The following is a 72,089-nucleotide window of genomic DNA, read 5'->3' as shown; positions in this document are numbered from 1 at the left end:
AGCACAATCCTGTCTGTCATGTAATTACCACACACTGGTATACTAAATTCATACTATCTCCCTGCGAAATCTTCCCGAAAAGAGTAGCTGAGGGTTACTTTGATGATTACACCACATGCTTCACGTGGTCAACTTGGTTTACGCAAAGAGTGTAACTCCACAATAATTTAGATAATTAAAATAAATTAGATCGAAAAGCAATTTACAAAAGAAAAACCTCGAACTGGTTACTAACATCTTACTATTAATCTGATGGGTCAAACAATTGTATAAGCACGTGGTACTGGTCTCACAAAGTACACCCCACGTGGGTTGAACATAAAGAAAAGTTACTATATTGAAAAATATTGTCAAGACGAGACGTTATAATCTCACGCACATTCGCATTTAAGAGTGATGATCTTAGTTGGAGTTACTGATCAACACGTGGTTCCACTTTACTCACAAAGTAGTGACAAAGCAACTACTGGAAGATATTCTGAACCGTACACTCGAATCACACTGCGTTGCAATTTAAGATAACATTAGACATTTTAGAGCTAAACCTGAAATAAAGGTGATTAAATTTTCAGTTAGGCTGAACTTAAGAAATCCATTGTCCTACGGACTTAGCAGGGACGCGCTTAGCCGGAGATCTTACCACTTCAGACGCTCGCTACGGACAGACTGACCTGGCCTCCTACCAAGGGTGCTTCCGTATACAAAACGGAAGTGACCAGAGGGGCAGCTTCCTATACCAACATGACAGGGGATGGACAGGACCATACTAAGAATAGAAACCTCTCTGCTTTTAGAAAGCGTAGCTACCTGTTCCGACGTTGGTCCTACTGTTCTCTAGCAGACAGGCTGGTCTGCTACCCTCAAGCATGCAACTAGAAATACATTTGCTCATTCATCCTCTCACACAGAAGGGAAGGGGGATGACAGTATCTTATCATATACAGTGTATAAAAGAAAGCGGATGTAGGTTCCATATGAGACTGTGTGACATGAATTACATATAAACTGTGTTTTAAAGTGTAGTAGTGTGACAGATCGTTCTTGTTTATGTGTAAAAGTAACATGTTCCACTACTCAGTCTCCTCCCAGTTAGTCAGAAATGCCGCAGTTAATTTAGAAGAGGAATTTATGCCGTAAATGACAAAAGATTTAAAAAATTAACATGAAAGGAATCCAACAGAGACATTTCATCGTATGCTGTTGACAAGAAAGTTAAATTTTACAGTGTTTGCACCCATACTCTACCTACCGTAGGTTTCTTATCATCTGAAACTGTATTCACAATATGCTGTAGTCATTGCCATTTTCTTATGTATCCTCAAGCCTACTTCGATGTTGACATAAACAACGTACTATCTAGAAACCTTCAAAATATCCGAATGAGAAGCCGTATCGGCTGTTTCACCTGGCACTTGAAACCAGCATTTCGTTAAGTCGCTCCGCTGTTTCGATATCTCTGCTTTATTTCGTCCCAAAACAGCTGTACATTTTCAAGTTAAGCTACAGAGCTTTAATTGAAGGTATTTCCTGACGGGTGTTTAAGGTCAGATAAAACAGCTTGTTTTCCATTTAACCTATTATTCGATTAAACAGTTTGAAGCACTCTACCACAAACAATCTCGCTCCAGTCATCAGTAGGCAGAAACCGGCAAAAGTCGGATGCTTTCGGTCACATAGCACAATTGCTTCATCAGTTGCTCTCCGACCTTCGATATCCTGCAATACAGTAGTGCAGTAGTTATAGTATAGTAGTTCTAATGTAGAACGCAAGCGAATTGCGTAGATGGTAGCTGTGTGAACCAACGCACTGTTGCCATGTAAGTTACATTAGTGATAGACGTCAGCTCGGTAGCAGTCGTTTCTCTGTGATGCTTCTTGGACGACAGGACTGACAGTAGCATGCGTTCACAGTCGTGGCCCAAGGAAAAGGATCCTTCTCAAAAGTAGAAGGTAGGGACATGAAGGGTAGGAAAAATCGCGGGCTTCTCCGGGTTAATTCTTAAACCGTTTTACGTTCTTGTTTTTTCCGCTGAGTTCTAGGACCTCCACCCCCTCCCAACCCCTTCCCTACAGCCTTGTGGCCGTGTCATTGGCGGGGATGGGGGTGGAGAGGGTTCCTATCTCGTCACAGCCTTGGTACGGTCCTGGAGTAGCATAAAAACAGTATTCTGACTTAAAACTAAAACAGCAACAGCATCGAAACCTTAAAAAAACATACAGGAGCTCAGATGTAGGCACAAATTGAGCCTCCTTTATAGTCCGTGAGCAGCACAAAGGAAGGCTTTTGGCACTGTCCCTCACAAGCGACTTCTAATCAAACTGCGTGCCTATGGAGCGTCGCCTCAGTTGTGCGACTGGATTCGTGAGTTCCTCTCAGAAAAATCACAATTCGTAATAACTGACGGAAAGCCATCGAATAAGACAGAAGTAATACCAGGGGTCTCCCAGGGAAGTGTTTTAGGTCTTCTGCTGTGTCTGATCTACACAAACGACTAGGAGACATTCTCAACAGACCTCTTAAACCGTTTGCAGATGACGCTGTCATTTACCGTCTTGCAAAGTCCTCGGATTATCAAAAGAAGTTGCTAAATGATTTACACAAGATAACTGTTTGGTGCGAAAAGTAGTGATTGACTTTAACTAATGAAAAATGTTACGTTATTCACATGAGTGCTAAAAGAGATCCGTTTCGTTTACACGATAAATTACACAAATCTAAAGGCTGTAAATTCAAGTGTATACTCAAGCATTACAATTATGAGTAACTTAAGCTGGAGCGATCACATAGATAATGTTGTGGGAAAAGTGAACCAAAGACTGCGATTTATTGACACAACACTTAGAAAATGGAACAGGGCTACTAAAAAGACTGTTTATGCTACGTTCGTCCGCTCTCTTATGGATTATTGCTGTGGAGAGCCTGGGGGGGGGTATCTGCTTCAGATGGCACTGACGAAGGACATCGAAAAAGTTCAAAGAAGGGCAGCTCGTTCTGTGTGTTGATGCGAAATAAGGGAGAGACTGCTAGGGAAAGCGTTAACAAAAAGGCGTTTTTCGTTGCGGCAGGATCTTCGCATGAAATTTCTGTCACCAACTGTCTCCTCCAACGCGAAAATACTCTGTTGGCAGCCATCTATATAGGGAGGAATGACCACCTTGAGAAAATAAGAGGAATCAGAGCTCGCACAGAAAGATTTAAGTGCTCATTTTTCCGGCGCGTCTTTCGAGAGTGGAACAGTGGAGAAGTAGTTTGAAGGTAGTTCGATGAACCCTCTGCCAGGCTCTTAATCGTGAATTGCAGAGTGGTTATGTATATGTAGATCCAGAAAATGCCGAGCCACAGAAACTGTCCCGTGGACTTAGACCGCGCAGGAGGAACCAGCTGCCATCGAGCGTCAGTTGTAACAGGGTAGTGACAGTGCTAAACGGACAGCCACTTAGCGGCAGTTAGCGTGTAGCGGCCAGTGTCGTACAGCTTCCTTCCTGCCGAATTTATGCGGCAGGCCGCCAGATCCAGATAAGCGCCGTCCAGCCTAATACGGAATGCAGTTACGAGTCGGGCCGAGGAGCTACAAGTAGGGCGCTATTGTTGTCAGACGTCGATTGTGATGCAAATGCGGTGCGCGCCGCGGGGAGTCCCCAGCCTGAACACTCGCCGTTCGCCATCGGTAGGCGACAGGTTGGCCGCCAGCTGCCGACGGTCGCTGCACTCCCGGTATGCCCGCTCCCAGGAGAAAGGGGACAGCGTCGGTGTTTTAACGTCTTGCCGGCGTCGACACTATTGAGAGGCAGAACACTAGATAAGCTGGACAAGGATGAAGGCAGGGAGCGGTGGCGCATAGTACGGGCCAGCGTCTCTTAATCTTTTCGATAAGCGGAACCAACACTCTATTAGTCGCTGCTCCTGCCCGACAACATTGGCTCGCGGAGACTGAAATACAGGGCCTAATTTTAGTTCCCGCTTGAATAAAACCGGTTCACAAGTTTCATGGCTGTTGTAAAGTCATAAGCCATAGGTTTTTCATTTACAAACCAGCTGAGTACCTGGCACTGCCCAGCTAAGATTGGAATATCTTCTATTAGTCCATCTACTCCTTCCCTCGCTCTGTGTGTATCTCCTCTTCTTCCCTGTCGTTGTCATCTCCTATTCTTCCTTTCTCTGTTAATCTCCTCCGCCTTCTACTCCTCCTCTCTTCCCACCCACTCTCTATCCCTCCAACTCTTCCCTTTTTCTATCCATCTCATCCTCTCCCCTCTGTCCATCTCCTTCTCTCCCCTCTCTATCTCCTCCTCTCTCTTCCCTCTGTCCTGTTCCTCTTCTTCCCTCCCTCTACCCATCTCTTCCTCTCCCCTGTCTCTGACCATCTTCTCCTTTCTTTGGTCTGTCCATATTTTCCTTTCCCCACTCTCTGTCCATTCCCCCTCACCCTCTATCCTCCTCCTCCTCCTCCCCCTCTCTCAGCCCATCTCTGCGGTCCTCTCCTTCCTCCTCACTGTATATCCATCGCCACACCTCTCCCTGCCCTTCTCTCTATGTTATCCCAAGAGACAGTTGGTAGTCCTTTTTTTTTTTTTTTTGGTCATCAGTCTACTGACTGGTTTGATGCGGCCCGCCACGAATTCCTTTCCTGTGATAACCTCTTCATTTCAGAGTAGCACTTGCAACCTACGTCCTAAATTATTTGCTTGACGTATTCCAATCTCTGTCTTCCTCTACAGTTTTGGCCCTCTACAGCTCCCTCTAGTACCATGGAAGTCATTCCCTCATGTCTTAGCAGATGTCCTATCATCCTGTCCCTTCTCCTTATCAGTGTTTTCCACATATTCCGTTCCTCTCCGATTCTGCGTAGAACCTCCTCATTCCTTACCTTATCAGTCCACCTAATTTTCAACATTCGTCTATAGCACCACATCTCAAATGCTTCGATTCTCTTCTGTTCCGGTTTTCCCAAGTCCATGTTTCACTACCATACAATGCTGTACTCCAGACGTACATCCTCAGAAATTTCTTCCTCAAATTAAGGTCGGTATTTGATATTAGTAGACTTCTCTTGGCCAGAAATGCCTATTTTGCCATAGCGAGTCTGCTTTTGATGTCCTCCTTGCTCCGTCCGTCGTTGGTTATTTTGCTGCCTAGGTAGCAGAATTCCTTAACGTCATTGACTTCGTGACCATCAATCCTGATGTTAAGTTTCTCGCTGTTCTCATTTCTACTACTTCTCATTACCTTCGTCTTTCTCCGATTTACTCTCAAACCATACTGTGTACTCATTAGACTGTTCATTCCGTTCAGCAGATCATTTAATTCTTCTTCACTTTCACTCAGGATAGCAATGTCATCAGCGAATCGTATCATTGATATCCTTTCACCTTGTATTTTAACTCCACCCCTGAACCTTTCTTTTATTTCCATCATTGCGTCCTCGATGTACAGATTGAAGAGTAGGGGCGAAAGGCTACAGCCTTGTCTTACACCCTTCTTAATACGAGCACTTCGTTCTTGATCGTCCACTCTTATATTCCCTCTTGGTTGTTGTACATATTGTATATGGCCCATCTCTCCCTATAGCTTACCCCTACTTTTTTCAGAATCTCGAACAGCTTGCACCATTTTATATTGTCGAACGCTTTTTCCAGGTCGACAAATCCTATGAAAGTGTCTTGATTTTTCTTTAGCCTTGCTTCCATTATTAGCCGTAACGTCAGAATTGCCTCTCTCGTCCCTTTACTTTTCCTAAAGCCAAACTGATCGTCACCTAGCGCATTCTCAATTTTCTTTTCCATTCTTCTGTATATTATTCTTGTAAGCAGCTTCGATGCATGAGCTGTTAAGCTGATTGTGCGATAATTCTCGCACTTGTCAGCTCTTGCCGTCTTCGGAATTGTGTGGATGATGCTTTTCCGAAAGTCAGATGGTATATCGCCAGACTCATATATTCTACACACCAACGTGAATAGTCGTTTTGTTGCCACTTCCCCCAATGATTTTAGAAATTCTGATGGAATGTTATCTATCCCTTCTGCCTTATTTGACCGTAACTCCTCCAAAGCTCTTTTAAATTCCGATTCTAATACTGGATCCCCTATCTCTTCTAAATCGACTCCTGTTTCTTCTTCTATCACATCAGACAAATCTTCACCCTCATAGAGGCTTTCAAAGTATTCTTTCCACCTATCTGCTCTCTCCTCTGCATTTAACAGTGGAATTCCCGTTGCACTCTTAATGTTACCACAGTTACTTTTAATGTCACCAAAGGTTGTTTTGACTTTCCTGTATGCTGAGTCTGTCCTTCCGACAATCATATCTTTTTCGATGTCTTCACATTTTTCCTGCAGCCATTTCGTCTTAGCTTCCCTGCACTTCCTATTTATTTCATTCCTCAGCGAATTGTATTTCTGTATTCCTGATTTTCCCGGAACATGTTTGTACTTCCTCCTTTCATCAATCAACTGAAGTATTTCTTCTGTTACCCATGGTTTCTTCGCAGCTACCTTCTTTGTACCTATGTTTTCCTTCCCAACTTTTGTGATGGCCCTTTTTAGAGATATCCATTCCTCTTCAACTGTACTACCTACTGCGCTATTCCTTATTGCTGTATCTATAACGTTAGAGAACTTCAAACGTATCTCGTCATTCCTTAGTAATTCCGTATCCTACTTCTTTGCGTATTGATTCTTCCTGACTAATGTCTTGAACTTCAGCCTACTCTTCACCACTACTATATTGTGATCTGAGTCTATATCTGCTCCTGGGTACGCCTTACAATCCAGTATCTCATTTGGGAATCTCTGTCTGACCATGATGTAATCTAATTGAAATCTTCCCGTATCTCCCGGTCTATTCCAAGTGCACCTCCTCCTCTTGTGATTCTTGAACAGGGTATTCGCTATTACTAGCTGAAACTTGTTACAGAACTCAATTAGTCTTTCTCCTCTTTCATTCCTTGTCCCTAGCCCATATTCTCCTGTAACCTTTTCTTCTACTCCTTCCCCTACAACTGCACTCCAGTCGCCCATGACTATTAGATTTTCGTCCCCCTTTACATAATGCATTACCCTTTCAATATCCTCATACACTTTCTCTATCTGGTCATCTTCAGCTTGCGACGTTGGCATGTATACCTGAACTATCGTTGTCGGTGTTGGTCTGCTGTCGATTCTGATTAGAACAAACCGGTCACTGAACTGTTCACAGTAACACACCCTCTGCCCTATCTTCCTATTCATAACGAATCCTACACCTGTTATACCATTTTCTGCTGCTGTTGATATTACCCGATACTCATCTGACCAGAAATCTTTGTCTTCCTTCCACTTCACTTCACTGACCCCTACTATATCTAGGTTGAACCTTTGCATTTCCCTTTTCAGATTTTCTAGTTTCCCTACCACGTTCAAGCTTCTGACATTCCACGCCCCGACTCGTAGAACGTTATCCTTTCGTTGATTATTCAATCTTTTTCTCATGGTAACCTCCCCCTTGGCAGTCCCCTCCCGGATATCCGAATAGGGGACTATTCCGGAATCTTTTGCCGATGGAGAGATCATCATGACACTTCTTCAATTACAGGCCCCATGTCCTGTGGATACACGTTACGTGTCTTTAATGCAGTGGTTTCCATTGCCATCTGCATCCTCATGTCGTTGATCATTGCTGATTCTTCCCTTTTAGGGGCAATTTCCCACCCCTAGGACAAGAGAGTGCCCTGAACCTCTATCCGCTCCTCCGCCCTCTTTGACAAGGCCGTTGGCAGAACGAGGCTGGCTTCTTATGCCGGAAGTCTTCGGCCGCCAATGCTGATTATTTATCAAAATTTAGGCAGTGGCGGGGATCGAACACGGGACCGAAGACGTTTTGAGTGTGAATCAAAGACGCTACCCCTTTTTTTTTAATAATCTCATTTTGTTCGCTATTGTTCGTTTCATCTGCTCGTGGCGGACGTCGTAAGACATCCGTTTAAGTTCGTTGCTGATCGATTAACTCAGTTTTTTTTATTACAGAGGGCAGCTAACCCTCTGACCGAACACGCTGAGCTACCGTGCCGGCTAAGATCAGCACACTAATAGTGGCTTTGAGTACTTGCGCACATCAAATATATTTCACATTCTAACAATGCCACCACTTGCAAAGTAGGTTAGAAATCAGATTAATAATGTTGCTCACGCAGCATATGTTCGTTGTATCGGGCAACCTCAAAGTTATTGACTGTGGATGGTATCGTCAGAATGGAAATAATGAAGTCACTGTGAAAAAGTCATTAATTTTGGCACTTATCTTGGATGGATTCCCACGTAGACTTCGTCGAAGTTGTTATGGCTCATCTTGTTGATTCTAGGGTGATTCCACTTTGACTGCTAGAAGTTTCAGATCTGTATTTTAGCACTATTTGAAGACCTAACAAATGCATTTTTCAGGAAATTCTTAATGATCAAACAATCCCAGATCAGAACAATGGTATGGTAGAAATAATTTTTGACTTGGTGTTCACGAGCCACATTTTTATTAAACTTCTTGTAAATTCACATGTACTTCATTATCAAGAAAACAGTTTTGTATCAATCTTCATATATTTAAATTCCACTTAACCAAACACAAGACTTGACTGTTCTTTTACAAAGCGAAATAACAACTTCTGCAAGGTGAAACAAAGACTGCTCTGTACGCATTCGCGCCAAAACGGTTACAAGTAAGTCAAAGATTATGACAGTCTCACAGAAATGAATACACACAAGAACCATATCACTGTAATATATCGATACATCGGAGTACCTATACATTAATAAACCCAAATGTGAATATTGTCACAAAAATATATCTGTTACTTCGCAGAAAAGTAGTACGATATTACTGGTATCGAGAACTGGGGTTGGAGTGCTGTAATGGTCACGTAAGTAAAGAACCGTTACAACATCTATTTACAGTATGCAAGCTTCCGACTGTTTCAGTCGCAATCAAGACTTAAATGAAATGGCAAAGGCAATGTAAATCAGAACACTGGGAGGAGTAGTGGTCTAAATAACAATTGATTTACTCATTCTTAACATCACATGACAAAAGATGGTTGAAGAAACACGACACAAACATTTTTGTGTGACAAACACTTTCAGTAGTATGCAGTCTATGGTTAACAAAGTGATCAGCTGGGGATCAACACTCCACACTAACCAGACCTAACAGCTTTATCTGACTTCATAAATGTGAATCTGTGATATGGCCCAAAAACTACACTGCTATCAAGCATCTACACTCTACTATTCCACAAAGATAAATATGGTTCCAAAGAACAGGGTGCTGAGAAGCACATATTGGAGCCCTATGCTGTAGCACTGAATACTTTAACCTTCTGTAGATGAGAGCAGCACAGCACAACACGGTTGTCGACTTCAGTCACAGACAGCGACAATCTGTTATTAATGGCGCGCGCCCAGAAATAAGCAAGTATGCCGTCTCGCGTTCGGCTGATTCGGTACGCAGATACGTCCCTATGAGCGTCTGCAACCCCAGTGGATTCCAGTGGCAGGTGGAACCATTTACTGGTCTGCCAAACCAATTTGACTCCGAGACACGACTATGCGTGATGGAATATGTCAAACATTTAGACGGCCGACTCAAAACAAATAAGTACACCCACGCATCACTAGCTGTGTGCATGATGCAAGAAGCAGTACCTCTGACGGTTCAGACGGTGACTGGCACAGGCTCTAAGTGGCACACTAGCAAAGGACACATGTATCACTGTCCAGGTAAAGACGTGCCGTTCTTTACTAGCGAATGGCCAGTACAAGAGTGCGTTGTTTTGTTCTCTCTCTCTACAGCTTTTCTCCATAGCTCGATAGCATAGCAAATTTACATGCTTAGACTACACCAACTCTAGCACAAGCCAATCACGATCTGGAGCTTGACATTCGAAGCTGGGAGACCGACCCCTGCTCTGCATACACAGATTTGACCGACCAGCTTCTTTAAAAATTAATTGGGAGCAAAAGTAGAAAGATTCAGAATGAAATTTTCCCTCTGCAGCAGAGTGTGTGCTTATATGAAACTTCCCGGCAGATTAAAACTGTGAGCCAGACCTAGTCTCGAACTCAGGATCTTTGCCTTTTGTGGGCGACTGAGCTACCCAAGTACGACTCACGACCCTTCCTCACAGCCTGTTCTGCCAGTACCTCGTCTCCTACTTCCAAACTTCACAGAAGCTCTTCTGTGAACCAAGAGCTTCTGTGAAGTTTGGAAGTAGGATACGAGGTACTGGCAGAACAAGCTGTGAGGAAGGGTCGTGAGTCGTGCTTGGGTAGCTCGGTTGCCCACAAAAGGCAAAGATCCTGAGTTCGAGTCTCGATCCGGCACACAGTTTTAATCTGAAAGGAAGTTTCAATAAAGATTCAGCTTCGCGCCGTCTTTCCCACGCATTTATGCCATTGAACCGTGGATTTACTTTCAAAATCTTTTCTTAAAATTCTTAAAGAATTTACTTTAATTACTAGCAATTGATCAAGAACATTAACACATTTAATCACACTATGTGAGCGTGGAAGTAGTTGCCAGTGGGTAACTGACGAAAACAAATTTCTTTCAACAAATGGAAATTTTATTCCTAAAAACCATTTCTTTTTTTTTTTTTGAAAAACAGATTTAAAAATTATAATCAGAAAGCACCCTCTTAATATCAAGCTACAATTTGTTCAGAGGTAGAAATAACAATTTCTTTTTTTGACAGTTTGAGCTTTCGGGCTGAGAACCTTGCCGCTCCCTTTTAACACGACCGTAGTCACGACCGCTCACACCAACCTCCGAAAGACTACACTGGTGCAAATCTGCAACATACCAGATTACTCTAAACTAAAAATTTTAACAACTCACACAAACACATGAACTATGCACGCCGTAGGAGGGATGGAAATGGTACAAAACATTCACATTAAAACTAAAAATTACTTGCCACCTAAAGTGCAACTTGTTTTTAAAGAAAACTCTTACGGTGGGAGGATGGCAACTTTATGTACTGAAATGACCATTTAAATAAAAACCCATGAAATGCAGTCTTACATAAGATTTACATGCTCTACATTACACATATACGGCCTCTCAAGATGATAGGCAAGATAAAAACATATTTCAGGAATTTGGCCTTTACACCTTAAGCAATAAATTCGTTAACACCGAATTCGACACACATGACAAAGGCAGCTATTAACGTATGGCAGATCGACAGGGGCATTATTGAACAACCCGAATCGCAGATTGCTCTAACCCGCCCCTACTCCACAAGGGAAAAACGGACTACCCAATTCATAAATAACCACCTCCCCGCGGGTGGGCAAACGGAGAAGAATGGTGGGACGATCCCAACACAAAGCGGGTGGTGGCCTCACCAAGAAAACAAGTAGAATTTAACAAGTAAATGAAACAACATATCTGCAATCACTTGACTTCAAATCAACGGCGATTTCTGGCGAAAACCTGGCGCAGCACCCCCAACGCTCTCCCGAACCGTCCGCTGCCAGCCGCTTCAATGGACACTGGAAGGCGCGCCCATCTCCCGTCTCAGGGCGTCGCAGCTCGCACCGGCCAGCCCGATGTCGTGGGTTGACTCCTGTTGCTCTCGTGTCGACCTCGAAGCCACTACCCCTTTCTATACGGCGCGGACCACTGGTCTCACGTGGGGACCTCACATGCGCCGACGCTCAAGGCGGACAAGTCATCAAGTGTCTCAGTGCGCGACCGACCAACCGATCGATCCAACCGCCGATGACCGTTGCCCGAGCAACTCGAGCAGGCTGGCGGCCTAACGCGCAAACTCAGATTCAGGAACTCAGCCCCGACCGGACGACCACTAGCTGAATTTTGTTACTGGCGGAGTGGCAAAATTCTCATTTTCTGGTTTTAAAGTTTGATCCAAACGACAGACATACTAGCACTCCCACGACAGACAGACACTAACTGCCGCACAAATGCGAACGAGAGACAGACCAGCAACTGGTAACGCGAGACTGAGCCAGCCTCACTCCGACTGGCCAACTGCCCCTGGCGAGCTTATAGCGCCCCTTAAATGCACGTGAACAGGCAACCTTTCCCCTTTTCCATCAGAGGGAGATACCAAAGCTGCGATTGTTACAGCGGCGCCACCGCCAGAAACGGAGGGCTACTGCTTCACACTACGCGCTGCGGTGCGCTCTTCAAAACAGCAAATTTTACCACGGCTCAGCCATGTCTTTGCTAAAAGCGTGACTTGGATGGAACCACAGCCGTCCATAAAAAATAGTTATCTCCCCTGTTGTATCCATTTCGAAATTTCCAAAGAACGGCCATAAACTCGCTAAAAGCCTTGTGCCTTCACAAATATGTTTTGTAGCAGAGTATGGACGCCTGGTCGCCACTGCCCTCTCCCACGGAATTCGCAGAAACTCTCAGCCATCTTATCCACTTTCTACCTAACAAGGGTCCATCCTCCACTTTTATTGCCAGTCATCAGATCTTACAATGGCCCACTCACAGCTGCAGTGACTCCTCAGCGCTAGTCAGCTTACCTGGACGTGGCCACAGACGGGCTAGCGCCACCACATGTGTCTGCACAAAGAAACTGGGAGACTTGGTTTCGGCAAACGTTTTCACCCAGATTCTGCAGGAAAAAAGCTCCCCTCTGCTCTCAGCCGCCGTACACTTTTACTGCAGTAAATTAACTCAGCACCCTCTTCCTTCGAACGCAGGTAAAGCCTACCACTATGCCTTCACTAGAGCACAAAAGCAAGTGCGTTAACTATTGCCAACCATTTCATGATATGAATGTTGTCAGATCGTATCAAATATAGCAACCAAGCAGTAAAGATCACCTTCCCTCTGAAAACTACCTTGAGCTGTTAAACAGATAACCGACTCGTGGTGATAACATATTAGACCTTCTGGTGACAAACAGACCCGAACTATTTGAAACAGTTAACGCAGAACAGGGAATCAGCGATCATAAAGTGGTTACTGCATCGATGATTTCAGCCGTATATCGAAGTATTAAAAAAGATAGGAAGATTTTTCTGTTTAGCAAAAGTGACAAAAAGCAAATTACAGAGTGCCTGACGGCTCAACACATAAGTTTTGTCTCAAGTACAGATAGTGTTGAGGATCAGTGGACAAAGTTCAAAGCCATCGTACAATATGCGTTAGATGAGTATGTGCCAAGCAACATCGTAAGAGATGGAAAAGAGCCACCGTGGTACAACAACCGAGTTAGGAAACTGCTGCGGAAGCAAAGGGAACTTCACAGGAAACATAAACATAGGCAAAGCCTTTCAAACAAACAAAAATTACGCGAAGCGAAATGTAGTGTGAGGAGGGCTATGCGAGAGGCGTTCAATGAATTCGAAAGTAAAGTTCTATGTACTGACTTGGCAGAAAATCCTAAGAAATTTTGGTCCTATGTCAAAGCGGTAGGTGGATCAAAACAAAATGTCCAGACACTCTGTGACCAAAATGGTACTGAAACAGAGGATGACACACTATGGGCCGAAATACTAAATGTCTTTTTCCAAAGCTGTTTCACAGAGGAAGACTCCACTGTAATTCCTTCTCTAGATTGTCGCACAGATGACAAAATGGTAGATATCGAAATAGACGACAGAGGGATAGAGAAACAATTAAAATCGCGGAAAAGAGGAAACGCCGCTGGACATGATGGGATACCAGTTTTATTTTACACAGAGTACGCGAAGGAACTTGCCCCCCTTCTTGCAGCGGTGTACCGTAGGTCTCTAGAAGAGCGTAGCGTTCCAAAGGATTGGAAAAGGGCACAGGTCATCCCCGTTTTCAAGAAGGGACGTCGAACAGATGTGCAGAACTATAGACCTATATCTCTAACGTCGATCAGTTGTAGAATTTTGGAACACGTATTATGTTCGAGTACAATGACTTTTCTGGAGACAAGAAATCTACTCTGTAGGAATCAGCATGGGTTTCGAAAAAGACGGTCGTGTGAAACCCAGCTCGCGCTATTCGTCCACGAGACTCAGAGAGCCATAGACACGGGGTTCAAGGTAGATGCCGTGTTTCTTGACTATCAGACCAATTGTGTAGTTGGATTGAAGAGTTCCTAGGTAACTGAACGCAGCATGTCATTCTCGATGGAGAGAAGTCTTTCGAAGTAAGAGTGATTTCAGGTGTGCCGCAGGGGAGTGTCATAGGACCGTTGCTATTCACAATATACATAAATGACCTGGTGGATGACATCGGAAGTTCACTGAGGCTTTTTGCAGATGATGCTGTGGTGTATCGAGAGGTTGTAACAATGGAAAATTGTACTGAAATGCGGGAAGATCTGCAGCGAATTGACGCATGGTGCAGGGAATGGCAATTGAATCTCAATGTAGACAAGTGTAATGTACTGCAAATACATAGAAAGATAGTTCCCTTATCATTTAGCTACAAAATAGCAGGTCATAAACTGGAAGCAGTTAATTTCAATCCGGGAGTACGCATTAGGAGTGATTTAAAATGGAATGATCATATAAAGTTGATCGTCGGTAAAGCAGATGCCAGACTGAGGTTCATGGGAAGAATTCTAAGGAAATGCAATCCGAAAACAAAGGAAGTAGGTTACAGTACGCTTGTTCGCCCACTGTTTGAATACTGCTCAACAGTGTGGGATCCGTACCAGATAGGGTTGATAGAAGAGATAGAGAAGATCCAACGGAGAGCAGCGCGCTTCGTTACAGGATCATTTAGTAATCGCGAAAGCGTTACAGAGATGTTAGATAAACTCCAGTGGAAGACTCTGCAGGAGAGACGCTCAGTAGCTCGGTACGGGCTTTTGTTAAAGTTTCGAGAACATACCTTCACCGAAGAGCCAAGCAGTATATTGCTCCCCCCTACGTATATCTCGCGAAGAGACCATGAGGATAAAATCAGAGAGATTAGAGCCCACACAGAGGCATACCGACAACCCTTCTTTCCACGAACAATACGAGACTGGATAAGCAGCATGACACCCATCCAAAGTGAGAGTGCCCTACAAACTCTCAAGTATTTTACACGTATTTGTACACATATTTCACCTGTATGTCTAGCGAATTTTGCTCTACAGCTTCATTTTCACGCATCTCAGTGTTTATGAAGTCATACGTCCTGAACTATGTGTTGTACAATGATATATTTCTCTAAGCACATTCAGCGATACGTGCAGATACTGCCTGCGAAAAGTGTTGCAATAGAGTCAGTAGTGAAGAAGTAATAAGCTGATGAGTGAAGTGGCTGCGTAAAGTGAGATACATGTACGGTGAAACAAAGGCTGGGACAGCCGATCCATGAATAGCTGTGCAACTGCTTTCCAATTCTTTGTGTGCACCACATGGGCGAGTGCTAGCAGGCAGCAGGGTCACAAACCCATGCACCCCCCCCCCCATATATATATATATATATATATATATATATATATATATATATATATATATATAAACAGGGTTATTACAAATGATTGAAGCGATTTCACAGCTCTACAATAACTTTATTATTTGAGATATTTTCACAATGCTTTGCACACACATACAAAAACTCAAAAAGTTTTTTTAGGCATTCACAAACGTTCGATATGTGCCCCTTTAGTGATTCGGCAGACATCAAGCCGATAATCAAGTTCCTCCCACACTCGGCGCAGCATGTACCCATCAATGAGTTCGAAAGCATCGTTGATGCGAGCTCGCAGTTCTGGCACGTTTCTTCGTAGAGGAGGTTTAAACACTGAATCTTTCACATAACCTCACAGAAATAAATCGCATGGGGTTAAGTCGGGAGAGCGTGGAGGCCATGACATGAATTGCTGATCATGATCTCTACCACGACCGATCCATCGGTTTTCCAATCTCCTGTTTAAGAAATGCCGAACATCATGATGGGAGTGCGGTGGAGCACCATCCTGTTGAAAGATGAAGTCGGCGCTGTCGGTCTCCAGTTCTGGCATGAGCCAATTTTCCGCGGGCTACGCGTGAAACTTGCCCGCACACGTTCAACCGTTTCTTCGCTCACTGCCGGCCGACCCGTTGATTTCCCCTTACAGAGGCATCCAGAAGCTTTAATCTGCGCATACCATCGCCGAATGGAGTTAGCAGTTGGTGGATCTTTGTTGAACTTCGTCCTGAAGTGTCGTTGCACTGTTGTAACTGACTGATGTGAGTGCATTTCAAGCACGACATACGCTTTCTCGGCTCCTGTCGCCATTTTGTCTCAATGCGCTCTCGAGCGCTCTGACAGCAGAAACCTGAAGTGCGGCTTCAGCCGAACAAAACTTTATGAGTTTTCCTACGTATCTGTAGTGTGTCGTGACCATATGTCAATGAATGGAGCTACAGTGAATTTATGAAATCGCTTCAATCATTTGTAATAGCCCTATATATATATATATATATATATATATATATATATATATATATATATATATAGTTCAAAGCTGTCAATCAACAGCTGTGAAGCACGTTTCAAGAATAGAAATAATCAATCAGCTGTACAAATTTTTATTAAATCATTTTTTGGACTAATTTAAGCAAGTTAATTTGCTATCCTCAGAAGATCACGTAATTAAGCTGATTCGGTAAGCAATCATCAAGCAAACTCTGGATGATACAGTCCTTCGTTAAAATTCTCATATAATACTGTCAACCAGTTAAAAAGTAACGTAAAAAATGCAAAGATATGGTGACCAAACAAACTTCGCATCGTAAGTAAAATATTTAAAACAGTCACGAGACATATAATTATAAGCACCAACAGCGTTATCTAATCGTCATACGTCTCGTGGTTTCTTATTAATATTCTACTTACGGTGCGAAGTTTGTTTGGTCACCATATCTACGCATATTTTTCGTTACTTTTTAACTGCTTGACAGTACTATGTAAACTAGTCAAGATGTTAAATTAATAATGTAATACAAATTTGTACATCTGACGATGACCGTCTATTCTTGTTTACGATAAGAGATATTCATGAATACACCATTTTCACAAACAAATGAGATGCTGTATAAAGAAGAATGAAAACAGCTAAAGAAAGAGCGTATATGACATATTGTCATGCAAAACGAAGAACTGATTATAAACAGAAAATATAACACTGCAATGGTTGTGTGCCAAAACAGAAATTCAGCCAAAATTACACAACAAATTAGCCTGTGCACAAGCTGTTTATATTATTGTTGTATATTTATGATTGGTATGAAATTCTAGTACTGTTATGAGTGTGTTATATGAGTATAGCAGTAATGCAGAGTATTTAAATTGACTGATTTCTAGCTTTTGCGATTCATAGTGTAAAATACGTATCCAAATGACATAACTTCAAGTATATAAAAACTTAACCTATATAGTATTGGAATTGAAACGTGATCTAAAATTATGTTATTTGTTTAACATGAGGTGTGTTCAAAACAGCCGGCCGCGGTGGTCTGGCGGTTCTAGGCGCTCAGTCCGGAACCGCGAGACTGCTACGGTCGCAGGTTCGAATCCTGCCTCGGGCATGAATGTGTGTGATGTCCTTAGGTTAGTTAGGTTTAAGTAGTTCTAAGTTCTAGGGGACTGATGACCACAGATGTTAAGTCCCATAGTGCTCAGAGCCATTTGTTCGAAACAGAAGCTAAGAGCTACCATGACTGGAGTAGTGTGCCACATGACCAACTTGAGGAGGAAGAGAGCAGAGCAAGTCTAAAGGGTATTTTGTCGATATCCTTGGTTGGGGTAATAACTGAGCGGCTAAGGGCACCTGGTATACCTGTGATACCGTGGTAGGCCGTTTGAACTAATTCGTTTTCGGTGAAGACAGTTTGAAATTGTGGAGACACGTGTCATTCGTTGTGAGTTAGCATGAACAACTGTAAACTAGATAAATGCCGGGAATTAACCGACGTTAGAGAAATTTAGAATATTGGACCATGCCACTACTCACGTATAACATTGCCTGTGTAGGTATTTACTGTGTGTTTGTACACTTATGATAAAATGCTGTTCAATTAATTGAATATTAGTTTCCGTAGGACCACCAACTGAGGAAATGTGTTTATTGACTACTAAAACCAGAGTTGAATCAAAAGATGTATCATTGTCCACAAGAGCCATATTTGTTTCATATTTGTGCGTTAAATTGTTCATGACAACTCGATAGGCTAGATTATTATTATAGAATTTGCATAGGGGACAATCCAACAGCGCAGAACAAAACCCTAATCCAAAAGTTGAGTCACTGAATGTAGTAAAATGTTGTGTGCCCGCCCACTGGTAGTTACAATGAAGCGCCAAAGAAACTGGTATAGCCATGAGTATTCAAATACAGAGATATGTAAACAGACAGAACACGGCGTTGCGGTCCGCACCGCCTATATAAGACAGCAAGAGTCTGGCGCAGTTGTTAGGTCGATTACTGCTTTCAAAATGGCAGGTTATCGAGGTTTCAGTGAGTTTGAACGTGGTGTTATATCCGGTGCACGAGCAATGGGACACAGCAACTGTTAGTGCAGACAAGATAAACACAATTGCAACGTTCCTGGAAAGACAAAAGTTCAAATTTTTATGCATTCAATGTGAGCATCATGTGCTACACAACAAATATCAAAACGGTGGCTCATTTCCTGCCACACACGAAGCTGCTGGACTCTCGTTATCAAATCACAGCTTCAACAATGCGATGTCGCAGAGTTTCAAGAGTGTCAGACATAGGGGGATATAAATGCGATCTTTCACGTAATCCCACAGATAAAAGTCACAGGGTGTAGGACTTGGAGACCTGGAAGACCACTGGCTCCTCCTCTTGGATAAGGTCTCCAGACCTCAAACGTTGTCAGTCTATGGGGTTACGTAGAGGACGGCGTTTTTATTCCCCGGCCAGGGTGGGCGAGCGGCTCTAGGCGCTACAGTCAGAACCGCGCGACCGCTACGGTCGCAGGTTCGAATCTTGCCTCGGGCATGAATGTGTGTGATGTCCTTAGGTTAGCTAGGTTTAAGTAGTTCTAAGTTCTAGGGGACTGATGACCTCAGCAGTTAAGTCCCATAGTGCTCAGAGCCATTTGCACCATTTTATTCCCCATGTGCCTGACAGACACACAGACATTCACAAACTCGCTCCAGCAGACGAGCCAATAATGAAAAATGGGAACATAGAAATATAATATGGAAAGGGGATAAAAAATGGGAAAAGAAACACGGGACTATATGGCTCTGAGCACTATGGGACTTAACATCTATGGTCATCAGTCCCCTAGAACTTAGAACTACTTAATCCTAACTAACCTAAGGACATCAGACAACCCCTCGTCATCACGAGGTAGAGAAAATCCCTGACCCCGCCGGGAATCGAACCCAGGAACCCGGACGCGAGAACGCTACCGTACGACCACGAGCTGCGGACACTGACTATACATGCACTTCGTATACAAATAGGCGAATGAAATGTAAAACTTAAATTGATAAATGGCAGAATTTGCCTATTAAAGTGGCACTATGGGTGTCTTAACGAAACGCTCTGCGGCTCATACTTCTCCCCTGAATCGAAACTACAGACGTTACGACCAGCAGAGGTGCAAGTTGACTAAGTCCAGAATACATTGTCACTCAAAGAAAGCCTGATACCACATTACTTCTACTGACGTCGAGTCACACACATGCCACGTCATACCATGTACCTGGCAAATCAACGTTACATCACTTGTCTCACTTCTTTGGTGGGCACTCTGACTTGTAGGAACATTATTCTCTGGACCATAAGCATTTGCACTCACATATGCATATAAATCATAAGGAACTGAAAAGAAAGTGACGCTTCTTAACTTTTAAAATTAAGCAGATAAAGTAACTGCTGACACTAGGGTAAAAATGGTGACCAATGATGCAAGAATATGTTGGGGAAGAAGACACCACCAGCCGATATACACCAAAGTGGAAGAAATTATTTTGTTTTACTTGAGTAGCCTGATTTTAGCAGAAAACAGGAATATCTGAGAAAAATAACCAGCATAGCGAGAGCTGAAAGATGTATGAGGTACACAGTTGCTAAGTATCAGACGGAAGTTTCTAACTCCATAAACACTGCCACAAAAATTTTATCATTTTTCCGCTGGGGGAAGTATACGAATACTGGAATATTGGCTACCCATCCTCTGTATTGCTGTCTAGAATGATATGGAGAAGAAAAGCAAGACAATTTGAAGTGATGGTGATATTAAAAATGGCGAATTGAGGAAGATAAAAAAAATTAAAATTGACGCAAAGCATGGTTTTAGAGCTTCTGTCATTTGCTACTTGGCTATAGAAGATACAAGGACTGTAGAGAAAGAATATCCGGATAGACAGGGCAGATAGATAAAAACGCTAATATTCGTTAATGTAATTGCAGTTCTGTTTGGAGTAATTAAAATTTAGAGTGGGTGTTAAAACCTGAAAAGAGGCCTCGACAGCTCTCTGGTGGTCTGGATTGCGATTTCCTAAACTTATCCATTGCATTGGAAGGCTCAAGGGAGCATTTCACTCCAAGGTTCAAATGGCTCTGAGCACTATGGGACCTAACTTCTGAGGTCATCAGTGCCCTAGAACTTAGAACTACTTAAACCTAACTAACCTAAGGACGTCACACACATCCATGCCCGAGGCAGGATTCGAACCTGCGACCGTAGCGGTCTCGCGATTCCAGACTGTAGCGCCTAGAACCGCTCGGCCACCCCGGCCGGCTCACTCCAAGGGCGGATATCATTTTTCATATTACATAACCGCCCGTTCTTCGCTTTGAAATACATATGTTGGTGGCCAAGAAATGTTGCTGTCATATGAGGCTATCTAAGCTACAGAAGTATTCATAAAACAGATGAAGATTTTGGGAAAACTTCCAAAAAGCAGTATTCTGTCCCAAGCGAAGCGACACCTACAGCCAAATGCAGCAAAACCTTTATTAGATTTGGATCACCTGCTAAAATACAATCCGGATATGCACTTATTTGAGGAAAATCCCCTCTTACCTATAGAGTTTCGACACATGAACCATATTTGATAACGCAATCTGACTGTAAAGGATATATGGAAATTTACCTAGGCAGTAATCAGAACTGTTTACAGTGAACATAGCAAAATAAAATTGGATGCGGTAGCGTTCTCGCTTCCCACGCCCGGGTTCCCGGGTTCGGTTCCCGGCGGGGTCAGGGATTTTCTCTGCCTCGTGATGACTGGGTGTCGTATGATGTCCTTAGGTTAGTTAGGTTTAAGTAGTTCTAAGTTCTAGGGGACTGATGACCATAGATGTTAAGTCCCATAGTGCTCAGAGCCATTTGAACCATAAAATTGCGTTTGTATGAACAAAAGCAAACGTGTCAATTACCTCACCGAGCATAGAAGTATCTAAGCAACATGGCTTGTAATCAGCTACCGTGAAAATGGGGAGGAGACGCCCCAACTGTTATAACAACACTGAAATATAATACAGTTCACATATACCCGTAGAATTCCAGTAGAACTAGCTACTGTGACTCTACCGGTACCTCTCATGGCAACGCCAAAATCTACCTGTTTGTATGAAAAGCAAGCAAAGAACAGGGCAGATACTATTCATAGTAACAGCTTGTAGATTTTATGTGAAATACAGTAAGAAACTTGTAAAATGTTAACAATTGCTGAAGGCAAATAGTATGTTTCGAATCATGCAATCGAATACTGACTGCAGAGTCCAATTCACCCTAAATCGTAAGAATTAGAAAAATAAGTGACCAGGGGAACTGAACGGAGCGAATATTTGTGTATAAACTCAAATTACTGATTCAGGAAAACAAGTAAATCGTAGTAACTCATGCATTACTGGTGCATAAGAAACAGGTGCTATAAAAAGGTCCAATACGTAAGAAAATCAAATAAATGAAGTTCAGTTTAAGCCGCAAATCATTTAAAAAGATTCATTGATTTGGTCTGGATGAATTTATAATTAGCATATTCTGTTCTGAGTCCCGAAATGAAATCATCTCACAAGGACTTCGCGATGTGACTTATTGAGTATGACCCACACGTTCGACAGGAATGATGAACAAGTTCATAGAGCAAGTGTGCATTTCCAGCACGCAGCCTAGCTACATCTCACCTCGTCACTGACCAGCGTCCAAAAACCTGCGGCATTCGACAGCAAACACGTTCTTTCTCAACACAGTGGAGCACAAAGGTATTTATTGAATTCAAATCCAGTATTCCTAGAATGGAGGATTGTGATCTGATTGCTCTTTCACCTGCAACTCAAAGCATACTTCCAATAAACCTCACAGATTACCACACAGATAACCAAGCTATTTTCTATCGATACTAGGGACAGAATAGCGTTTTTGCAGTGGGTATGCAACGTCTAGTAGGTGGAATAATTTTTTTCACTTATTCAAAGGTGTAAAAACCACTTCATAAAAAGTATAGGAAATGAAAAAAGCCAAGTACACAGTTTAAAATGAAAAATAGATACGATTATATAAGGACGTACTAGTCAAATACAGAAATACATAATAAAAATATAAAATATATCATCTTTTCCACATCCAAAATTCGGTGTAACCTGCAGTTCTCTCGCTGTAAGCCAGGATGTCATCTTGAGTACGCTCTCCGGGTGCATCCACTAACGGGCATCTCAGAAGGTGTTCCATTGTTTGTGTCTCCCACATTCACACTTGTTAGTGTCTGCGTAGCCCCACCTTTTTATAAGTTGTTTTGATCACCCCATGTCTGTACGAAGTCAGTTCAACGTTTTCCAGTGTCGCCAGTGTGGGTGGGAACCCTGGGGCAGAACTACCGCTTTGAAAAGTGCTTCTGGATATTCTTGTTGCCACAACGATTTTATGGAAGTCTTAGTTGACTGTACTGAGTGTCTACAACTTCGTCTAGATTTCAGCCTAAGTTCAACAACTAAGACCTTATAACTTGGCGGTAGTGCATCGACTATGCAATTCAGGTACTGTCGCTCGACACCAGTACTGCAACTGTCTATTGTGGTATGAATTTCACCTTGAAATGTTCTTTTCTCTCATGAAACGAGGTTAAATTTATCAGTGTACGTGAACTCGTACAACAATTGTCGACCGGAGTTCTGAAAATCATTATCAGTTACGTCAGGACCTTCCACACGGTGCAAAAATAGGAATTCGCTTTGCCATTACTGCAATATAAATTACTGAATAGATCTTTTCCATCAAACCGTAACTTCTGACAAGTATGTGAACAATATGAGAGATATAACATCTAAAAACACCTAATGTCTTTAATGCGGCACAGTGAACAAGCAGACATCGCCAATACGCCTTTGACAGCGTTACGAGGCGTTGTCGATTATAGGAACTATGGCGCAATGATTTTCTGGGACTTATTTTCAAAGCCACAGCTAAGTGATCCCTTTGGTTCTGTGTAAAAAGCGATATGACACGACCCACAATGTCCAAGCATCGAGCTAGTATGCCACACAATGGTCAGGACCCCACTGTATAGGTACTGGCCACAACTCAGCGCCACAGACAGCACTTCTGTCGCACGTATAGTCAGTCGTAAGACTACTGTAGGCTACCGTAGACGGTCATAAGTAAGCATAGACTAATGTAGGTTTTCCTGTAGATCTGGTCAGTTGAGATCCTACCTGCATTACCTGTACATTAGGAGTGTTGCATACCTATTGGACATTAACTCAATCTGTTTGCTTTGTTTACATACGCGATGAATGTCTTACTAGTTTCTGCTCAAAACCAGAAGCACTGAACTGTCTATAAACTGGATGAGGATATGTAAAGGGCCACGTAACCTATGGACCATTGGGAAGCGACCAACGTTCTTTACCATGCATCATGGGAATTGTACAACACAAGGACCCCCGAAGGCAGAAGGCAGAAGCACGTGTGAGCACTGTAGAACTATATGTATATGAAAATGTAGTGTTTACATGTCTACGAGGTAACATCCAAAGTGCAGACTCTGTCCATAATCTATATAAAGCGTACCTCAGCAACCTTTACAGAGATCAAGAAAAATTTTGAGGATATTTCTGAAACAACTGATGAAACGATGTCAACTGACGAGCAATCTTGCCTCTCGCACGCCACATCGTTCATCAGACGCTCCTATTCCTGCTTCGGGAGCCACGTTGTCGGTGTTTGAAATCCATTACCGGAGGAAAGAGTTCCATTTAGTTCGTCCTGGATACGAGTCACCTAACTATCATGCTATGGGTACCACGATGCTGAACGCTCAATATCAGTGTTCACGCTGCTGTCACAGACAAGATCAAATGTTCAAGCGCTCTCACTAAAGAGTCGACATACGTGATTAATTACATTGTCACAGCACCAGAACCATTTTCTTCAAGAGTATTCGTCCTGCCAAGTGCACAGCACAAGTAAGAATATAAATTAAATAGTGGACTAACACTGAACGATGTGAGGTTCTAGTCACGTGTAAAACAAACAAACACAAGACAAAGAGAAGTCATCTATTCCCAGTTTCTTTATTACATGTTCAGTAATTTTTCTTTCCCTACCAATGCTACCAATACCACTAGTAATCCTACCATTTACTACGTCACTGGAGCGCAACTCAAGTCGCAAGTGAAAGCACACTTTACTTAATGCGTTCAGGACTCTGTAATAAATAATTAGTAGTAATTAAGCTAGTCATACTGCGGTGGTTTGGATCACGCGAATCAGGCTGAGTGATCTCATAGTTATTTTATCATTCCATTAGTATTACTTTCAGCTGTAAATTATATATCGGAATATTAAAACAACCTTCAGCCAACGATATGATTTCCTTCATTAAAAAATTAAATCCGATTGGTTATTTAAGGCTGCAAATTTCCGTAGAATTTCATCATTAGAAAAACTGAAAGCAATTCCAGGAAGGACGAATATTTCCATTATTTTTTAAAAAAACTCGGAGAGTGTACATTTATGGAAATATTTTAATTAGGATGTCATGTATAATGACAATACATCCTTTGAGTTTCAGTAGGCGGGGATTTTTTGTTGGCTTTCTAGACTTTTCTCTTTGACCATAAAGCTCACATATGATTATAGGGAAGCAGATGGAAAGCGTAGGGAGATAATATATTCGGCGTACCTTCTGCTGGCGCGGATATCATTCTCTCCCAGTTAGCGGCAAGTACCCCCCATCGCTGATGCGTACGAAAATTAAAGCCGTCCCCGACGCGCAACTCGCCCGGTGCGCCAGCTGTGTGTTAGGTCCTTATGTCGGCGAATACGAGTCTATAATTAAGCTCCTGTTATTATACGTACGCAGCAGGCCACAAAGCGCAGTTATTAAAGTCGCTGGAGCTTATTTCACGAGAAAATTGAAATCTCATATTTAACAAAATGTGCCGTACAGAACACCAAGCACTACAAAATGATATGAAAATCCATACTATCATTCTGGGGTAGAGTGACACGTAAAACCAAACATTTTGTTCTTTGTTGCACAGTGCTGAAGATCTCAAAGCATAAGACCACATTTGAAATCTACTTGATATACTTTATGGACGAAGCAATGCTGATGTTACTATAAATTGTATGTTCGGTGTTTGTATTATATTCTATATTTCCACCTTAAGATTCAAAAGGAGGAAATCGATTGCTAAATCTTAGGCTAGTTCTGTGCGAGATTTTTGTATTTGCCACGAGAAATCACGACAAAGCTTACGGGTAAATACGAGGGCTGTTCGGAAAGTAATGGTTTGTGGGATTGAAGGGACCAGACTGCTAGGGTCATCGGTCCCTTTTTCCACGGACGCGAAACACCCACAAAGAATAAAAACTAACAATGGAGACGACGCAGGACAATAGAGACTCAAACAGAGACATCACAGAAGGAATTAAAATCTCACAGAGTGTGACAGCGGTTGGCCGACCATAGAGACAAAAAAAGGAAAAGCCAACCACCAAGAAACACATTAAAAAACTCAGTCTAAAATCGTAGGCCAAAGGCCAGGCTCAACACAAAATAAGGACAAACACTTAGATCAAGTGATAAAAGCCCCCTGCACGAATAAAACGCAAAAATAACCCTGACATGGCAGTGTCATCTGTTAAAAGTGCAGGGAGCGTATCAGACAGCGCAAACGTCTGCCTGAGAGCAGTTAAAAGGGGACGGTCCAACAAGATGTGGACCACCGTCAAAGCTGACCCGCAGCGACACAGAGGCGGGTCCTCACGGCGCAATAAATAGCTGTGGGTCATCCGGGCGTGGCCAATGCGCAACCGGAAGAGAACAACAGACTCCTTGCGAGAGACCGGCAAGGAAGTGCGCCACGCACCGGTAGCCTTCTTGATGGCCCGAAGTTTGCTGGGTGAAGGCAGGGTGCGCCATTCTTCACCCCAGGTGCGAAGTACCTTCTGCCACAAAACTGATCTGAGGTCACTCTCTGAAAGGCCAATCGACAAGGCTGGTGGCCCGACAGAGTGTTTGGCCAGCGTGTCAACTCGTTCATTTCCCGGGATGCCGAGATGACCCGGGGTACACACAAAGACCACAGAGCGGCCGCAACGGGCAATAGTATGGAGGGACTCCTGGATAACCATCACCAGACGAGAGCGAGGGAAACACTGGTCGATAGCTCGTAAATCGCTCAGGGAGTAAATACAGATAACGAAGGACTCACCTGAGCAGGAGAGGATACACTCTAGGGCGCGAGAGATGGCGACCAGCTCGGTAGTGAAAACGCTGCAGCCAGCCGGCAATGAGTGTTGTTCATAATGATCCCCTAGAGTAAGATCATAGCTGACACGACCAGCAACCATCGAACCGTCAGTATAGACAACGTCAGAGCCTTGAAACGCGGCAAGGATTGAAAGAAAGCGGCGGCGGAGGGCCTCAGGAGGGACTGACTCCTTCGGGCCCTGTGCCAAATCGAGCCGAAGGCATGGGCGGGGCACACACCACGTGGGTGTGCGCAGAGGGGCCCGGAAAAGAGGTGGAAGAGGGAAAACCTCAAGCCCAGAGAGAAGAGCTCTGACGCGAACTGCGATCGCACAACCCGACCGGGGCCGCCGTAGGGGAAGATGGACGACGGACTGAGGGAACAGGAGATGATAATTGGGATGCCCGGGCAAGCTACAAACGTGTGCAGCATAAGCAGCCAGTAATCGTTGGCGCCGGAACCGCAAATAGAGGGACACCTGCCTCCAGAAGTGTGCTGTTGACAGGGCTTGTCCGGAAAGCTCCAGTGGCGAGTCGGATCCCGCTGTTAAGGATGGGGTTCAGCAACCGCAATGCAGAAGGGGATGCCAAACCATAAGCCAGGCTCCCATAATCCAGTCGGGACTGAATTAAGGCCTGGTACAGCCGTAGAAGGGTAGACCGATCGGCACCCCAGCTGGTGTAGCTTAAGCAACGAAGGGCGTTAAGATGCAGCCAGCATGTCTGTTTAAGCTGCCGAATATGGGGCAGCCAAGTCAACCGGGTATCGAAAACCAACCCCAAAAACCGATGCACCACTGCAATAGATTCGCCGTCAAAATAAAGCCGTGGCTCATGGTGAATAGTGCGCCGCCGGCAGAAATGCATAACGCAGGTCTTGGCAGCTGAAAACTGGAAGCCATGCGCTACAGCCCAAGACTGCGTCTTGCGGATTGTGCCCTGCAGCTGTCGTTCAGCAACTGCAATGCCAGTGGAGCTATAGTATAGGCGGAAGTCGTCAGCATACAAGGAAGATGAGACGTTCCCACCACTGCAGCGAGCCCTTTAATTGCAATGAAAATCGGCAGCGGACCCCAACCATGGAGCGTTGAGAGGATGTGATGTCGCCATGTCGTGTCGTATGCCTTCCGCATGTCAAAAAAGACGGCAACCAGGTGCTGACAGCGGGCATAGGCCGTACGGATGGCAGACTCCAGGATCAACAGATTATCGGCTGCAGAGCGGCCCTTACGGGACCCACCCTGAGACAGAGCCAGAAGGTCCCGAGGTTCGAGTAGCCAACTAAACCGCCGGCTCACCATGTGTTCGAACAACTTGCAAAGATCGTTGGTGAGGCTAATGGGGCGGTAGCTGTCCTCCTCCAGTGGGTTCTTGCCAGGTTTCAAAACGAGGATTACGATGCTTTCCCGCCATTGCGTCGGGAACTCGCCCTCGACCCAGATACGGTTGAAAAGGTCTAGGAGGCGTCGTTGTCAGTCCACCGAGAGGTGCTTGAGCATCTGAAAGTGGATGCGATCTGGCCCAGGAGCCGTATCAGAGCACGTGGCTATGGCACTTTGGAATTCCCACTCACTGAACGGAGCATTGTAAGATTCAGGGTGGCGTGTGTGAAATGAAAGACTCCGACGTTCTAATCGCTCTTTCTGCGAGTGAAAGGCCAGTGGGTAATTCGCAGAAGCGGAACTCTGAGCAAAATGCTCCATTGATTGGTTCCGGAAAGTAATGTCCGATCGAGTGCGAAATGGGTACCACATTATAAATCCGATGAAGCGATGCACATACTCGTTGGCCCGTTTCTCTAATGTATCTGTCGATCGCGTCACGTCGCTTTTTTCAGTTCTGAACGTACAGTGAGCATGTAAAGATGTCTGAGAAACAGTGCCTCTCGCCAAGTATGAGGGCCTAGTGAGAGTTTTCGCCTGATGTTATGCAGCCCATATAACATAACTGCCAGGCGTTTCCGTCTTCATTATAATTCATGGCTGCACTCTGCAGGGCATTGAAGAAGCTCCTGCAGCGTTTTCCAATGGAATGTTTGATCTGCCACAATACAGCAACTAACTGGCCCCCTCTGAGTATCAGCTGTGCTTATATGAACTGCTGGCTATGAAGACAACATTTTGGCACAGACAACGAGCTATAGACCGATGCAGTGAATTAGTGGAAAGCACTATCGGTCGTCTTCTATGGCAAGGGTGTCTGAAAGTTGGTACAATGCTACGACAGTTGTCTAAGTCGGAGCTGGGACTATATACAGAAGTAACTGGAAGGTGAAGCTGACTGTTCCAAATAAAATATTTTTGATTTTCACAATGGTTTCCATTTCGCGTCCGATCGGACCTTGCTTTCCGAACAGCCCTCGTATCTCCACTTCTGATTGTAATTATTGTACACTAACTTATAAAGTGTTCAGACACCACTGTACGAAATGGGGGATTCACCACTAAATGTAACGAGAGGCGGGTGCCGGTACAAAAGAAGGCGGGGAGTACAGTGTTTCCAGCAGAGAAGTAGTAAAGCTCAGTGACTTTGAACGTGAAATAGCACTAGACGTCACGTGAGTAGCAAATCCGTCAGGGACATTACAGCCCAACTATAGATGCCGAGATCGATCGCTGGTGATGTGACTGCGCAGAGGAAATGCGAGGAAACAACTAGTGCTAAACAAAGACCAGGCAGAGCTCATGCACTGTTGGACAGGGACCATCTAGCACTGCGAAGGCTGATTGTAAAAATCGAATGAAATCAGGTGAAGGAATCACTCGTGAGTTCCAAAGTGCTATCAATCAGTCCAGTTAGCACAATGGTTGTACTTAGGAAGTTAAAAACAGTGTGATACAATGATGGGGCAACTCCTCATAAGCCACAAATTTCTGTAGTTAGTTCCTCGAGACTCTTGACGTTGTAAGACGAGGCGGCGACAGTGGACAGTGGACGACTGGAGACGTGTCAACCCTGTGCCAATCCTGAAATGGACTTGCTTGTCCAGAGTCCCCAACTGAACCAAACTGAAAGTCTTTGGGATGAGTTACAACATCGACTTCACTCCAGATCCTAACGTCCAACATCGCTACCTTGTCTGCTTTCGGCTCTTGAGAGAGAATGGGCTGCTACTCCACCACAGACATTAAGACAGACACGTAACTGAAAGTGTCCCCATCATATTTCAAGCCGTTATAAGGGCAAGGGTGGGCACATCACATATTTACTTTCACTAATAAGTGTCAGGATACTTTCGATCAGAGACTCGAACTATCCTTACATCTACATCTACATCTATACTCCGCGAGCCACCTTACGGTGTGTGGCGGAGGGTACTTATTGTACCACTATCTGATCCCCCCTTCCCTGTTCCATTCACGAATTGTGCGTGGGAAGAACGACTGCTTGTAAGTCTCCGTATTTGCTCTAATTTCTCGGATCTTTTCGTTGTGATCATTACGCGAGATATATGTGGGGGGTAGTAATATGTTGCCCATCTCTTCCCGGAATGTGCTCTCTCGTAATTTCGATAATAAACCTCTCCGTATTGCGTAACGCCTTTCTTGAAGTGTCCGCCACTGGAGCTTGTTCAGCATCTCCGTAACGCTCTCGCGCTGACTAAATGTCCCCATGACGAATCGCGCTGCTTTTCGCTGGATCATGTCTATCTCTTCTATTAATCCAACCTGGTAAGGGTCCCATACTGATGAGCAATACTCAAGAATCGGACGAACAAGCGTTTTGTAAGCTACTTCTTTCGTCGATGAGTCACATTTTCTTAGAATTCTTCCTATGAATCTCAACCTGGCGCCTGCTTTTCCCACTATTTGTTTTATGTGATCATTCCACTTCAGATCGCTCCGGATAGTAACTCCTAAGTATTTTACGGTCGTTACCGCTTCCAATGATTTACCACCTATGGCATAATCGTACTGGAATGGATTTCTTCCCCTATGTATGCGCATTATATTACATTTATCTACGTTTAGGGAAAGCTGCCAGCTGTCGCACCATGCATTAATCCTCTGCAGGTCCTCCTGGAGTACGTACGAGTCTTCTGATGTTGCTACTTTCTTGTAGACAACCGTGTCATCTGCAAATAGCCTCACGGAGCTACCGATGTTGTCAACTAAGTCATTTATGTATATTGTAAACAATAAAGGTCCTATCACGCTTCCCTGCGGTACTCCCGAAATTACCTCTACATCTGCAGATTTTGAACCGTTAAGAATGACATGTTGTGTTCTTTCTTCTAGGAAATCCTGAATCCAATCACAAACCTGGTCCGATATTCCGTAAGCTCGTATTTTTTTCACTAAACGTAAGTGCGGAACCGTATCAAATGCCTTCCTGAAGTCCAGGAATACGGCATCAATCTGCTCGCCAGTGTCTACGGCACTGTGAATTTCTTGGGCAAATAGGGCGAACTGAGTTTCACATGATCTCTGTTTGCGGAATCCATGTTGGTTATGATGAAGGAGATTTGTATTATCTAAGAACGTCATAATACGAGAACACAAAACATGTTCCATTATTCTACAACAGATTGACGTAAGCGAAATAGGCCTATAATTATTCGCATCTGATTTATGACCCTTCTTGAAAATGGGAACGACCTGCGCTTTCTTCCAGTCGCTAGGTTCTTTACGTTCTTCCAGCGATCTACGATAAATTGCTGATAGAAAGGGGGCAAGTTCTTTAGCATAATCACTGTAGAATCTTAAGGGTATCTCGTCTGGTCCGGATGCTTTTCCGCTACTAAGTGATAGCAGTTGTTTTTCAATTACGATATCGTTTATTTCAATATTTTCCATTTTGGCGTCCGTGCGACGGCTGAAGTCAGGGACCGTGTTACGATTTTCCGCAGTGAAACAGTTTCGGAACACTGAATTCAGTATTTCTGCCTTTCTTCGGTCGTCTTCTGTTTCGGTGCCATCGTGGTCAACGAGTGACTGAATAGGGGATTTAGATCCGCTTACCGATTTTACATATGACCAAAACTTTTTAGGGTTCTTGTTTAGATTGTTTGCCAATGTTTTATGTTCGAATTCGTTGAATGCTTCTCTCATTGCTCTCTTTACGCTCTTTTTCGCTTCGTTCAGCTTTTCCTTATCAGCTATGATTCGACTACTCTTAAACCTATGATGAAGCTTTCTTTGTTTCCGTAGTACCTTTCGTACATGATTGTTATACCACGGTGGATCTTTCCCCTCGCTTTGGACCTTAGTCGGTACGAACTTATCTAAGGCGTACTGGACGATGTTTCTGAATTTTTTCCATTTTTGTTCCACATCCTCTTCCTCAGAAATGAACGTTTGATGGTGGTCACTCAGATATTCTGCGATTTGTGCCCTATCACTCTTGTTAAGCAAATATATTTTCCTTCCTTTCTTGGCATTTCTTATTACACTTGTAGTCATTGATGCAACCACTGACTTATGATCACTGATACCCTCTTCTACATTCAACTGAAAGCCGAAAAAACTATCGCCTCCCGTCACTGATTAATAATTAATACTGAGATGACTCGGGTTTCCATCTGTGGTTAAGGTCCAATGCGTGTAACTGCCACAGCGAAACGTTTGATTTAAATTTTGGCAATGGAAAGGAATTTTCTTGGAAGAAGAACTGGAGTAAGATCAGCTCAGCAGTATCGGAGCTACCTGAAGGAAAAATATCGGCTTCAGTTTCGAAAGCTGACGTTAGCTGCCAGTAGGACTATCTGTCAGACACGTACGCTTAAGACATGGACGTCCAGTGAGGACTAGGAAGATGCAGGTAAAACGCTTGAACTACTGAGATAACTTTTCTCTTCAATTTACTCTGGATTTATTCAGACTACTGCACAACACGGAAGTAGTAGCAGACATTTTTTCATCTTCGACTGAACATGTTTGAAATGAACTTTGTTGTGTGCCCACATCTCGTCACCGGAGGCCAAAATGGTTATTTCATGTTTCAGATGTTCGCTTCCATAGTAATAGAAGGATATTGATCCTACAATACTGGCCATTAAAATTGCTACACCAAGAAGAAATGCAGATGATAAACGGGTATTCATTGGACAAATATTTTATACTAGAACTGACATGTGATTACATTTTCATGCAATTTGGGTGCATAGATGCTGAGAAATCAGTACCCAGAACAACCACGTGTGGCCGCAATAACGACCTTGATACGCCTGGGCATTGAGTCAAACAGAGCTTGGATGGCATGTACAGGTACAGCTGCCCATGCAGCTTCATCACAATACCACAGTTCATCAAGAGTAGTGACTGGCGTATTGTGACGAGCCAGTTGCTCGGCCACCATTGACCAGACGTTTTCAATTGGCGAGAGATCTGGAGAATGTGCTGGCCAGGGCATACGTCAAACATTTTCAGAATCCAGAAAGGCCCGTACAGGGCTTGCAACATGCAGTCGTGCATTATCCTGCTGAAATATAGGGTTTCGCAGAGGTCGAATGAAGGGTAGAGGCACTGGTCGTAACACATTTGAAATGTAACGTCCACTGTTCAAAGTGCCGTCAATGCGAGCAAGAGGTGACCGGGACGTGTAACATTGGCATCCCATACCATCACGCCAGTATGGCGATGACGAATACACGCTTCCAATGTGCGTTCACCGACATGGCGCCAAACACGGATGCGACCATTATGATGTTGTAAACAGAGCTTGGATTCATCCGAAAAAATGACGTTTTGCCATACGCGTACCCAGGTTCGTCGTTGAATACACCATCGCAGGCGCTCCTGTCTGTGATGGAGCGTAAACAGCCATGGTCTCCGAGCTGATAGTCCATGCTGCTACAAACGTCGTCGAACTGTTCGTGGAGATGGTTGTTGTATTGCAAACGTCCCCATCTGTTGTTGACTCAAGGATCGACACGTGGCTGCACGATGTGTTACAGCCATGTTGATAAGATGCCTGTCATATCGACTGCTAGAGATACGAGGCCGTTGGGATCCAGCACGGCGTTCCGTGTTACCCTCCTGAACCCACCGATTCCATATTCTGCTAACAGTCATTGGATCTCGACCAACGCGAGCAGCAATGTCGCGATACGATAAACCGAAATCGCGATAGGCTACAATCCGACCTTTATCAAAGTCGGAAACGTGATGGTACGCATTTCTCCTCCTTACACGAGGCATCACAACAACGTTTCACCAGGCAATGCCGGTCAACTGCTGTTTGTGTGTGAAAAATCGGTTGGAAACTTTCCTCGTGTCCGCACGTTGTAGGTGTCGCCACCGGCGCCAACCTTGTGTGAATGCTCTGAAAAGCTAATTTGCATATCACAGCATCTTCTTCCTGTCGGTTAAATTTCGCATCTGTAGCACGTCATCTTCGGGGTGCAGCAATTTTAATGGCCAGTAGTGTAATTTACATGTTATAGTCACATTAATGTGAGCACCGACCATGTTCGACGTCAACGTGCAATAAACAGAGACGGCAGGGAGCGATTTAACTGACTTCCAAGAGGGCATGATCATTGGCTGTCGGCAAAGTTTGTAAACAATTCTCGTGCCACCGTGGTTAACGTATACCGTGCATGGGAAAATGGTGTTGTCCAAATCGGTACCGAAGCGGCTGTGGTGTACCAGGGGCCATAAATGCAGAGGTGAACGACAGATGCGGAGATGTCTAAGAGTGAATAAACGTGCAACTGCAGAGCAACTGATCGCCAAGATGAACGAACCATGGGACTACCTACAGTGCCCCCTTAAAGATCGTTCAGCGAACGTTGTTGCGCGTGGGGCTCTGCGGGAGGCGCCTGGTACAAGTGGCCATGCTGGCTACTGTTCATCGGAGACGAAGGCTGGGATCAGCACGCCAGTACCGTGACTGGACGTCCACCGAGTGACGATAGGTGGCCTCTTCAGACCAATCACGTTTTATGCTCCATCGGGCAAATGGCAGTTGGCGTGAACGGCCTGAAAGGTTCTGAAAGCAAATACACTGCATGCGTTATGGTCTGGGGAATGGTTTCATGTCATTCCCTGGACGATCTCGTCATTCTGTAAGGCACTATGGGTCAACACATGTATGCGTATATCCTTTGAGGACTACGTCCACCTCTACGTGCAGTTTCTTTCCCCGAGCACGATAATTTCTACCAACAGCACAGTGATATGTCTCACACAGCTGGCAATGTATGTGCGTGGTTCGTAAAGCACCAACGATGAGTTTACGGTACTCTCTTGGCCACCAGACCACCACAGATCCTCAACAGAGAAAGCTAGCGCATGCTTTTTTTTTATTTTGGAAGACTGTATGTTACTGTATTCTTCTTCTGCACAACCTAGATTTCGGCTTTAACGCCATTATGAAGTACAAGGATAAAAGTTCTTAGATTATTAACATTTCATACCTGTTAATGGTATAAGAACTTTCAGCATTGTACTCGATAATGGCGTAAAAGCCGAACTCTAGATTGTGCAGAAGAAAACTGCAGTAATACACAGTCAAATGGCGGCGTATTCTTTCAAAAAATACTGTATGTCTGTGGTTCAGCGCCACCTAAAACCTGCAGTGGAGTTGGCATGGCTCCATATCCTTGTCGGCACCTCACAAAACCTGACTGCCTCTCTTCCTGCACGTGTCGCAGCGGTGTCCGCTCTACAAAAGGGGGTTGCTCAGGCTTTTCACAGATGGACACATTAATGTGTCGGACAATGCAGATCCTCTGCGCTAAATCTGTGTAATATCAAGCAGTCTCCCCTGTAGACGTTTGCTGACACAGGGTTTAGCAACTGCGTTCCACTCTGGCTAGATTCAAAAATGGGCTATTTTGTTGGTACAAATCTAATTTAAAGACTTAAATATCACTTTTCATCTGCCTTAAATTCTCCATGAATCCATGCGTGCACTGCAAATGTGCAGTACACCCGCGTTGCTGTAGAGCATGCACTCCAAGATATTCACACAATTTATCACATACATTTACCAAATTAAATCAAAGTAGGAAAGCAGGAAAGTTAATCCAACAGTAATAGAGAGTTTTTTAAGCCTTGTCAAGGAATAAGAGTGACAGGATGTTTATAGTGCCGATAACATAGATGATAAGTACAATGCTTTCCTTAACACATTTCTCATACTCTTTGATAGTTGCTTTCCATTAGAACGTTCTAAACGGGGTATTAGCAGTAATAGGCAACCCGGGTGGCTGACTAGTTGGATAAGGATATCTTGAAGAACAAAGCGGGAATTATATCAAAATGTTAGAAGTAGTCACAATCAAGCTACAGTAGTCCATTACAAACAGTATTGTAAGGTGCTTAAAATTGTTATCAGGAAGGCAAAGAGTATGTGGTATGCAAATACAATAGCTAATTCGCAGGATAAAATTAAAACCATATGGCAGTTGTGAAGGAAGTGTCTAGTCAGAAGCACAAGGTCGAAGATATAAAGTTAGTTCGCAGTAAAAATATTTCTGTTACTGATAAATCAGATATATGTACAGTATTTAACAATCATTTTCTGAGCATTGCTGGTAAATTAAGTAAAAATTTAGTTTCTACAGCAAATCATATAACTTTCTTGGCAAATGCCTTTCCGAGATTGATGTCTGAAATACTCCTCTATGATACAGACAAGAGGGAGATTGAGTCAATAATTAAATCACTGAAGACTAAGGACCCTCATGGGTGTGATGGAGTGTCTAGCAGAATATTAAAGTACTGTGCTGCTCATGTTAGCCCTGTATTTAGCCATATTTGTAACTTTTCTTTTAGGAATGGTCAGTTTTCTGAGCAATTAAAGTACTCAGTAGTAAAGCCGCTTTATAAATAGGGAGAAAGGGATAATTTAGATAATTTTAGACCCATTTCTATGCCATCAGTGTTTGCAAAAGTTATTGAAAAGGTTGTCTATGCAAGGACAATTGTTCATTTTATATCACACGATTTGCTATCAAATGTATAGTTCGGCTTTAGGAGTCGTTTAACAATTGAAAATGCTATATTATCTTTTCTCTGTGAGGTACTGGATGGGCTAAGCAAAAAGTTTCGAACGCTTGGCATATTTTTTGATTTAACTACAGCATTTGATTGTGTTGATGACAAAATATTGCTCCAGAAGTTGGACCATTACGGAATACGGGGAGTAACTCACAATTTTTTCACCTCTTGCTTTAGCAACAGGCAGCAAAAGGTCATTATTCACAATGTTGATAAGTGGGGGGTGCCCCAGGGAATAGTGTTGGGGCCACTCCTGTTCCTTATTTATTTAAATGATATGCCCTCTAGTGTTACAGGTAACTCTAAAATATTTCTGTTTCTGATGACACTAGCTGGGTAGTAAAGAACGTTGTGTGCAACATTGGCTCGGTTTCAAATAGTGCAGTGCATGACCTAAGTTCATGGCTTGTAAAAAATAAACTAACCCTAAATCGCAGTAAGACTCAGTTTTTACAGTTTCTAACACACAATTCAACAAAACCTGAAGTTTTAATTTCACAGAACGGGCATATGATTAGTGAAACTGAACAACTCAAATTTCTAGGTGTTCAGATAGATAGTAATCTGTCGTAGAAAGTCCACGTTGAGGATCTTGTTCAACGACATAATACTGCCATTTTTACTATACGAACGGTATCAGGAGTGAGTGATCGTTCGACACGAAAATTAGTCTACTTTGCTTATTTTCATTCGCTTATTTCTTGTGGTTTTATATTTTGGGGTAAATTTCGATTTCAAGGGGATATTTTGGGCTCAGAAACGGGCGGTTCGGGCAATAAGTGGTGTAAGTTCACGAACCTCTTGTAGACTCCTGGTCACGAGTCTGGGTATTTTGACATTGGCCTCTCAATATACATCCTTACTGTCATTTTTGTTAACAATATTAGCTTATTCCCAAGAATAAGCAGCTTTCACTCGATTAATACTCGGCAGATATCAAACCTGCATTTGGATCAGACTTCCTTAACTCTTGTGCGAAAAGGTGGGCAGTATACTGCTGCATCCATTTTCAATAAGCTACCACGAATTCAAAAATCTTAGCAATAATCCACGCTCTTTCAAATCGAAACTGAAGAGTTTCCTCACAGGTCACTCCACCATTCTGTCGAGGAGTTCCTTGAAAAATTAAGCTGATCCTTATTGTATTGTTGATTGCGTTTATTTAAACTTATGGACTGACTTTTTTCGGGTTCGTAAACATTTATTTTTACCTGCTATTACTTTTATGTTGTAATTTCATGTACTGACATTCCATTACCTTGGAGATTTGCTCCTCAATTTGGTCCTGCGGAGCTTGACGTGTAACTATCTAATAGCAGTAAAACACTAAGTCACAGTTAATCAATGAGACCTGATAAAAATCGCATAAAGGTCCAAAAGGAAAATAAACTAGATATAAATATTAACAACGAGCGGGAAACGTATGAAGGAAACCAGCGGAAAAATGATACTATCGGAGCACAGAAAAGGCGAATATGCTGCTGTTTATTACACGACTCTGATTGGAAAGTGGTGTCCCAGTTGCCTCATTCTACCTTTGCCTTGCGAACACATTTGAGCTCTTTTTAACGTGCAATCACCTGTCACTCACACAAGCTCCCATAACTGTATCCCGCTCACATCACTGTAAGCCGCTCAACTCATTCACTCCCACTTGCTCATTCTCGCTCTGGTTCACCCCAGCTCATTGTCATTATCTCTTTGTGTCTCCCTGTCACTGTTCGCTTTGTCATAGCCACAGTACCCTGGCTCTATCCTACTAAAACCGTCTCCTCTCAGTGTATGTCTCCTTTCAATGTCATTGTTGCCCTCTTGCTCTCTCTCTCTCTCTCTTACTGATGTTATCTCTTTCATTCCCTCCCAACGCTGCCGTCTCTCTTCGCACTGTCACTATATCTCTCCTCCTTGTTGTCATTTTCATGGACTCTACCTCTCATGATTGCTGGCTCTCACCTACGTACAGTTCCTCCTTCATTCCTCGGCCTCTGGCACTGTCTCCTTCTCTCTTTTCCTAGCACCGTTGTGTCGGTATTATCATGTTCCACTGCCACTGTGTTCCTCCCTTTCTTCCACACTGCCATTGTCTCATTCGCTTTTTCTATACCACAACCACTGTCTACTATTTTCAAATATTTATTTCTTTTCCGTCTCTTACCCACTGCCACTGCTTGTCACAAAAAACTTTCTCTAAGTCTACAGGTGCTATAAGCTTAGGTTTGCCTTTCTTCAATCTGTCTTCTAAGATAAGTCGAAATGTTAGTAATCGTGTTCCTACCGCGCAAGGTAAGCGCAGTCGTCAGCACACGACTCGCATTCTGGAGGACGATAGTTTTCAGTGAATATCCTAAATCACTTAAGGCAATTGCCGAGATGGCCCCTTTCAAAGCGCACGGCCGATTTCCTTCTCCATCTTTTCCTAATCCGATCTTGTGCCTCGCTTCTAGTGACCTCGTTGTCGACAGGAGATTGAAGACTAATCTCGTTCTCCTCGTAAGTTCCTACGCTCCTCCGGAACACAAACTACAATGAAGAGCCAAAAAAACTGATACACCTACCTAATATCATGTAGGCCTCCGCGAGAACGCAGAAGTGCCGCAACACGACGTGGCATGGACTCGACTATTGTCTGAAGTAGTGCTGGAGGGAACTGGCACTTTGAATCCTACAGGGCCGTTCATAAATCTGTAAGAGTACGAGGGGTGGAGATCTATTCTGAAGAGCACGTTGCAAGGCATCCCAGATATGCTCAATAATGTTCATGTCTGGGGAGTTTGGTGGCTAGCGGAAGTGTTCTTGGAGCCACTCTGTAGCAATTCTGGACGTATAGGGTGTCGCATTGTCCTACTGGAATTGCCCAAGTCCGTCGGAATCCACAGTGGATATGGATGGATACAGGTGATTAGACAGGATGGTTACGTACGTGTCACCTGTCAGAGTCGTGTATAAACACATCAGGGGTCCCATATCACTCCAACTGCACACATCCCACACCGTTATAGAGCCTCCACCAGTTTGAATAGTCTCTGCTGACAGGCAGGGTCCGTGGATTCATGAGGTTGTCTCCATACCCATACACGTCCATCCGCTCGATACAATTTGAAACGAGACTCGTCCGATCAGGCAACATGTTTCCAATCATCAACAGTCCACTATCGGTGTTGGCAGCCCCAGGCTAGGCGTAAAGCTTTGTGTCGTGCAGTCATCAAGGGTGCATAAATGGGCCTTCCTCTCCGAAAGGCCATGTGGATGATGTTTCGTTGAATGGTTCACACGCTGACACCTACTGACTGCGCAGCATTGAAATCTGTAGCAATTTGCTGAATGGCTGCACTTCTGTCACGTTGAATTATTCTCTTCAGTCGTCGTTGGTCCCGTTCTTGAAGGATCTCTTCCCGGCCGCATCGAAGTCGGAGATTTGAAATTTTAGCGGAGTCCTGATATTCACGATACACTCGTGAATTGGTTTTACGGGAAAATCGCCACTTCATCGCTATCTCGGAGATGCTTAATCCATCGCTCGTGCGCCGACTATAACACCACGTCCAAACTCTCTTGAATCTGGATAACCTGCCATTGTAGCAGCAGTAACCGGTCTAACGACCGCGCAAGACACTTGTTGTATTACATAGACGTTGCCGATCGCAGCGCTTTATTCTGCCTGTTTAGATATCTCTGTATTTGAATACGCATGCCTATACCAGTTTCTTTTGCGATTCAGTGTAATAGCCCTCGAGGTTAGGTTTTTCGATTCTTCTGTAAACAAGACGTACCCGTATTTTGCAATCATGGTGTATTAAACTGATGGTCCGGTAATATTCATTATTCATACATGCCAGCACCTGATACCTATGAGGTTTTCCGACTTGGAAAAAAAAAAAAAAAGAACTTCAGAAAATACAAGAGTGACCTTTTTTGATGTATTTACACATATTTCTACAGCAGTGAGACGAGAGGAACGGAAAAATCATTTCCACCGAGTGGTTTCCTTCTGAATCACGTGTGTCGTGGGCAGCCTCGCACTTCTCACGCTGATCAACGCATTACAGTGATTCATTGGAAACAAACACTTCAGCATTCTCGCCTCATAAATTCTCAGTGTGTTTTTATTGTGCACACTTTCTCATGTAACCTATTTTATACTGCAATTATCGTGTCACATTATCAGAGAATGGACGATTCTTCGCCTATTGAGCTGCGTGGAGGCATTGTCAACAAAGAGAAATCTCTCCCCTCGGTCGACGTACGGAGACGTTGCTGTTTGTTAAGACTTGTACGTGCATGGCCGCGGGAAGTCAGCCAGATTGACGCGCTCTTTTGCTACAAAAGTTTGTTCCGGCGTGGGCCCCTCCTCGAGAAACAGACACGCCCGAGCGGTTCCCATAGAGTGAAAGGCGAGCGTGTCGGCTGCCGAACAGATCCTGTAATTAGATTTGCAGCGGCAGTGTGTGCGGGGCCGCGGGGCGCCCGTCGCCGCTTGTGCCGACTTGTTTGCGGCGCCTCCCTGGGCGGCCCTAACTGCCGCACTTGGCACAGTGAGCGGCGCGCCGCGGCCCGCCCGGCACGGCTTATATTTTAATTACGGTCCGTTAGCGGCGCGGGGGATCGCGTGGCGGGAGGCGGCGCCCGGCGGCGCGGCCGTCGCTTGTCTGCGACGCCCCGGCAGGCCGGCTGCGCAGTCGCTCCGCGCGCATATTGTGAGCCGTCCCAGCAGGCGACAGGCTGTGCGCTCGTAGGTCAATGACGTATTGCTGCAGAGGCATTAGACTGGACTACTCCACCAGTTAACATAGGCCCCCACTCCGGGACCCCCTGTGTGGTTCCACTGGTAAAAGTGGCAAAAGGGACATTCGACCTTCAGATACAGCTCCAAAGTGGATTTGAAAGTAATTTTTGTTTAAAAATCTAAAAATAATACACTACTGGCCATTAAAATTGCTACACCAAGAAGAAATGCAGATGATAAACGGGTATTCATTGGACAAATATATTATACTATAACTGACATGTGATTACATTTTCACGCAATTTGGGCGCATAGATGCTGAGAAATCAGTACCCAGAAAAACCAACTCTGGCCGTAATAACGGCCTTGATACGCCTGGGCATTGAGTCAAACAGAGCTTGGATGGCGTGTGCAGGTACAACTGCCCATGCAGCTTCAACACGATACCACAGTTCATCAAGAGTAGTGACTGGCGTATTGTGACGAGACAGTTGCTCGGCCACCATTGACCAGGCGTTTTCAATTGGTGAGCGATCTGGAGAATGTGCTGGCCAGGGCATCAGTCGAACATTTTCTGCGTCCAGAAAGGCCCGTACAGGACCTGCAACATGCGGTCGTGCATTATCCTGCTGAAATGTAGGGTTTCGCAGGGGTCGAATGAAGGGTAGAGGTACGGGTCGTAACACATCTGAAACGTAACGTCCACTGTTCAAAGTGCCGTCAATGCGGACAAGAGGTGACCGAGACGTGTAACCATTGGCACCCCACACAATCACGCCAGGTGATACACCAGTATGGCGATGACGAATACACGCTTCCAATGTGCGTTCACTACGATGTCGCCAAACACGGATGCGACTATCATGATAGACCCATCAGTGCAGCCAGGTTCGTCGTTGAGTACACCATCGCAGGCGTCAAGGGTAACTGCAGTCACGGTCTCCGAGCTGATAGTCCGTGCTGCTACAAACGTCGTCGAACTATTCGTGCAGATGGTTGTTGTCTTGCAAACGTCCCCATCTGTTGACTCAGGGATCGAGACGTGGCTGCACGATGTGTTACAGCCATGCGGACAAGATGCCTGTCACCTCGACTGCTAGAGATACGAGGCCGTTGGGATCCAGCACGGCGTTCCGTGTTACCCTCCTGAACCCACCGATTCCATATTCTGCTAACAGTCATTGGATCTCGAACAACGCGAGCAGCAATGTCGCGGTACGATAAACCGCAATCGCGATAGGCTACAATCCGACCTTTATCAAAGTCGGGAACGTGATGGTACGCATTTCTCCTCCTTACACGAGGCATCACAACAACGTTTCACCAGGCAACGCCGGTCAACTGCTGTTTGTGTATGAGAAATCGGTTGGAAACTTTCCTCATGCCAGCCCATTGTAGGTGTCGCCACCGGCACCAACCTTGTGTGAATGCTCTGAAAAGCTAATCATTTGCATATCCTGATGGTTAAATTTCCCTTCTGTTGCACGTCATCTTCGTCGTGTAGCAATTTTAATGGCTAGTAATGTAATTATAATAACATGCGGGATAAGAGACAATGAGAGAAGTGCGAGGGCTGGTCTACGCCACCAGCAGGTCATACAGCACGAGGCAGAGAACGCACAAAATACACTGACGGAAAAAAAATCGCAACACCAAAAAAAATTAATGTAGAATAATGAAAATTCGTCAATACTTTGCCTAGGTAACGTATTTAATTGATTAACATTGCAAGATCGCAGGTTAATGTTAAGCGTGACGTGAACCATTGCAAATGTCAAATACTGGTACATTGATAACCGGTGTAACCGCCAGAATGTTGAATGCAAGCATGCAGACGTATATGGATTGTGTTGTATAGGTGCCAGATGTCAGTTTCCGGGATGGAATTCCACGCCCGTTGCGCTTGAACGGTCAATAAAGGAAGTAAAGTGCTCTTTGTGCAAGACGCTGGTGTTGTCGTCCAATGGTGTCCCATATGTGTTCGATTGGATACAGATCTGGTGATCGAGCAAGTCAAGGCAACATGTCGACACACTGTACAGCATGTTGGGTTACAACATCAGTAGATTATGTGGGTGAACGCTACCCTATGGGCAAACACCTCCTGGAATGCTGTTCATGAATAGCAGCACAACAGATCGAATCATCAAACTGACGTACAAGTTTACAGTTAGGGTGCTTTGGATAACCACGAGCCGGCCGCGGTGGCCCAGCGGTTCTAGGTGCTTCGGTCCGGAACCGCGCGACTGCTACGGTCGCAGGATCGAATCCTGGATGTGTGTTATGTCCTTAGGTTATTTCGGTTTCAGTAGTTCTAAGTTCTAGGGGACTGATGGCGTCAGATGTTAAGTTCCAATAGGCTAGAGCCATTTGAACCATTTTTTATGACCACGAGAATGCTCCTTCTCTTATACGAAATCGCACTTCCGATCATAACTCCAGGTGTAGGTCCAGGGAGTCTCGCACGCGCGCAGGCTGGTTGCAGGCCGTCAGGTGGCCTCTTAACCAACAAACGACCATCACTGGCACCTATGCAGAACCAGCTTTCATCAGAAAATACAAAAGACCGCCACCCTGCTCTCGCTTCACACCACAGACGACGTAATTGACGGTGATTTGAGGTCAGAGGAATGGACGCTACAGGGCAAACGGCTCTGAGCAGTCCTTGAAGTAATCGATCTGTAACAATGGTGTCACTGTCGGTGCCAACTGCGGCTGTAATTGCTCCTGCAGATGCAATACAAGGAGCCAGAACGATACGCCGAACACAAAGGTTTTCCCTCTCGGTAGTGCCACGTGGCCGTCCGGAGCCCGCTCTTCTTGCGACGGCACATTACCATGACCACCGCTGCCAGTCATGATGTTCATTGTCTAAATTCTCCTAGTCCTAGTTCTATTACACTACCTCGTTCATACTCAGTGAGGTGTTGATAGCGGCGTCGTTGTCGGCTTAAAGGCTTTCTTGAGTAACTTCATCTCACCACATCCAGTTCAAAAATGGTTCAAATGGCTCTGAGCACTATGGGACTTAACATCTGTGGTCATCAGTCCCCTAGAACTTAGAACTACTTAAACCTAACTAACTTAAGGACATCACACACATCCATGCCCGAGGCAGGATTCGAACCTGCGACCGTAGCAGTCGTGCGGTTCCGGACTGAGCGTCTGAACCGGTAGACCACCGCGGCCGGCCCACATCCAGTGGCAAAGGAAACTGAAGCTCGCGATCATTAAAGAGTGTAACTAAAGCAAATCTGATTTGCATCCTCATGTGGCGCTATTAGCATCAGTCTTATGCGACTGGCGCGTAATTTTAATAATCAACTTCCAGGTTTAGAAGCACAACTACCAACTTTTCTTTAGGTCGCACAATTCCTTTTGGCATTGTGATTTTTTTTCCCCCGTCAGTGTAGCTTGACCAAAATCTATACAGACAGTATGGCAAAGGAAGGGACAATAGTACTGCTGAGTGTTCGGTTGTGTGGGGTCATCGCCGTTAGCTGAGTGATGAGCACGGCGGACTGCCAAGCCAAGGGGCACGGGTTCGATTCCCGGCTGCGGCAGGAGATTTTCTCCGCCCAGGAACTGGGTGTTGTGTTGTCCTCAACATCATTTCATCCCCATCTCAGACGAGCAAGTCGTCCAAAGTGGCGTCGAATGCAGTAAGTACCTATCCTGAGATGGATACTTCTAACAGCCTAAGCGCACTTCCCGGAATGGGCGACTCCCGGCCCACAATGCCGTACTCTCATTTCCATCGTGCTGTTGACGAGGTGCAGTTCAGCAGCTGAAGCCCACGCACAAGCATAATTTTCTAAGCTACAGAGAACGAGTCTGAAAACGATCGTAGTAACAGGTTATGCCGATACAGCCACAGTTCGACAAGTCAGTAGTCTCTCACTAGAATACCGAATGAGAAAGTCAGTGCATAAACAGCTGAGATGGACGCTTCTAATAGTCTAAGCGAACGGCTCAGCAGTCGACGGAAAACTGAAGCAGCTGTCCCTTCGGATTAATGTAGTCGACTCGCCGAAAGTTGGGAACAAAACAGGCGTTCCTTTACAGGATTCAAGTTATTTTGCCAGAACGCTTCTACAACTGCATCTACGTGACTACTCTGCAATTCATGTCCAGATGCTTGGACCACGTGCGATAATGAACACCTATGTCTTTCAGTGCGGTAAGGATTCTATATCTTGCAGGAACTTCGTTTTAATGACTGCCACCCCAGTTCGCGTATTATATCCTTGGCACTCTGTCCAATTTTTCCTGATAACGCAAAAGGAGCTGCCCACCGTTGGACTTTTTCGACGTCTTCGGTCAACCGTATCTGGTAAGGAACCCAAATCATGCAGCAATACCCCAGCGGAGGACGGCCTAGAATAGTGTAGACAGTCACTTTAGTGTACTTGTTGCACCTTCTAAGTGTTCTACCAATAAAACGAAATCTTTGGGTCTCCTTCCACACAGCATTAAATACGTATCGTTATAATTTAGGCTGTTCGTATCTTTAATCCCTAGGTATTTAACTGAAAACCTTTAAATTTGTACGATTTATGATTTAACCGAAATTTAACGCATTGTTTTTAATACTCATGTGGACGACTTCACACTTTTCATTGTCCAGAGCAAACTGCCATTTTCCGCACCATACAGATAATTTCTTTCAAGCATTTTGTAATTCTTAATGACCTTCTAAATACTTTAATAGATGGCAAATAGCATTATCAACAAACATTCTAAGAGTGCTGTTCAGATTGTCTTCCAAATACAAAACAAACACCGTCCGAACAGGCACCGAAGGCCCAACGGTACCGACCGGCCGCTGCGTCAGCCTCAGGCCTTAGGCGTTGCCGGATGCGGATACGGAGGGGTATGTGGTCAGTACACCGTTCACCCAGCCGCTGTCAGTTTTCGTGACAGGTGCCATTCCTCTTACTCCACAATTGACCTCATTAGAGCGGAGTAGACCATGCTTGCAACAGCACTCGACACTCCCGGACGGCCATTCATCCAAGTGGTAGTCAAGCTCAACAGTGTTTAACTTCAGTGATATGTCGAGAACCGGTGTTATCACTGCGGCAAGGCCGGTGTTGTCTCCCAAATACTTAAATGTATAAGAAACAGCTGAAAGCCCATAATACTTCCTTGGGGAACGCCAGATATCATTTTTAGAACTATGTCCTCCCTAACAGGAAATCACGAATCCAGTTGCACAACTGAAGCGATAGTGCAAAGGCATGCAATTTGATTAGAAGACTCTTGTGAAACCGTGTCAAAAGTCTTCTCGAAATCTGGAAATGAAGAATTAGCTTCAGGTCCCGCATCGATAGCACTCATTACTTCGTGCGAATAAAGATCTACTTGTGTTTTACAAGAACGATATTTTTGACTACATGCCGTCATATATTGACAATTAGCACGGATTAAAGAAATACCGATCTTATGAAACACAATTGGCCCTTGATGCACATAAGCAACACACCAAAACACATCCTCAAAGTAGTCACGCACAATTGACTCCGCCGTGAGATCCTCCTGTAGGTACTCAAGATAATCGAATAACCTTCTCGTCCTCAATCTGAATACCTACTGACACAAGCAAAAGTGGAAACATAACATACAGAAAACGTTTCTTCGTAGGCAAAACTGACAACCTATGGGAAGCACAGAACCAATCATTCAGTCAGTTCGACATGAGCGACCCCTTATTTCAGTCAATCTGACTCGTAGTGCTGTCGGGCTGGGCTCGCGCTTGGACAGGTGACCATCCGGTCTGCCGAGCGCTGTTGGCGAACGGGGTGCACTCAGCCCTTGTGAGGCAAACTGAGGAGCTACTTGTTTGAGGAGTAGCGGCTCCGGTCTCGGAAACTGACATACGGCCCGGAAAGCGGTGTGCTGACCACATGCCTCCCCATATCCGCATCCAGTGACGCCTATGGACTGAGGATGACACGGCGGCCTGTCGGTACCGTTGGGCCTTCATGGCCTGTTCGGGAGGACTTTAGTTTTTCAGTTTTTGACTGGTAGTACCAGCTAAACTTGTAAAGCTTAAATCAGGGCTCCTCAGGGAAATTGACGAGACACAAAACGCAAACAGAACCCTAGCCACAACGAGTGTCCACTTGTATAATTAAATTGACTTTTCTGATTATGTCTTTAAAATATTACAGTACCGAGCCCAGTGACGTTTGCACAGGAGGCACCTTCGGTCCCCAGCAACAACAGTAATTCTTCGATTACAATCGATTCCTGTAAACTTACATGAAATGTCACTCCTGATAGCATAGCCTGTGATTATCACTATCTGAGTCTGTGTGTCCGCGCCCGCGTGTCTATGTGTGTTTGTAGGGCGGGGGGAGGCAGAGCGGGGAGGGGGAGATGGAGACGCGCAGCTTCTTCGAGAAGTACATCTACATCTACATGGATAATCTGTAAATCACATTTAAGTGCCTGGCAGAGGGTTCATCGAACCACCTTCACAATTCTCCATTATTCCAATCTCGTATAGCGCGCGGAAAGAATGAACACCTATATCTTTCCGTACGAGCTCTGATTTCCCTTATTTTATCTAGGTGATCGTTCCTCCTTATGTAGGTCGGTGTCAACAAAATATTTTCGCATTCGGAGGAGAAAGTTGGTGATTAGAATTTCGTGAGAAGATTTCGTCGCAACGAAAAACTCCTTTCTTTTGATGAAGTAGCATTGCTGTTAGTCCCTCTGCATGCATCCCTTTCAATGTGACACACTTTTCGCAACGAGGGATTCCTTGGAGGAGACCTGGGTTGTAGAAGTCTGCATTTTTGCTGTTCAGAAACGATCCACCTCGAAAATAACTTTGGAAATATTATCCACGCAATGATTTCTTCATCCCAAAAAAGAAAGAGAAGTCACAGGGCTGCATGTCAGGAGAACACGATAAATCAGGTACAAATCTGCAGCTCGAAGAGGCAGCACGTGTGGCTGCACCCTGTACAGAATGACGTGGGGCGTTGTCGTGAAGCGAAGACACCCCGTCGGAAAGCTTCGCTGACGCTTAGTTTAGAAAGTATCCTGCAATGTGGTCAAGAGAGGGCCAGAGATATCCTCCTGTGGCAGTTTCCTCGTTACGAGGATAATACGTTAGCACAGCGATTGACGATGTTTCGGACATTGTAAGCATAGAATTGTATCGTTGACTATCGAAAGCCGGCTCTCTACCGAGCGCAGAGTAACAGTGGACAATCGTGGCGTAACTTTCGTGGAGCGTAGGCGGTGTGTTGCGTTGATGCCGTGGCTGCAGCGCGTAACTTACAAGTTATGGTGAAGTAATGCCACACAAGTTTTGCGTTTAATTTCAGTGTTCACGACGTAGTATCAATGTTTAGCCAAAAGGTGATGTTTCTCGGTTTTGTGCGTCGTGTCGGAAGAACAACAATCAACAACTGCTGTGATCGTAATTGCAAGTTCTAACTGAAAGAAACGCATATCGTTTTGACTGGCTGAATATCACGAGCGCACGTACTTTTTCGTTCATATATCGTACCAGAAATTTTATGGAGCATCCGCTTCGCCATTCGGTCACGAGCACCCTCGTATTACGAGTTGTTGAATTGTTTAGCACTGTTGTAAGAACTGTGCTAATCGTAGACTGATAAAACATCCGTCGAACAGTGATTACTTTGTGTTCTATGCATCGTGTTTTTGCATTGGATGCCATGATTTAGACAGCAGCCTTATACGTCACAATTGACGAGTACAAACACTGATCACGTCCCTTGTGGAATAATGTTAATTGTGAACAGTGCAGCCCCAACACGTGCGAGTGTTTAACAGAATACAGTGAATTCTACCAGAAAACTTGGTATTGTTGGTGTGAGTGGCTCCTCTCTCTGCTGGATAAGAGTTATTACAGGACACATCACAGCAGGCAGTGCAGAGAGCAGCAGATCAACCGCCGCGGGAAGGACCAGGTACGTGGGTTTAGGCGCAAGGTTCGTTAAATATTCAGCACCATTTCTGTGTCTAGGGAGTGTTGTACAGTCTCGAGTGCTAAGGACTAGCTTTTATTAGTACTGCCTATCTACCCACTTTTCTCCCGTACGTGTTACAACTTGACTACTTTGCGAGATAGTGAAGCCACCACTTGCCTTGCTCCTCGGAGTCGTAGTGATACACCCAGCAGCCGTCCGTTAGTGATAGGCGGATAAATAAGTCATCTAGATGGGTCTGATAAAGCTTCCAAGTTTTGCAACAACTCTCTAAAGAAAAAGTCTAATAATTGAGGAGCTAGAATGGTTGGACACCTATTGCCTGTGCCTCGCGGGGTAGCCGCGCGGCCTACAGCATCTTGCAACGGTTCGCGCTGCTCCTCCCGTCGGAGGTTCGAGTCCTCACTCGGTTGTGGGTATGTGTGCTGTCCTTAGCGTAAGTTAGTTTAAGTTAGATTAAGTAGTGTGTAAGCCTAGGGACCGATGACTTCAGCAGTTTGGTCCCATAGGAACTTACCGCCACCTGATGTGTAAAGTATCATTTCCTGCTCGACCTGTGCGCTTGTTCCGTGTCTGATATGTACGCCAAGGTCTGGGGAAGGCAGCTTCTGTCCTGTCTTTCCATAAATATCCTAAATGGGCATTGGCTGGCTTAAGGGGTTCTGATTTCCCATGATGTCCAATATTTTAGAACGCTCGTTGAGGAGGAACTTCTGAAAATCCTGGTAGGAAGCAGCCCCTTATAGAAACGCTACAAGCTGAAGCAGAAAACGGCAAATGAAAATGTCTTCGTCACGGGCAACCAAGAATTCGGTTCACGAGCAGAGCAATGGCACGAGTGCCATAGCACTTAGCATATCTGCATATTTCTCCCCCCCCCCCCCCCCAGGCCCACCCCCACCCCCTCCACTGGCATGGCTTGCTGTCCAGCATGAAGACTTGGTTTTGTATTTCACATTTCTCAACAACATAGGTCACAGACAAAAAATTATAGCGTTACTTATCTTTAGCGCCCTGAAGACATAATTTTATCTGTTGCAAACTCTCGGCATAAGGACAGATGCAGAGAGTACCATAGACTTTCCGACCTAGGTTGCCATGTAATCGTGACTTATTTATTTTTGTAATAAAAAAAAATCTTCGACACATAAATGTTGGTCGAAATATTGTAGCACTTTTGCAACCTCATTATGGAAACGTGGAAACTCCACCTCAGGGAAACAATGTAGACATCCTGGACAGTTTTAAGGTAAAAGGATTTGTCTTTAAAACTGGAATTACTATAAATTGCGACATACGAGAGATGGGGGAAATATCGGCCACAAAAAGAAGGAGTCGGTTATTACAATACCAAAACATAGGTGTTTATTTATTAAATATCATGTTATTATTCACTGAAATACATACTTTTAGGAACAACGTTGTTTTGCACTATTATACAGGGTGTAAATTTTAAGTTGACAAACCAGATTAACTCGAAAAATAAGCTTCACACGAATAAATGTGTAGAATTCAAAGGTGATTATTTTCGAGGGGGACATCTGGTGGTGCTAAAATTAGCCCATTTGACCAATGTTGTTTGGGTCAACATTTGTGAAACGCTAATTCCTGTCTCTCAAACCCCACCCTATGGGGAGAGAGGGAGAGTTTTATTTTCAGCGAATCAAAATTTACGAAGTAAATAAGTATTTTTTATTTACCCATAACCATTTTCTTCACAATAATGAGAACATGGATTTTCTTGAATTACAGCGCCAACTACTAAGAATCAAAAGAAATGTTTCAGACAAAATGTACGTAGCTTTTTATAAAGAATCTGATTCTGCAATAAAAAATGGGGGTTCCCATTAGAAATTTTAAAGTTGCTTCCCGTCCCACTCCCAGGGGGAAGAGGTGGCGGGCTAATTTTTTCACCAGCAGATGTCCCCCTAAAAAATAATCAACTTTGGATTCTATACATTTTTTCGTATGAAGCTTATTTTTCGAGGTATTCTGGTTTATCAACTTAAAATTTACACCCCATATATCAGCTCTTGTGCTCAAAGTGAATCAAATTAAAATACTAGTTTGGCTGGCAATGCCCACTAATGGAGGTAAAAACGGTCAGAGTAATATTTATAGAATTAAGTATAAGGAATAAATGTCATATTCTCACAAATACAACATTATAGTGAAGGAAATCAACTCTTAAAGCAAGAAGAATGCATGCAGAATCATATTTAAGCTCCACATTAAGGAAAATGAAATTCACAAAAATGATATCTTCGTGAAATTTATATACCTGAATGTTTCCTACTTATTTTTCAGTTGTGTTTACACAAAAATCACACTTAAAGTAGTCTGGTTTATTCCAACCATGAACAATCTGAATGTACCCATAAAACACAGATTGTGCACATGTATTACCTTTCGCCGCCCTTTCCATAGTCTCCACAAAGTAGACACTTTCCCCCACCAATTTCAATTTCTTTCTTTTTTTATATAAAATGCATTTTAATCATAACCTGTTTATTTGTCTCATTAGTCATCTACCAGTTTCGGTTACTGACCAGGATATCTGTCAACATCAACATTTACAAAAGTTATGGAAGTATAATGCATACAAAAATAGCAAAACCCATCAAATATATGGGTCAAAATTCCTTTCGTGTACTTACAGGGTACAACAGATTAGTTAAAAGCATTCCATATTCGTTTGACCTGAACAGTATCGAAATTATCCATTGAAATAGTACAAACCATTTGTCTTAGCATATTGAAAGTCACATCTTATGTCAAATAGAGAGACATCACAGGGAAAACAAGACGAACAATTACTGGAAAAATCTCTTAGCATTCAATTGATATCAAAGATAGTGCATAAGTAACATACATAACAACATACTTTTCCATCAGTGGTAAGGGGAGAAACATTAACACTGAAAGATACAATAAAAACAGTCGCAAGATGAAAGTGGACCCACATATTAGTGAAACCAGATATGTTTACAACAACAAATTTGTACAAGTAGTTCAGGGTGCAAAACAAATTACATAATAAAATCAATATGTTAATGCAAAGTTCTACTTCACTTTTGGCAACACCCTTTATGCAATAATACACGTCAAACAGGGTATAAATTCGGAAATATCTAGTCTCTTTTTTTCAACTAAAGTACATTTTTCAAAATAGGCTGTAGCTAACGTATTAAATTAAAACAAACAGTGTTATATAGTTGTGAACATCGTCACAAGATGACCGCAATTGTATACCACTGTTTGTTTTAATTTAATATGTTGGATACCATGAAAATTAGTTTAAACATTGCAGCCCACATTACACATCAAATTTTTACATTGATTTCCTATATGTAACGAAATTATAAATCACAAGTATCCTGTAAAACTAATTAGAATACTCACACTTGATTAAATCACACAGCTAGAATTATAAGAAAACTGATGAAACCTTTAAGAGTTACCTTGTTTCTATGTGGCACCAGCAGGCGCCCAATGACGGAGTTGTGTTAATTCCTACTGTTATTCTGTTCTTGACAGCAACGTCCACAGACGTACAGAGCGAATTTTTTACGAACGCATCAAGTGACCGGCATTGTCTCCATGACAGGAATTCCTCCCATGCGCCCTAGAACTGATAAGGAATTTGGGAAGATTTTCTAAATAGATTTCTTGACGAGAAACTGTACTTGAAACTCACCAAAATTAAGGTAATGGTGGTCCGTTGGAATTTGTCGATGCCGATGCCGATGCCGACGATGAAGTCCTGGGAGTCGCTGCCGTAGCGCCGCGATGCTGCAGCCACAGCCGAAGTCTGCTCCGCTGTCTCGGTCTCCGCTGCTGGCTGCCGAAATCTCACCTTCCTTTGTCGTCTTCTTCTTCCTTCTTATACCGCTTCACGCCTATTTTTACCCACGTGTAACTTACACTACACATTCATACGAAAGCAACTGCTTCAAAATCTTTTTCTCGGAGCCGCCACGCAAAACTTCCTTCTGTACTTCAGATTCCGGACCTGGATCACGGAATATTAGCAATACTAATGAAATCAAGTTTGCAGTTGGAAAACGGATTGGATTCAAATACCGAAGAACAAAAACCCCATTTGCGACCTACTAATTGCTGCGAAACATGGATAGATTTTCTAATTGGGTTCCCTCGCGAGAAACCATATTTGCGACATGCCAAAATTAACGAAATGATAGTTGATTGGTGTTTGAGTTATGGACGACTCTGTCCAGAAAATATGGTTCAACGTGGGCGTAGGGTCGAGCCATGAACGTCTGCTTTAATGTCCGTTGCTAGGATAGCTGAAGTAAAAGTTACAGATTACGATCCTCTGGTCAAATACCTAAAGCATTGTCATGTTAAGCGAAATTTCAAATAAACACAGACTGCAGTTAAATGAATAATAATAAGTAGCAATGTCCGCCCCGATAGCTGAGTGGCCAGCGCGACGGAATGCCGTGCAAAGGAGCGCGGGTTCGATTCCCAGCTGAGCTGGAGATTTGCCCCGCTCAGGGACTGGATGTTGTGTTGTCCTCATCATCGTCATCTCTTCCCCATGGACGCGCAAGTCGCCGAAGTGGCGACTACTCAAAAGACTTGTACCAGGCGACCGGTCTACCCGAACGGAGGTCCTAGCCACACGACATTTCATTTCAATAAGGAGCAATAAAAGTTTATTACGTGCTCATAATAAATTGATGTAGACAACACCAAATATGTATGCTGAATAAAGTTATAATTATTCAATCTATGTCATGACAGAATACGGAGAATTGATGTCCCTACAATAATTCGGTTTGAAACATTGAAATTGGAAATATTCAATTGCAGTTAAGGTTACGTAAATCTGCGTGATCAGAATAGTAGTAAACTCCCCAGAAAGCAATAAATCATCACTAGTTCACCAAAATAACAAATTCCTGTGGTTTGAACTAGGCACAAATAGTCCCAGAACGCCATGAACTCACATCAAAGTTGTAAGTAGGCTGTTTAGGTTTTTATATTGGTAACGCCACGTAGCGCTCGGTATGAAAATCACTGGCTGTGTTGTGTACAGTCTGTGACTGGTCTGCATTGTTGCAGTATTGCTATTGTAGTGTTGGGCAGTTAGATGTTAACAGCGCGTAGCGTTGCGCAGTGGGAGGTGAGCCGCCAGCAGTGCTGGATGTGGGGAGAGATATGGCGGAATTTTGAGAGCGGATGATCTGGACGTGTGTCCATCAGAGACAGTACATTTGTAAGACTGGATGTCATGAACTGCTATATATATTATGACTTTTGACCACTATTAAGGTAAATACATTGTTTGTTCTCTATCAAAATCTTTCATTTGCTAACTATGCCTATCAGTAGTTAGTGCCTTCAGTAGTTTGAATCTTTTATTTAGCTGGCAGTAGTGGCGCTCGCTGTATTGCAGTAGTTCGAGTAACGAAGATTTTTGTGAGGTAACTGAGTTGTGAAAAGTGTAGGTTAATGTTAGTCAGGGCCATTCTTTTGTAGGGATTATTGAAAGTCAGGTTGCGTTGCGCTAAAAATATTGTGTGTCAGTTTAAGCACAGTCATGTATAATTTTTCTAAGGGGACGTTTCAAAGTTCGTTGAAGCAAGTCTTATGATGATCCCTCTCTGTTAAATTTTTTATAAATCGTGATCGTGAGCCGCACATACTCTATCAGTTTGCCCCATTGACTGCTTTGCTGCATCTCACTTCTGTTACGTCTCTGCACCGTACCACATGTGCACACCAAGTGTTCCAACTCTTTACCTCTCCCAGAAACCCACCTTTCTCCCATGAGCTACTCCGCGAATCCGGATGCCCGAGAGCCTAACCTCTCGCGCCAGTGTGAAACACTGCCCCCCCCCCCCCCCTACAAAACACCACGACTTACTAGATTCTATAAAATGGCCCAATATTTGACTGATAATAAAATAACTTATTATTAGATATATGGCTTAAAGTAAGGAACGTTTTCTCCCCTTTCTGTAAAGACCAAGCACAATATTATACAAATAAAAGCTTAGACACAGTTAATTACCTTGATCTAGCGCATACGCTCTTGTTGTTGCTGTTGTTGTGGTGTTTAATGCAGTTCACGCTACTCTATCATAAGCAAGGCTCTTCATCTCCTGATAAACACTGCAGCCTACATCGTTCTGAATATGCTTACTGTATTCATCCCAAGGATTCCCTCTACAATTTTTACAACACACACTTCCCTCCAGTACTAAATTGGTGATCTCTTGATGTCTCAGAATATGTTCTATCAACTGACTCCTTCTTTTCGTCAAGTTGTTCCACAGTTTCTTGTCTCGCCAATTCTGTTAAGTGCCTCCTCATTTGTTACATGACTTACCCACCTAATCTTCAACATTCTTCTGCAACACCACATTTCAAAAGCTTCTATTCTCTTCTTGCTTCACTTCCATACATCGCTAAACTCCCAACAAATACCTTCAGGAAAGACTTCCCAACATTGAAGTGTAACAAATTTCTCTGCTTCAGATATGCTTTTCTTGTCATTGCAACTCTACATTTTATATCCTCTCTACTTCGATCGTCATCAGTTATTTTGCTGCACACATAGCAAAACTAGTCTACTACTTTAAGTGTCTAATCTAATTTCCTGAGCGTCACCTGATGTAATTCGACTACATTCTATTATGCTTGTTTTGCTTTTGTTGATGTTCATCTCATATCCTTCTTTTAAGACATTGTCCATTCCATTCAACTGCTCCATTCAGTCCTTCGCTGCCTCTGACAGGATTACAGTGTCATCGGCAAATCTAAAATTTTTCTTTTCTTCTCTCTGAACTTTAACTACTACTCCAAATTTTTCTTTGATTTCCTTTACTGCTTGCTCAGTGTACAGGTTGAATAACATCGGGGACAGGTCACATCCCTGTCTCACTTCCTTCTATACCACTGCTTCACTTTCATGCCACTCGAGTTTTATAGCTGCCTTCTGGTTGCAGTAGAGGTTGTAAATAGCCTTTCACTCCTTGTATTTTACTCCTGCTACCTCCAGAATTCCAAAGAGAGCGCTCCAGTAAACATTGTCAAAAGCTGTCTCTAAGCCTAAAAATTCTACAAGCGTAGGTTTGTGTTTCCTTAACCTAGCTTCTAAGATAAGTCAGTGTTGCCTCGTGTGTCCCTACATTTCTCCGGAAATCAAACTTAGCTTCGCCAAGATCGGCTTCTACCAGTTTTTCCATTCTTCTGTAAAGAATTCGTACTAGTATTTTGCAGTCATTAATAAAGAGTACATGTTAAAACATATGAAATATAGGTTTGGGCTGCTCAACTGATGCGTCTTTTCATGCTCAGTCTATTTATATTACTATATAATACGGATCACTTACGATTTTTAAGTTTCAAAGGTTTTAGTACTGGCCAACATCAAGTTGTCATTCAGAAACAATTAATAACTGAGATAAACGTTATATGGTAACGTATGGTTGGCCTGAGACTTGCCATACCGCTCATTTGCTATGTGTCTGGGGAGGACTCTATGATCTGACACATTTACACAATAAAAAGATATGAAACGTAATTATAGCTAGAGTTCTGAGCTATCATTCGTTTATCGAGATTGCATGAAGCGTTCAGTAGTGATTAACTTGCAGTGTGTTCGTTTGACTTTTTCAGTTTTTATCACATTTGTAATATGAAAGTGGTAATAAATGCGCCTCAGTGCAGCAAGCACGCTGGCATATTTGGATTTGTCATACTGCGAATCATCCGGTTACTAAGTATTCTAATACGGCCAGCTTTCATACTGTAGCATGGGCTGCCGTTGTACCGGCGAAGCGCCGTAGCCCAGGCTCAAAGTCCGCTGCTTTCTAGCTACTAGTGAGGAAAAACCCCTACTATTGTCTGCTGCTGGTAGGTCTTTTGTCGACGCACGTGGTCCATCCGGGAAGTCCCAGCAGCCAGACCTTTCTCTCTCTCTCTCTCTCTCTCTCTCTCCCCTCCCCCCTTCCAGATGATACATTTTGAAACTTCTCTCTGGTTGATGCCTCGAGCAAATGCGTTATGATACAAGATCAATTCAGTTCCACATGCGAAATCGCAAATGGTCTCGAATACAGCTGGAAAACAGGTGTAAGTTTGGCAGTGGCTCAAAACATTTAGAGAGCTATCCTTGTTATCCTTTAAAAGTCACAATGACTTTTTCATATCTCGTGTTTTAGCTTAATGAGCTTAGGGAACTTCGTTATTTTTGTCAGAATTTTTCCCTTCTGCAGTGGTATTTTCGTTTTGAATGCATTTCTGTCAAGACAGAAACCAGTTGTTTCTCACCTTGCAATGTTTTAATGTGGGCAGTGTGGAATCAAGTTCACTTAAAATGCTGGGTCTGAAATCTATTCCGGATGTTCCAATTTTCGGTTATGCACTCCTCTTCCATTGATAAGTTCAACGATAGTGGGCTGCAAATCGAAAAATCGTCCCAGGTATGCCCAGTGACTTAACCTACGTACTTTGCAGCAATACATTAATTCTCCATACTCCTAGTTCAGTTCCATTAAAAACTGTTACAGCTGACAGTGGAATAATGCGTGCGACTTTAGGAATTGTAGCATGCAGACCACCAATTTCTTCACCTGCTCTACACCAGCAAAATTAGCGCAAACTGCTTGTTGATGGATAGAACAATGAATGCCATCGGTATCATTGTAATTTTTTGCTCTTTCATAGTCAACTAAATATTCAGTTTCTTTCTGCATGCCACTGTAATGTCCTTTGATAGCAAATTCTCAGTACCCATCGATTATGCGATTGCGTAATACCTACTGAGAATTCTCATCCCTCTCTTCTGTCATTCTCATTGTGTTTGAAAGGCTTGTCATGATAGATCGCTAGACTGCCTCTTTTATGCAAACAGCCACTGGGCACGTGAGCGTCCTTCATACCACGAACAAGTAGCAAAGAGACAGCAGCGCCGAGATCACGAGTCTGCAGAACTAAAAAGAATTGTGCTGACCGAAAATTGTCATGCCGAAATACTGAATAAAATGTCACACTACACCGGGTACTCCCGAGAATGACCGAGCAAAGCCGAGACAATCCAAGCTTCGGCATACCGGCCACATATCCGGTTTGACATGCCGTGGTCACCCCTCGTCTTCGTGCTCTTTATTCCTCGTTCTGATTGGCTGAAAGTGAAAAATATGAAACAACTGCGAGGGGCGTTTTTGCAACTCAACGGAGTCGAAAGTCACCCGGCAGCGTCGTGAGTATAGGAAGGCAGTTGTGAGCCCTGTGGAGCCGAGTTGGGATTTTAAATAGTGTTGCGTGTATGGAGCTGGAACTAGTGATCCTCAGTGACTTGTTCTGCTACGAAAACTGAAACATTTCCCAAGCGCATTTCCCGTGCAGAGATGGACGGTCCCACTGATTTTCCGGTTCTCGTGACTTGGTGATGCGGAACTCCACGTTGGACAGAGGTCTCATGTCGGAACACGGAGACATCAACTGGTTGGTGGTGGTATTGTCTGCTAACAACGAAGCACAGGTCTTGACAATAAATTTCATTTATTCTAATTGAAACTAGAACTGTGCTGTTTTTCTATGTGTCCACTGTTATGTGACCATTTTACTGGAAACTATCACGCAACATAAGTACATCCGTAATGAAATACCCATTTGATAGTAATATTTAATTGACACTTTTGGAACACAACCTAAGACCAGCTTAGAGACAGAAGTGGTGACACTTTCTGCAGGACCTGACCATCATTTTGCAGGACAATGCTCAAACACGTACAGTGCAAACTATTACTGATTTGTTTGAATGATGGGCCTGCTAAGTGCTATACCACCTACTGCACTCCCCTGACTTAAGCCCCCGTAAGTTCCACTCGATTTCTAAACTGAAGGAAACACTTCATCGCGTTCGCTTCAGAACTGCTACGAATTCGTCGGGTAATATGCCGCGCCGCTCTAACTGTCAATGCAACTGGCACTGCTAAGAGTATCCCACGACTTCCACATCGCTGACAACGGGTTATACACAATGCTGGTGACTTCTTTGGAGGTCAGTAAAACTTTTAAACACGTATCTATTTTGTACGAGCTGTAAAGAAATAGTTGCCACTATTGAAGTTGCAACCCTTGTACTTCCCGTTCTTCCCAAATGGATGTTCTGTTTCTATTCCTTCGCTCTTCAATTCTTTTCCGACGCACCTAAAGATGAAAGACAGCGCAAGACAATCCAAATGAAGTAATGAAGTATAGGATAGGTCGGGTGTGCAATGAAAAATCGGAGAGATCACGACTGGAAAAAGGGGCACATTTGCTTTCTCCTGCTAGTCATGTACGAAAGCCGAAGAGAAAAACATTCCACACATTTAAAATATGGCACAGTTCATCGTAATCCACGGAATTTACTATGGAACTTACACGTGTCTAGACACAGATTTTCTCACTTACGGACAAGTATGTCAGAAAGAGATCTTACGACTGAAGTGTTCTTTATTGTCCTTTATGATCCAAAAATTATATGATTTTTGCTATATTATCAGAGTTTAAGACCATTGCCGCTACGTAGAGTACTTCAGTACGGACAAGTGTTAAAGGTGCAGATTTGTAATCATTATTCGTACGGGATTACGTCAAAAATTACCATCCTCTGCTGAGCGTATCTTCCGTGACCAAGTACCTGAGGGAGTTGAGCACGTCTCAAGGACCAGGTGAAAGCTTCATGTTTCGAAATACTTATCATTGTCCGAAAACGAAGATCAGGTTTCGATTCCAAATGAATTAATCGGCCAGTATATTTCATAAACAGGCGCATTCAACTGCGGAGTGAAAGTTTCCTTTTGAAATTTCAAAATCTGCGTGAGTTAAACCGCAGCCATCTTCTTCATGGCGATAGAGTTAATTCTGATAGTTGTCCGAAAGTACCTCTGAGGAGTACGGAAAGAAGGAGAGACGCATTACGAGATGGTAGTTCTGTGTCTGACTATCCAATATTCTTGGAATATTACGTTTCAGGTGCATTCTCCACCTTCCACCTTGTTCCAGATGGGATAGTTTATCAAATGAGAACATGTGTAGTATTTGCAAACTCTCTTTCGATTCGGTCTGTGAAGCGTGGACGGATGGCTCAATTGGTGGTCCTGTGACGTAGCCTAGCATATATCTTTTCAATCTGACAGAGAAGTTACAGTTTTACGTAAATGTTGACATTATTACTTTTTCTTAAAGAAATAAATTCATTGTAACAACATATAGAGATAAGAGCACTTTTGCTTCGTTAGTCTACTGACTGGTTAAATACCGACTCGCCTGTTTTACAAATTTCAGAATATGTAGTATCCTATAACTTTTATCCTCTCTGGTTGCCTGTGGTACCAAGGAAGAAATTCACTGACATCTTAATACGTGACTTGTCATCTTGTTCTTTCTACTAGGTGCCTAAGACACATCCCTTCCCTCGCACTTTCTTCGAAGATCCTCTTCATTTTTCACTTATCACTTCGTTTAATTTGCAGGGACCTTTTGTAACAGGAAATCGCAAACGTTTCGGCTTTTTCTTTTCCTGTTTTCCCACTATCCGTTATACACTTCCACTGCTCAGCCAGAACATTATGACCATCTCCTAGATGTATTCGATCGAGTTCAAATCTCGCGAGTTGGGGGGTGAGGGGCAGAAAATCAATTGGAACTCTCCACTGTGTTCCTCGAACCACTCTATCACATCCATGGTCTTGTGACATGACTCATTATCTTGTTGAAAAATGCCACTGCCGTGAAGAGATGTACGTGGTCTGCAACAAGCGTACGATACTTCTCGGCCGTCATGGTGCCTTGCATGATCGCTACTGGACCCATGGATGTCCACGCGAATGTTCACCAGAGCATAATGGAGCCGCCGCCAGCTTGTCTCCGTTCCGCCGTGCAGGTGTCAAGGGGATGTTCCCCTGGATGACGCCGGATTCACGCCCTCCCATCGGTATTATGAAGAAGATATCGGGATTCATCAGACCACACAGCGCTCTTTCACTGCACTTACATCCAGTGCCGACGTCGCAAGCTGAAGGTGAACAGATAGAGAAAGTGTATGAGGATATTGAAAGGGTAATGCAGTATGTAAAGGGGGACGAAAATCTAATAGTCATGGGCGACTGGAATGCAGTTGTAGGGTAAGGAGTAGAAGAAAAGGTTACAGGAGAATATGGGCTTGGGACAAGGAATGAAAGAGGAGAAAGACTAATTGAGTTCTGTAACAAGTTTCAGCTAGTAATAGCGAATACCCTGTTCAAGAATCACAAGAGGAGGAGGTATACTTGGAAAAGGCCGGGTGATACGGGAGGATTTCAATTAGATTACATCATGGTCAGACAGAGATTCCCAAATCAGATACTGGATTGTAAGGCGTACCCAGGAGCAGATATAGACTCAGATCACAATACAGTAGTGATGAAGAGTAGGCTGAAGTTCAAGACATTAGTCAGGAAGAATCAATACGCAAAGAAGTGGGATACGGAAGAACTAAGGAATGACGAGATACGTTTGAAGTTCTCTAACGCTGTAGATACAGCAATAAGGAATAGCGCAGTAGGCAGTACAGTTGAAGAGGAATGGACATCTCTAAAAAGGGCCATCACAGAAGTTGGGAAGGAAAACATAGGTACAAAGAAGGTAGCTGCGAAGAAACAATGGGTAACAGAAGAAATACTTCAGTTGATTGATGAAAGGAGGAAGTACAAACATGTTCCGGGAAAATCAGGAATACAGAAATACAATTCGCTGAGGAATGAAATAAATAGGAAGTGCAGGGAAGCTAAGGCGAAATGGCTGCAGGAAAAATGTGAAGACATCGAAAAAGATATGATTGTCGGAAGGACAGACTCAGCATACAGGAAAGTCAAAACAACCTTTGGTGACATTAAAAGTAACTGTGGTAACATTAAGAGTGCAACGGGAATTCTACTGTTAAATGCAGAGGAGAGAGCAGATAGGTGGAAAGAATACTTTGAAAGCCTCTATGAGGGTGAAGATTTGTCTGATGTGATAGAAGAAGAAACAGGAGTCGATTTAGAAGAGATAGGGGATCCAGTATTAGAATCGGAATTTAAAAGAGCTTTGGAGGAGTTACGGTCAAATAAGGCAGAAGGGATGGATAACATTCCATCAGAATTTCTAAAATCATTGGGGGAAGTGGCAACAAAACGACTATTCACGTTGGTGTGTAGAATATATGAGTCTGGCGATATACCATCTGACTTTCGGAAAAGCATCATCCACACAATTCCGAAGGCGGTAAGAGCTGACAAGTGCGAGAATTATCGCACAATCAGCTTAACAGCTCATGCATCGAAGCTGCTTACAAGAATAATATACAGAAGAATGGAAAAGAAAATTGAGAATGCGCTAGGTGACGATCAGTTTGGCTTTAGGAAAAGTAAAGGGACGAGAGAGGCAATTCTGACGTTACGGCTAGTAATGGAAGCAAGGCTAAAGAAAAATCAAGACACTTTCATAGGATTTGTCGACCTGGAAAAAGCGTTCGACATTATAAAATGGTGCAAGCTGTTCGAGATTCTGAAAAAAGTAGGGGTAAGCTATAGGGAGAGACGGGTCATATACAATATGTACAACAACCAAGAGGGAATAATAAGAGTGGACGATCAAGAACGAAGTGCTCGTATTAAGAAGGGTGTAAGACAAGGCTGTAGCCTTTCGCCCCTACTCTTCAATCTGTACATCGAGGAAGCAATGATGGAAATAAAAGAAAGGTTCAGGAGTGGAATTAAAATGCAAGGTGAAAGGATATCAATGATACGATACGCTGATGACATTTCTATCCTGAGTGAAAGTGTAGAAGAATTAAATGATCTGCTGAACGGAATGAACAGTCTAATGAGTACACAGTACGGTTTGAGAGTAAATCGGAGAAAAACGAAGGTAATGAGAAGTAGTGGAAATGAGAACAGCGAGAAACTGAACATCAGGATTGATGGTCACGAAGTCAATGAAGTTAAGGAATTCTGCTACGTAGGCAGTAAAATAACCAATGACGGACGGAGCAAGGAGGACATCAAAAGCAGACTCGCTATGGCAAAAAAGACATTTGTGGCAAGAGAAGTCTACTAATATCAAATACCGGCCTTAATTTGAGGAAGAAATTTCTGAGGATGTACGTCTGGAGTACAGCATTGTATGGTAGTGAAACATGGACTGTGGGAAAACCGGAACAGAAGAGAATCGAAGCATATGAGATGTGGTGCTATAGACGAATGTTGAAAATTAGGTGGACTGATAAGGTAAGGAATGAGGAGGTTCTACGCAGAATCGGAGAGGAAAGGAATATGTGGAAAACACTGATAAGGAGAAGGGACAGGATGATAGGACATCTGCTAAGACATGAGGGAATGACTTCCATGGTACTAGAGGGAGCTGTAGAGGGCAAAAACTGTAGAGGAAGACAGAGATTGGAATACGTCAAGCAAATAATTGAGGACATAGGTTGCAAGTGCTACTCTGAGATGAAGAGGTTAGCACAGGGAAGGAATTCGCGGCGGGCCGCATCAAACCAGTCAGTAGACTGATGACAAAAAAAAAAAAAAACATCCAGTGCCGATGATGGTGTGGTCATTTCAGTCGTAGCTGCCTATTGGCACATGTGGGTCGTCGGCTGCGGAGGCCGATCGTTAGGAGTGGTCGTAGTACCGTGTCTTCAGACTCACTTACACTCTGCTCAACATTAAAGTCTGATGTTATTTCCGTCACAGTTCGCTGCCTCTCCCGTTTCACTAGTCTGCCCAGCCTACGGTGTCCGACATTTGTAATGAAGCGTGGTCGCCCAACCCCAAGACGTATGGACGTCGTTTCACCTTGGTTTTGCCATATGTTGCAGACATTCACCGCAGTACTCCTGGAACACGCGGCAAGCCGTCCAGTTTCCGAAATGCTCGTGCTTAACCTCCGGGCGATCACAGTGTGCCCTCGGCCAAACTCAGATAGATCACGTGTCTTCCCCCTTCTACGCACGGGCGACACACTCTCTGATACTACATGCACCGTGCGTGTATCTAACTTGCAATCGCTCCTCGACAGGTTACGCTGCTATTGCGGTGGTCATAATGTTCTGGCTGATCAGTGGACCTACAATACCGTGCGAAAGACCGGCTTTCTAAAGAAATTTCTTCCTCTGATTAAAGCACATGTTCGATACTAGTAGGCTTTATTTTCACTCATAACGCCCTCTTTGCCTGTGCTACTCCGCTTGCTACGTTCTCGTTGCTTCAACCATCTTGCTTTGTTTTGTTTCCAGGACAGCAGAACTCTTTCAGATCGTCTCCTACGTGGTCCCCAATTTTGATTTTATGTTTATCGTTAGTCTCATTTTTGTTACTTCTTAATACTTCTGACTTTCTTTAGTTTATTCTCAACTCCACACCTTTTTATTTGATACAACATGTCACGTAATTCATAGGCATAAATTAATATGATATTACTGTATAATTGCTACCCTTTCTCAGTGAATTTTCATCCCACAGCCGAACTTTTCTTGTGTTATATCTATTACTTCTGCGATACACAAAGTTACCAGTAGAGGAGACAGACAGACAGCATCCCTGCCATATGACCTGTTCAATCCGAACTCTTCTTTCTTGGAATTCTGTTCTCAAATTTCCCTCTTTGTTTATGTGCATATTGTATATTACCCATTTTTCCTTACATAATATTCTTACACTACTGGCCATTAAAATTGCTACACGACAAAGATGACGTGCTACAGACGCGACATTTAACCGACAGGAAGAAGATGCTGTGATATGCAAATGATCAGCTTTTCAGAGCATTCAGACAAGGTTGGCGCCGATGGCAACATCTACAACGTGCTGACATGAGGGACGTTTCCAACCGATTTTTCATACACAAACAGCAGTTGACCGCCGTTGCCTGGTGAAACGTTGTTGTGATGCCTCGTGTAAGGAGGAGAAATGCGTACCATCACGTTTCTGACGTTGACAAAGGTCGGATTGTAGTCTATCGCGATTGCGGTTTATCGTATCGCGACTTTGCTGCTCGCGTTGGTAGAGATCCAATGACTGTTAGCAGATTACGGAGGGTTCATGAGGATAATACGGAACGCCGTGCTGGATCCCAACGGCCTCGTATCACTAGCAGTCGAGATGACAGGCATCTTATCCGCATGGCTGTAACGGATCGTGCAGCCACGTCTCGATCCCTTAGTCAACAGATGGGAACATTTGTAAGACAATAACCATCCGCACGAACAGTTCGACGAAGTTTGCAGCAGCATGGACTATCAGCTCGGAGATCACGACCTGCGTGCTGTTTTCTGCGCTGGGGCATCAACTTGAAGACAGCAGGTAAGTGAACTATAACACAACCTTCGTATTCCACACAGTGCAGTGGAAACAAATAGGCGCCTCACGTGTACTGCATGCACGGAACAAAGGTGCTCAGTGAGACGTCATCTGCAGTAACGCAGAGGAGGTAAAGGAGGATGATCGTTATTAACACCAACAATCAATTCATTCTTCCTTTCTTGCCGTAATGTCGCTTTCTTAATCAAAAAATTCAAGGGTTTCTTCTCTTATCGACAATCTATTGTTATCTTTCTTATACCTATATTAAAGACAGTACAATATAATATTTACCATCGTAGTCAAATGTACGGTTTTGGAACCACACAGCCTTCTCGTGACTTTTAGCCAGTTCCGTCGGACTTGTACTCAAAATAGCTTATGCAGAGACAGAGGTATACGGTTTCTTTAGGCTGACCGTAGCTAAGCTTAAAAAAAGAGATACTGTATTACTCAGAAAGAAATTATTTAAGAAAAATGAAAATGATTTCGTTGTTGTTGATGTTACATTTTATAGCGAAGTTCATCTATCCTTTCAGCTGAGATGTGCAGCGTGCATTTACGAGGGCCGTTCAATAAGTAGTGCAACACTTTTTTCTTTGCCAATTTCGGTTGCAAAAATTCTGGATTTGTTGTGACACATCGTGAAATATTTGCGCTTCTGCGCCAGTAGTTCCAGAAGGTGGTGGCACCACACGTAGCCTTCAAAACGGCGTCTGTAACGGAGGTGTCTTCTAAGCACAGAGCTGTCATTGAGTTTCATTTGGTGAAAACCAGAGCATCGCAGATATTCATAGGCACTTGCACAATGTCTACGGAGAGCTGGCAGTGAATAAAAGTACGGTGAGTCGTTGGGTGAGGCGTCCGTGATCTTCGCAACGAGGTCGCGCAAACCTGAGCCGGCCGCACGAGCCGTACGCAGTTGTGACTCCTGGCAATGTCTGTGCGTGCAGACCCTCTCATTCGAGGTAATCGACAGATCACAACCAAACGCCTTGCTGCACAATTGGACGTTTTTGTTGGTATTGCTGATACTCTCGTCCATCTGTTGGGAGACTCAAAGCTGTTGCAGGCTGGGTCCCTCGCCGCCTAACTGAAGACCATAAAGAGTAACGAAGGACCATCTGTGCGGAATTGCTCGCGCGTCATAAGGCTGATCGTGACCATTATTGTCGAACACTATCGCAGGCCACGAGACATGGCTTCATCGCTTCGAACGGGAAACGAAACGGCAATCCATGGAGTGGTGCCACACCGCCTCCCCTCCGAGGAAAAACTTCGAAGCCACACACTCACCCGGTAAAGTCATGGCGGCGGCCGTCTGGGAGACTGTAGGAGTTATTCAGTGTGACGTCCTTTCTCACGGTGCGACGATCAACGCGGAAATGGTATGCAACGATCATCTCGGGAGTGAATTGTGGTACCCTCAGGAAATTGAAGAAAATGGTTCAGCGTGTTCGTCGCCACAAAAATGCAAAAAAATTCTCCTTCTCTACAAATGAAAGCCTCACACCAGTCTGCGAACGAGAGAGGAGCACACAAAACTTCGCTGGTCTGCTACTCCCTGTCCACCCTGAGGCTCGGATCTCGCACCTTTCGTATTCCACCTGTTTAGCCCAGTAAGGAAACACTCCACGGGAAGCAGTATACGGATGATGCGCAGGTTATTGATGCAGCAAGACGTTGGCTGCGATGTTGATCAGTAGCGTAGTACAATGAGGACGTGCATGCCCTCCCAGTAAGGTAGCATAAAGCTGTCGCATTGAACGGAGATTATGTTGAAAATTAGGATTTTGTAGCCAGAGCAGTGGGAAATAATACGGTGTATTGGAATGCTGAATAAAACCAACCTGCTTCTAGAAAGAAAAAAACATGTTGCGGTACTTATTGAACGTCCCTCGTGCAGTGAGACAGGCTATGATAATACGAGGGTTGGAACTTTAATAGTGGCAACTATTTATTTACAGCTCGTACAAAATAGATACGTCTTTCAAAGTTTTACTGACCTTCAAGGTAGTCACCAGCAACGTGCATAACCCGTTGCCAGCGATGTGGAAGTCGTAGGATACTCTTAGCGGTGCCAGTTGTGTTGACCGTTCGAGTGGCGCGGTCTATTGCCCGACGATTTTTTAGCAGTTCTGAAGCGAATGCCATTAAGTGTTTCCTTGAGTTAAGACATCGAGATGAACTTAGGAGGGCTTAAGTCAGGGGAGTGCAGTAGGTGGTATAGCACTTAGCAGCCCCTTAGTCAAACAAATCAGTAATAGCTTGCACTGTACGTGCTTGAGCATTGTCCTGCAAAATGATGGTCAGGTCCTGCAGAAAGTGTCATCACTTCTGTCTCTAAGCTGGTAGTAGGTTGTGTTCCAAATATGAACAGCATGGAGACAGAGGTGATGACACTTCCTTCAGGACCTGACCATCATTTTGCAGGCCAATGCTCAAGCACGTACAGTGCAAGCTATTACTGATTTGTTTGACTAAGGGGCTGCTAAGTGCTATACCACCTACTGCACTCCCCTGACTTGAGCCCTCCTAAGTTCACCTCGATTTCTTAACTGAAGGAAACACTTCACGGCTTTGGCTTCAAAACTGCTACAAATTCGTCGGGCAATGGACTGCGCCGCTCGAACGGTCAACACAACTGGCACTGCTAAGAGTATCCTACGACTTCCACATCGCTGGCAACGTGTTATACACAGTGCTGGTGAGTATCTTGAAGGTCAGTGAAACTTTGAAACACATATCTATTTTATACGAGCTGTAAATAAATAGTTGCCGCTATTAAAGTCCAACCCTCGTACATTTATTTTGTTTGTGAATTAAGTCGTGAATTAAAACTAAAAATGCTTGTCTTCTGAATATCTCTGTGTCAATAGGACGAGAGTGAGACGGAAATTACGTGTCATCTTTGACTCTGAACAGGGGTAGTTTGTGCGAGGGTAATTTTAATGCAACACCTGATGTTTTCTTGCTGAAGCCGTATTTTCAAATAGATCTCAGCAAAATCAGTCAGCCTCACTTTCGTCGGTGTGCTGGAGCAGTCTACTCGAAGAGTCTGCGTGGTCAACGTCCACCACAGAGAACCTCGTGGTAGGTGCCATATTGGCGGAAGCCTATCTCAGAGACCTTTTTATAAAATTAGTGAGAGCGTTCGAAATTCGAGTATGTCTGTTGTTCGCGAAATATGAATGATCTATGTTGAGAGACGCAATTGGAAGAGAGCCATTTGCATAACACGACGCGATGCTACGGCCTGCAGGTTAAACAACACGCCATCATGCTCCACTGTTGCTACTCACTGCTATTATTTCTCTCTCGTGCTCGTCTCATCCCCGTAGTAGACTTAATAGCTCAGTCAAACGGTGGTTTTCACGTAAATGAATTGCTGAACTTTTCTTCTCAGTGGCACTATATGTTTTTTGGGATTCTGAATCTGAATTTCAGATTTACTGTCTTGTAGGTCAGATTTACAACTAAAAACGCAAGTAATCTAAACACTTTCGCACTGTGCCGGCAATGTGAAGGGTCTTGCTCCAGCTACGACTACAGTTCTGTATAGAAGACGAAGACAACGTGGGCGAGCCCCTCGCCGTACCTCTGTCTGGAACTGTCGAGGTGACAGAAACTATTAATACATGTAACATTTGTAACATTGGCAACATTTAGTAAATATTTCTTCTCAATCATAACGTTAGCCATTCAATTACAGTTTTCTTCAGTTGATGAACATCAACAACTGACTGTTCAGCCTGGACCTTCCATTGACCAACACCCATCACCTGGATCTTCTAGCGCCCAAGAAACATTGGCTGTGCCACCAACAGCCAAGCGGAGACAAGTAAAAAAACTGCTCACATGACATTATTATAGGATTTCTTCATACATCGATAGTTCAATATGCAACTGACCTGTCTTTTGTATCCAAATTCTGTCACTAAAAGCCTTCTTTCTTTTCCAGGTGAAGAATCTGTTTGGTGGCCCAATCCTGGGCTCGACATTCACTTATTTTTATGTTTATTACAACAGACACATTTCATATTCACCTTCCTCTTCAGTGTCATGTACATAATATATTGTACACTCCTGGAAATTGAAATAAGAACACCGTGAATTCATTGTCCCAGGAAGGGGAAACTTTATTGCCACATTCCTGGGGTCAGATACATCACATGATCACACTGACAGAACCACACGCACATAGACACAGGCAACAGAGCATGCACAATGTCGGCACTAGTACAGTGTATATCCACCTTTCACAGCAATGCAGGCTGCTATTCTCCCATGGAGACGATCGTAGAGATGCTGGATGTAGTCCTGTGGAACGGCTTGCCATGCCATTTCCACCTGGCGCCTCAGTTGGACCAGCGATCGTGCTGGACGTGCAGACCGCGTGAGACGACGCTTCATCCAGTCCCAAACATGCTCAATGGGGGACAGATCCGGAGATCTTGCTGGCCAGGGTAGTTGACTTACACCTTCTAGAGCACGTTGGGTGGCACGGGATACATGCAGACGTGCATTGTCCTGTTCGAACAGCAAGTTCCCTTGCCGGTCTAGGAATGGCAGAACGATGGGTTCGATGACGGTTCGGATGTACCGTGCACTATTCAGTGTCCCCTCGACGATCACCAGTGGTGTACGGCCAGTGTAGGAGATCGCTCCCCACACCATGATGCCGGGTGTTGGCCCTGTGTGCCTCGGTCGTATGCAGTCCTGATTGTGGCGCTCACCTGCACGGCGCCAAACACGCATACGACCATCATTGGCACCAAGGCAGAAGCGACTCTCATCGCTGAAGACGACACGTCTCCATTCGTCCCTCCATTCACGCCTGTCGCGACACCACTGGAGGCGGGCTGCACGATGTTGGGGCGTGAGCGGAAGACGGCCTAACGGTGTGCGGGACCGTAGCCCAGCTTCATGGAGACGGTTGCGAATGGTCCTCGCCGATACCCCAGGAGCAACAGTGTCCCTAATTTGCTGGGAAGTGGCGGTGCGGTCCCCTACGGCACTGCGTAGGTTCCTACGGTCTTGGCGTGCATTCGTGCGTCGCTGCGGTCCGGTCCCAGGTCGACGGGCACGTGCACCTTCCGCCGACCACTGGCGACAGCATCGATGTACTGTGGAGACCTCACGCCCCACGTGTTGAGCAATTCGGCGGTACGTCCACCCGGCCTCCCGCATGCCCACTATACGCCCTCGCTCAAAGTCCGTCAACTGCACATACGGTTCACGTCCACGCTGTCGCGGCGTGCTACCAGTGTTAAAGACTGCGATGGAGCTCCGTATGCCACGGCAAACTGGCTGACACTGACGGCGGCGGTGCACAAATGCTGCGCAGCTATCGCCATTCGACGGCCAACACCGCGGTTCCTGGTGTGTCCGCTGTGCCGTGCGTGTGATCATTGCTTGTACAGCCCTCTCGCAGTGTCCGGAGCAAGTATGGTGGGTCTGACACACCGGTGTCAATGTGTTCTTTTTTCCATTTCCAGGAGTGTATATATAATCTGTTAATATTGTCATCAAACATGCTTCGCCATTCAAAACAACCTCTTTTAAGTGTAATACATCGAAAGTGTAGGGTCGATGAGAGACGAACAAGTGGGAGCGTTCGTTTGGCAGTAGGACGCAGAAGGCATTTCCCGTAATTTTGTCTTGGATCCGTTCATCTTACAAACGTGCCGAGAACCTGGGGAAGGGGAAGTGCAGAGTTGGCTGTTTACGACTAAGGACATTCGGGTTGAAAATTTGTTATTGTGAAATTTATTTTTTCTTATTGTTTTACTTATGTTCTTTTTTCCTAAAGCGCGTCATCAGTTGGCTCGATGCAACTCCCCCGGGTTCCCGGGTTCGATTCCCGGCGGGGTCAGGGATTTTCTCTGCCTCGCGATGACTGGGTGTTGTGCGCTGTCCTTAGGTTAGTTAGGTTTAAGTAGTTCTAAGTTCTAGGGGACTGATGACCATACATGTTAAGTCCCATAGTGCTCAGAGCCATTTTTGATGTAACTCCCATCCAGTACCCCGATGTCCCTTCATTGACCTATGTGCTGGAAGCAAGGACCCGTACAGCCACTAACGATGCCGCTTGGGTGGCAGCGATAGCATGCACCCCATCAGGTACCAAAGGAGCAAGACGCAGAGAAAGCGGAACTATCTTGCTCTGTACCACAGAACTGAATGAGTGTCTAGGTTCCACTGCAAGATAAGAATACAATACCGCTGTTTGATGAAGTAGAAAAGAGTAGAAATTACTTAAGCATTGGCATAAAATTTTATCGGAAAATCGTAACAAGTTCTGAGTTCATATTAATTATTAAGCATCGCGTTGCGTACTGGCGTTAAAGTAAACAGGAAATGCAGTAATGAACATCTGGTCACAGGCAATTTTGAACATTTGAAATATTACAGACGTCTTTTACAGGAAAGTTAATGTTCTTTCACGTGGTG

The sequence above is a fragment of the Schistocerca americana genome, chromosome 3, assembly GCF_021461395.2.
Source record: "Schistocerca americana isolate TAMUIC-IGC-003095 chromosome 3, iqSchAmer2.1, whole genome shotgun sequence".
Taxonomy (NCBI): Eukaryota; Metazoa; Arthropoda; class Insecta; order Orthoptera; family Acrididae; genus Schistocerca; species Schistocerca americana.
This window is presented reverse-complemented; position numbering follows the sequence as displayed.